General features: G+C 46.8%; 3 protein-coding genes across 7 annotated transcripts; 1 reads left to right on the forward strand and 2 right to left on the reverse strand.

The window, feature by feature from the left end:
* The first annotated feature begins 17450 nt into the window (after positions 1 to 17450).
* Positions 17451 to 19156, forward strand: LOC147981744 (uncharacterized). The gene is made up of 4 exons (XM_087516082.1): positions 17451 to 17819; positions 17964 to 18178; positions 18326 to 18992; positions 19034 to 19156. The coding sequence occupies exons 1-4, from the start codon at positions 17451 to 17453 to the stop codon at positions 19154 to 19156; spliced, it is 1374 nt and encodes a 457-aa protein (XP_087372208.1).
* Positions 19157 to 31294: 12138 nt separating this feature from the next.
* LOC125546039 (amino-acid permease BAT1 homolog) lies at positions 31295 to 39922 on the reverse strand. Of its 2 annotated transcripts, XM_048710152.2 has the most exons (8): positions 39436 to 39922; positions 35870 to 36130; positions 35436 to 35454; positions 34749 to 34968; positions 34377 to 34558; positions 33887 to 34176; positions 32129 to 32258; positions 31295 to 32040 (listed from the first exon to the last, which is right to left on the reverse strand). In XM_048710152.2, the coding sequence occupies exons 1-8, from the start codon at positions 39801 to 39803 to the stop codon at positions 31690 to 31692; spliced, it is 1821 nt and encodes a 606-aa protein (XP_048566109.1). In that variant the 5' UTR covers positions 39804 to 39922; the 3' UTR covers positions 31295 to 31689. The 2 variants fall into 2 exon arrangements, with proteins under 2 accessions (XP_048566109.1, XP_048566108.1); XM_048710151.2 differs by lacking the exons at positions 35436 to 35454; positions 35870 to 36130 and having other exon boundaries at positions 39417 to 39918.
* A 1182-nt stretch (positions 39923 to 41104) lies between these two features.
* LOC125546040 (uncharacterized) lies at positions 41105 to 46396 on the reverse strand. Of its 4 annotated transcripts, none has more exons than XM_048710155.2 (14): positions 46247 to 46396; positions 45526 to 45635; positions 45340 to 45429; positions 44794 to 44859; positions 44537 to 44602; positions 44331 to 44425; positions 44197 to 44242; positions 43464 to 43518; positions 42744 to 42820; positions 42468 to 42624; positions 42204 to 42337; positions 42021 to 42125; positions 41764 to 41904; positions 41105 to 41582 (listed from the first exon to the last, which is right to left on the reverse strand). In XM_048710155.2, the coding sequence occupies exons 2-14, from the start codon at positions 45541 to 45543 to the stop codon at positions 41517 to 41519; spliced, it is 1116 nt and encodes a 371-aa protein (XP_048566112.1). In that variant the 5' UTR covers positions 45544 to 45635; positions 46247 to 46396; the 3' UTR covers positions 41105 to 41516. The 4 variants fall into 4 exon arrangements, with proteins under 4 accessions (XP_048566112.1, XP_048566114.1, XP_048566110.1 ...); XM_048710153.2 differs by having other exon boundaries at positions 41108 to 41582; positions 42468 to 42630; XM_048710154.2 differs by having other exon boundaries at positions 41108 to 41582; positions 42468 to 42630; positions 45526 to 45655; positions 46247 to 46389.
* Positions 46397 to 71846: the final 25450 nt, after the last annotated feature.

Here is a 71846-nt window from a genome sequence, read left to right on the forward strand (position 1 = left end):
CCACTTTAGTGAGTTTGTCGATGACAACGAATATAGCATCATTGCCACGCTTGGACTTTGGAAACCCAATCACGAAGTCCATCTCAATGCGGTCAAACTTCCATTCTGGAATGGCAAGAGGTTGGAGGAGACCAGCTGGCCTTTGTTGTTCTACCTTCACTCTTCTGCAGACATCACATTCATTCACGAACTTAGCAATCTCTCGCTTCATTCGAGTCCACCAACAAGCCTGCTTGAGGTCCTGATACATCTTCGTACTCCCAGGGTGGATGGAGAGGAGTGAATTGTGCGCCTCATTCATGATCACTTTACAAAGGTCACCTTTGGGCACAACAATATGATCCTCGAAGAAGAGAGTATCCTTGTCATCAAGGCGGTAGCACTTGTACTTGGGTTGACTCTTGGCCATCCCAATCTTCACCTTCTTCACCATAGCATCAAGAAGTTGAGCCTCGCGAATCTGATCTTCCAAAGTAGGAGAGACTTGAAGGTTGGCGAGGAAACCTTGAGGAACAACTTGCAGATTGAGTTTGCGGAAAGCATCACAAAGCTCGGGTTGGTAAGGCTTGAGAATCAGACTGTTGCAATAAGCCTTTCTGCTCAAAGCGTCAGCAATCACATTGGCCTTGCTTGGAGTATACTCGATACTCGGATTATACTCTTGAATCATTTCGACCCAGCGAGTCTGCCTGAGGTTGAGATTAGGCTGAGTGAAGATGTACTTGAGACTCTTGTGGTCAGTGAAGATGTCCACTTTTCTTCCCAATAAGAGATGTCTCCAAGTCAAAAGAGCATGCACAACTGCCGCCAACTCGAGGCCATGAGTGGGGTAGTTCTTCTCATTGGGCTTCAACTGGCAAGAGGTATAAGCCACAACTTTCTTCTCTTGTATCAACACTGCACCAAGACCTTGGAGAGAGGCATCACAGAAGACCTCGAACGGTTTGGATTCATCAGGAGGAGTCAGAACTGGAGCAGTGACCAATTTCTCTTTCAAAGTGTTGAAAGCGATGTCACATTCCGGAGACCAAATGTACTTGACGTGCTTCTGGAGAAGGTTTGAAAGAGGCTTCGTGATCTTTGAAAAGTTCTCAACGAACCTTCGACAGTATCTTGCGAGACCGAGGAAGCTACGGAGTTGCTTCACGTTCTAAGGTGGTTCCCAATTCACAATTGCAGACACCTTCTCAGGATTCACCGCAATGCCCTTGGCAGAGATGATATGCCCAAGATAAAGAACCTCATCGAGCCAAAACTCGCACTTTGAGAACTTGGCGTAGAACTGATGTTCTCTGAGCTTATCGAGCACCAAATGCAAGTGCTTGGCATGATCTTCCTTGTTCTTCGAAAAGACCAGAATGTCGTCGAGATAGACCGAAACGAAGTCATTTGTGTAGGCATTGAAGATGAAGTTCATCATGTGAGAGAAAGTTGGAGGAGCGTTGACGAGGCCAAAAGACATGACAGTGTATTCGTATGAACCATAGCTTGTTCTGAAAGCCGTCTTGGGAATATCTTTCTCACGGATTCGAATCTGGTGATAACTCATACGGAGATCAAGCTTGGAGAATACTTGGGCACCTTTGAGTTGTTTGAACAGCTCATTGATGTTGGGAAGTGGGTACTTGTTCTTGATAGTCTTCTTGTTCAATGGACGGTAGTCAACACAAAGTCGGTCCGTTCCATCCTTCTTCTTCACAAAAAGAACTCCACAACCTCACGGAGAAGAACTAGGTCGGATGAGACCCATTCTCTCTTGAATATCGAGTTGCTTCTTCAGCTCCTTCAACTCTTCAGGTCCGAGCTTGTAAGGACGCTTGCACACCGGTTCCGTGCCAGGCTCAAGATCGATGACGAATTCAACTAGCCGGTGCGGAGGCATTCCTGGAAGTTCTTCTGGAAAGACGTCTTGATATTCACATACGACTGGAATTTGAGAGATGGCATCGAGTTCACCCTTCTCATTGAGAGAAAACAGGCGGATGGTATTATCCCGAGCGGCAAAGACAATTACATCCTGAGACAAATGAGTCAATTGAATCTGCCTGGCTGCACAATCAAGCTGAGCCTTGTGCTTAGAAAGCCAGTCCATTCCAAGAATAAGATCAATATCCGAGTTATCAAGGACCATTGGAGAAGCCAGAAACTTAAAATCACCCATCATGATAAAAATATCCGGAATCTCGTAGTTTGCGAGCAAACATCTACCCAGAGAGACAACTGCTAATGGTTTATGCAAAACTTGAGAATACCACCCATGCTTAGATGCAAAAGGTCTCGAGATGAAACAATGTGATGCACCAGTGTCAAAAAGTACTTTTGCAGGAACATCGTTAACAGGAAGGTTACCCATGATGACATCTGACGAGTCCTCTGCCTGAGCTGCATTCACCATGTTGACCTTGGCGTACTTGGGGTTATGCTTGACCACAGCTGTACTTGCCGATCTCACAGGAGGAGGAGGAGGGAGACGCCTCTGATTGAAGCATTTGTTGGCATAGTGACCCTTCTGTTGGCACTTGTTGCAAGTGACCTCTGAAAGTGGACGGTGATACGGAGCACTCGATCTTGGAGCTTGAGACGAAGTCTTGTTCTGAAAGGCAGGGTTGGGTGGGTGGGAAGTGAAGGAAATATGCCCTAGAGGCAATAATAAAGTTATTATTTATTTCCTTATAATCATGATAAATGTTTATTATTCATGCTAGAATTGTATTAACCGGAAACATAATACATGTGTGAATACATAGACAAACAAAGTGTCACTAGTATGCCTCTACTTGACTAGCTCGTTAATCAAAGATGGTTATGTTTCCTAACCATGAACAATGAGTTGTTATTTGATTAACGAGGTCACATCATTAGTTGAATGATCTGATTGACATGACCCATTCCATTAGCTTAGCACCCGATCGTTTAGTATATTGCTATTGCTTTCTTCATGACTTATACATGTTCCTATGACTATGAGATTATGCAACTCCCGTTTACCGGAGGAACACTTTGGGTGCTACCAAACGTCACAACGTAACTGGGTGATTATAAAGGAGCATTACAGGTGTCTCCAAAGGTAGATGTTGGGTTGGCGTATTTCGAGATTAGGATTTGTCACTCCGATTGTCGGAGAGGTATCTCTGGGCCCTCTCGGTAATACACATCACATAAGCCTTGCAAGCATTACAACTAATATGTTAGTTGTGAGATGATGTATTACGGAACGAGTAAAGAGACTTGCCGGTAACGAGATTGAACTAGGTATTGGATACCGACGATCGAATCTCAGGCAAGTAACATACCGATGACAAAGGGAACAACGTATGTTGTTATGCGGTCTAACCGATAAAGATCTTCGTAGAATATGTAGGAGCCAATATGGGCATCCAGGTCCCGCTATTGGTTATTGACCGGAGACGTGTCTCGGTCATGTCTACATTGTTCTCGAACCCGTAGGGTCCGCACGCTTAAGGTTACGATGACAGTTACATTATGAGTTTATGCATTTTGATGTACCGAAGGTTGTTCGGAGTCCCGGATGTGATCACGGACATGACGAGGAGTCTCGAAATGGTCGAGACGTAAAGATTGATATATTGGAAGCCTATGTTTGGACATCGGAAGTGTTCCGGGTGAAATCAGGATTTTACCGGGTTACCGGGAGGTTACCGGAACCCCCCGGGAGCCATATGGGCCTTCATGGGCCTTAGTGGAAAGGAGAAAGGGGCAGCCCAAGGTGGCTGCGCCACTTCCCCCTCCCCTAGTCCTATTAGGACTAGGAGAAGGTGGCCGGCCCCCCTCTCTCTCTTTCCCCCCTTGGGGAATCCTAGTTGGAATAGGATTGGGGGGGAGTCCTACTCCCGGAAGGAGTAGGACTCCTCCTACGCCTCTCTCCCTGGCCGGCGCCCCCCTCCCCCCTTGGCTCCTTTATATACTGAGGTAGAAGCACCCTAGAACACACAAGTTGATCCACGTGATCTATTCCTTAGCCGTGTGCGGTGCCCCCTGCCACCATATTCCTCGATAATACTGTAGCGGAGTTTAGCCGAAGCCCTGCTGCTGTAGTTCATCAAGATCATCACCACGTCGTCGTGCTGACGGAACTCTTCCCCGACACTTTGCTGGATCGGAGTCCGGGGGTCGTCATCGAGCTGAACGTGTGCTCGAACTCGGAGGTGCCGTAGTTTCGGTGCTTGATCGGTTGGATCATGAAGACGTACGACTACTTCCTCTACGTCGTGTCATCGCTTCCGCAGTCGGTCTACGTTGGGTACGTAGACAACACTCTCCCCCGCGTTGCTATGCATCACATGATCTTGCATGTGCGTAGGAAATTTTTTGAAATTACAACGAAACCCAACAGTGGCATCCGAGCCTAGGTTATTTATGTTGATGTTATATGCACGAGTAGAACACAAGTGAGTTGTGGACGATACAAGTCATACTGCCTACCAGCATGTCATACTTTGGTTCGGCGGTATTGTTGGACGAGACGACCCGGACCAACCTTACGCGTACGCTTACGCGAGACCGGTTCCCTCGACGTGCTTTGCACAGAGATGGCTTGCGGGCGACTGTCTCTCCAACTTTAGTTGAACCAAGTATGGCTACGCCCGGTCCTTGCGAAGGTTAAAACGGAGTCTATTTGACAAACTATCGTTGTGGTTTTGATGCGTAGGTGAGATTGGTTCTTACTTAAGCCCGTAGCAGCCACGTAAAACATGCAACAACAAAGTAGAGGACGTCTAACTTGTTTTTGCAGGGCATGTTGTGATGTGATATGGTCAAGGCATGATGCTGAATTCTATTGTATGAGATGATCATGTTTTGTAACCGAGTTATCAGCAACTGGCAGGAGCCATATGGTTGTCGCTTTATTGTATGCAATGCAATCGCGATGTAATGCTTTACTTTATTACTAAACGGTAGTGATAGTCGTGGAAGCATAAGATTGGCGAGACGACAACGATGCTACGATGGAGATCAAGGTGTCGTGCCGGTGACGATGGTGATCATGACGGTGCTTCGGAGATGGAGATCACAAGCACAAGATGATGATGGCCATATCATATCACTTATATTGATTGCATGTGATGTTTATCTTTTTATGCATCTTATCTTGCTTTGATTGACGGTAGCATTATAAGATGATCTCTCACTAAATTATCAAGAAGTGTTCTCCCTGAGTATGCACCGTTGCCAAAGTTCGTCGTGCCCAGACACCACGTGATGATCGGGTGTGATAAGCTCTACGTCCATCTACAACGGGTGCAAGCCAGTTTTGCACACGCAGAATACTCAGGTTAAACTTGACGAGCCTAGCATATGCAGATATGGCCTCGGAACACGGAGACCGAAAGGTCGAGCGTGAATCATATAGTAGATATGATCAACATAAACGATGTTCACCATTGAAAGCTACTCCATCTCACGTGATGATCGGTTATGGTTTAGTTGATTTGGATCACGTAATCACTTAGAAGATTAGAGGGATGTCTATCTAAGTGGGAGTTCTTAAGTAATATGATTAATTGAACTTAAATTTATCATGAACTTAGTACCTGATAGTATCTTGCTTGTTTATGTTGATTGTAGATAGATGGCTCGTGCTGTTGTTCCGTTGAATTTTAATGCGTTCCTTGAGAAAGCAAAGTTGAAAGATGATGGTAGCAATTACACGGACTGGGTCCGTAACTTGAGGATTATCCTCATTGCTGCACAGAAGAATTACGTCCTGGAAGCACCGCTGGGTGCCAGGCCTGCTGCTGGAGCAACGCCAGATGTTATGAACGTCTGGCAGAGCAAAGCTGATGACTACTCGATAGTTCAGTGTGCCATGCTTTACGGCTTAGAATCGGGACTTCAACGACGTTTTGAACGTCATGGAGCATATGAGATGTTCCAGGAGTTGAAGTTAATATTTCAAGCAAATGCCCGAATTGAGAGATATGAAGTCTCCAATAAGTTCTATAGCTGCAAGATGGAGGAGAATAGTTCTGTCAGTGAGCATATACTCAAAATGTCTGGGTATAATAATCACTTGATTCAATTGGGAGTTAATCTTTCGGATGATTGCGTCATTGACAGAATTCTCCAATCACTGCCACCAAGCTACAAGAGCTTCGTGATGAACTACAAGATGCAAGGGATGAACAAGACTATTCCCGAGCTCTTCGCAATGCTGAAAGCTGCGGAGGTAGAAATCAAAAAGGAGCATCAAGTGTTGATGGTTAACAAAACCACTAGTTTCAAGAAAAAGGGCAAAGGGAAGAAGAAGGGAACTTCAAAAAGAACGGCAAGCAAGTTGCTACTCAAGAGAAGAAACCCAAGTCTGGACCTAAGCCTGAAACTGAGTGCTTCTACTGCAAGCAGACTGGTCACTGGAAGCGGAACTGCCCCAAGTATTTGGCGGATAAGAAGGATGGCAAGGTGAACAAAGGTATATGTGATATACATGTTATTGATGTGTACCTTGCTAGAGCTCGCAGTAGCACCTGGGTATTTGATACTGGTTCTGTTGCTAATATTTGCAACTCGAAACAGGGACTACAGAATAAGCGGGCACTGGCAAAGGACGAGGTGACGATGCGCGTGGGAAACGGTTCCAAAGTCGATGTGATCGTGGTCGGCACGCTACCTCTACATCTACCTTCGGGATTAATATTAGACCTAAATAATTGTTATTTGGTGCCAGCGTTGAGCATGAACATTATATCTGGATCTTGTTTAATGCGAGACGGTTATTCATTTAAATCAGAGAATAATGGTTGTTCTATTTATATGAGTAATATCTTTTATGGTCATGCACCCTTGAAGAGTGGTCTATTCTTATTGAATCTCGATCGTAGTAATACACATATTCATAATGTTGAAGCCAAAAGATGCAGAGTTGATAATGAAAGTGCAAACTTATTTGTGGCACTGTCGTTTAGGTCATATCGGTATAAAGCGCATGAAGAAACTCCATACTGATGGACTTTTGGAACCACTTGATTATGAATCACTTGGTACTTGCGAACCGTGCCTCATGGGCAAGATGACTAAAACACCGTTCTCCGGTACTATGGAGAGAGCAACAGATTTGTTGGAAATCATACATACCGATGTATGTGGTCCGATGAATATTGAGGCTCGTGGCGGATATCGTTATTTTCTCACCTTCACAGATGATTTAAGCAGATATGGGTATATTTACTTAATGAAACATAAATCTGAAACATTTGAAAAGTTCAAAGAATTTCAGAGTGAAGTTGAAAATCATCGTAACAAGAAAATAAAGTTTCTACGATCTGATCGTGGAGGAGAATATTTGAGTTACGAGTTTGGTGTACATTTGAAAAACTGTGGAATAGTTTCGCAACTCATGCCACCCGGAACACCACAACGTCATGGTGTGTCCGAACGTCGTAATCGTACTTTACTAGATATGGTGCGATCTATGATGTCTCTTACTGATTTACCGCTATCATTTTGGGGTTATGCTCTAGAGACGGCCGCATTCACGTTAAATAGGGCACCATCAAAATCCGTTGAGACGACGCCTTATGAACTGTGGTTTGGCAAGAAACCAAAGTTGTCGTTTCTTAAAGTTTGGGGCTGCGATGCTTATGTGAAAAAGCTTCAACCTGATAAGCTCGAACCCAAATCGGAGAAATGTGTCTTCATAGGATATCCAAAGGAAACTATTGGATACACCTTCTATCACAGATCCGAAGGCAAGACCTTTGTTGCTAAATTCGGAAACTTTCTTGAGAAGGAGTTTCTCTCGAAAGAAGTGAGTGGGAGGAAAGTAGAACTTAACGAGGTAACTGTACCTACTCCCTTGTTGGAAAGTAGTACATCACAGAAAATTGTTTCAGTGACACCTACACCAGTTAGTGAGGAAGCCAATGATAATGATCATGAAACTTCAGATCAAGATACTACTGAACCTCGTAGATCAACCAGAGTAAGATCCGCACCAGAGTGGTACGGTAATCCAGTTCTGGAAGTCATGCTACTAGATCATGATGAACCTACGAACTATGAAGAAGCGATGGTGAGCCCAGATTCCGCAAAGTGGCTTGAAGCCATGAAATCTGAGATGGGATCCATGTATGAGAACAAAGTATGGACTTTGGTCGACTTGCCCGATGATCGGCAAGCAATTGAGAATAAATGGATCTTCAAGAAGAAGACTGACGCTGATGGTAATGTTACTGTCTACAAAGCTCGACTTGTCGCGAAATGTTTTCGACAAGTTCAAGGGATTGACTACGATGAGACCTTCTCACCCGTAGCGATGCTTAAGTCCGTCCGAATCATGTTAGCAATTGCCGCATTTTATGATTATGAAATTTGGCAGATGGATGTCAAAACTGCATTCCTGAATGGATTTTTGGAAGAAGAGTTGTATATGATGCAACCGGAAGGTTTTGTCGATCCAAAGGGAGCTAACAAAGTGTGCAAGCTCCAGCGATCCATTTATGGACTGGTGCAAGCCTCTCGGAGTTGGAATAAACGTTTTGATAGTGTGATCAAAGCATTTGGTTTTATACAGACTTTCGGAGAAGCCTGTATTTACAAGAAAGTGAGTGGGAGCTCTGTAGCATTTCTGATATTATATGTGGATGACATATTGCTAATTGGAAATGATATAGAATTTCTGGATAGCATAAAGGGATACTTGAATAAAAGTTTTTCAATGAAAGACCTCGGTGAAGCTGCTTACATATTAGGCATTAAGATCTATAGAGATAGATCAAGACGCTTAATTGGACTTTCACAAAGCACATACCTTGACAAAATTTTGAAGAAGTTCAAAATGGATCAAGCAAAGAAAGGATTCTTGCCTGTGTTACAAGGTGTGAAGTTGAGTAAGACTCAATGCCCGACCACTGCAGAAGATAGAGAGAATATGAAAGATGTTCCCTATGCATCAGCCATAGGATCTATCATGTATGCAATGCTGTGTACCAGACCTGATGTGTGCCTTGCTATAAGTTTAGCAGGGAGGTACCAAAGTAATCCAGGAGTGGATCACTGGACAGCAGTCAAGAACATCCTGAAATACCTGAAAAGGACTAAGGATATGTTTCTCGTATATGGAGGTGACAAAGAGCTCACCGTAAAAGGTTACGTTGATGCAAGCTTTGACACTGATCCGGACGATTCTAAATCGCAAACCGGATACGTGTTTACATTAAACGGTGGAGCTGTCAGTTGGTGCAGTTCTAAACAAAGCGTCGTAGCGGGATCTACATGTGAAGCGGAGTACATAGCTGCTTTGGAAGCAGCGAACGAAGGAGTCTGGATGAAGGAGTTCATATCCGATCTAGGTGTCATACCTAATGCATCGGGTCCAATGAAAATCTTTTGTGACAATACTGGTGCAATTGCCTTGGCAAAGGAATCCAGATTTCACAAAAGGACCAAACACATCAAGAGACGCTTCAACTCCATCCGGGATCTAGTCCAGGTGGGAGACATAGAGATTTGCAAGATACATACGGATCTGAATGTTGCAGACCCGTTGACTAAGCCTCTTCCACGAGCAAAACATGATCAGCACCAAAGCTCCATGGGTGTTAGATTCATTACAGTGTAATCTAGATTATTGACTCTAGTGCAAGTGGGAGACTGAAGGAAATATGCCCTAGAGGCAATAATAAAGTTATTATTTATTTCCTTATAATCATGATAAATGTTTATTATTCATGCTAGAATTGTATTAACCGGAAACATAATACATGTGTGAATACATAGACAAACAAAGTGTCACTAGTATGCCTCTACTTGACTAGCTCGTTAATCAAAGATGGTTATGTTTCCTAACCATGAACAATGAGTTGTTATTTGATTAACGAGGTCACATCATTAGTTGAATGATCTGATTGACATGACCCATTCCATTAGCTTAGCACCCGATCGTTTAGTATGTTGCTATTGCTTTCTTCATGACTTATACATGTTCCTATGACTATGAGATTATGCAACTCCCGTTTACCGGAGGAACACTTTGGGTGCTACCAAACATCACAACGTAACTGGGTGATTATAAAGGAGCATTACAGGTGTCTCCAAAGGTAGATGTTGGGTTGGCGTATTTCGAGATTAGGATTTGTCACTCCGATTGTCGGAGAGGTATCTCTGGGCCCTCTCGCTAATACACATCACATAAGCCTTGCAAGCATTACAACTAATATGTTAGTTGTGAGATGATGTATTACGGAACGAGTAAAGAGACTTGCCGGTAACGAGATTGAACTAGGTATTGGATACCGACGATCGAATCTCGGGCAAGTAACATACCGATGACAAAGGGAACAACGTATGTTGTTATGCGGTCTGACCGATAAAGATCTTCATAGAATATGTAGGAGCCAATATGGGCATCCAGGTCCCGCTATTGGTTATTGACCGGAGACGTGTCTCGGTCATGTCTACATTGTTCTCGAACCTGTAGGGTCCGCACGCTTAAGGTTAAGATGACAGTTACATTATGAGTTTATGCATTTTGATGTACCGAAGGTTGTTCAGAGTCCCGGATGTGATCACGGACATGACGAGGAGTCTCGAAATGGTCGAGACGTAAAGATTGATATATTGGAAGCCTATGTTTGGACATCGGAAGTGTTCTGGGTGAAATCGGGATTTTACCGGGTTACCGGGAGGTTACCGGAACCCCCCCGGGAGCCATATGGGCCTTCATGGGCCTTAGTGGAAAGGAGAAAGGGGCAGCCCAAGGTGGCTGCGCCACTTCCCCCTCCCCTAGTCCTATTAGGACTAGGAGAAGGTGGCTGGCCCCCTCTCTCTCTTTCCCCCCCTTGGGGAATCCTAGTTGGAATAGGATTGGGGGGAGTCCTACTCCCGGAAGGAGTAGGACTCCTCCTACGCCTCTCTCCCTGGCCGGCGCCCCCCTCCCCCCTTGGCTCCTTTATATACTGAGGTAGAAGCACCCTAGAACACACAAGTTGATCCACGTGATCTATCCCTTAGCCGTGTGCGGTGCCCCCTGCCACCATATTCCTCGATAATACTGTAGCGGAGTTTAGGCGAAGCCCTGCTGCTGTAGTTCATCAAGATCATCACCACGCCGTCGTGCTGACGGAACTCTTCCCCGACACTTTGCTGGATCGGAGTCCGGGGGTCGTCATCGAGCTGAACGTGTGCTCGAACTCGGAGGTGCCGTAGTTTCGGTGCTTGATCGGTTGGATCGTGAAGACGTACGACTACTTCCTCTACGTCGTGTCATCGCTTCCGCAGTCGGTCTGCGTTGGGTACGTAGACAACACTCTCCCCCTCGTTGCTATGCATCACATGATCTTGCGTGTGCGTAGGAATTTTTTTGAAATTACTACGAAACCCAACAGGAAGATCCACTGCCACCTTTGCTCTTCTGTTGATACGGCTGACGGAACGGAGAAGGAGGAAGCCAATACTTCTGCTGCTTAGCCACTTGAGTAGAGGAAGAAGGAGTAGCATCTCTGACTCGCTTCTTGGAAGCATCACACTTCAGTTGAGCAGCCTCTTGCTTCAATGCCATGTTGTAAAACTCATCGTACCTCCTGGGCTCAAAGAGAACGAGAGCTAGCTGGATTTCTTCTCTGAGACCACCCCTGAACTGGTATATCATGCTCTTCTCGTCAGGGACGTCCTGCTTAGCAAAGCGGGCGAGCTTCTGAAACAACTTGTTGTAGTCATAGACAGACATAGAACCTTGCTTCAGGTTGCGGAATTCCTCACGCTTGCTTTCAACCACGCTCTGAGGAATATGATGAGCTTTGAAGTCTTGAAGGAATTCATCCCAGGTAATCTCACGGCCTCCTCTGGAATCTTTGTACTGCTGAAACCATTCTGCAGCTTGGTCTTTGAGTTGGAAGGAAGCGAACTTGACAAAGTCCTCAGGCCTGACATTACTGCACTCGAAATGCTTGCACAAGTCCACGAGCCAATCGTCAGCGTCAGTTGCCTCAACGCAATTGCTGAAGGTCTTTGGCTGGTTAGTAAGGAACTGGTTGAGTGTAGCAAAACGATTCTGATTGTTGTCTTGGTTGCCTTGGTTGCCTTGGTTCGCTTGATTGCGCCCTTGAAGAATTTGCATGATCAACTGCGTGTTTGCATTGGTAGCAGCCATCACAGCTTGCCATGCCTCCGGAGGAGGGGGTGGTGGTGGCGGATCAGGATTCGGAGTCGTGCGCGTTGGAGGAGCCATCCTAAAGAGGTTGACATCCATTAGCACATTGGCAGATAAGATTGAAGCTGAATCAAGCGGGTTGAAATTGCAACATATAGTCTTCACATCCGAACAAAATGAACGAATGCATTCCAATTGAAATGGTCACATATCCATAAATTGAGAAGCCACTTAGAATTTAGGTAGAGGAATACAATCAACAAGGTACGGAACAAGAACGAATACTCGGTAAGGATCACCCAATCTCAAACTAAATATCCGTGGAAGAAGAACTAGAGCTACAAGAATTCCCACCTATGAAACTCCCGAACCTTTCGGGTTATGCAATCAGGTGTTGGGGATACAGGGGAAGCATAATATCAAACCCAAATCTAGCAAATCCTACATCCAGCTGTATGCATCCTTCAACACATAACCGAGAAAAACTTCGGAAATTGTCTACCTCAACCTTCGAAAAGCATCCGTTATACAAGTTATGGCAATACTCCCGAACTCCCGCCCCAGCACTGGGTGGCGTCGAGGTTATCTCACCAACAACTGGGCACCACTACTAATCATCAGGGAAAGACACACAGTAACGGCGTGAGTCTTCGTTGAACTCCCACTTGAGCTCAAGCGCATCATTTGGAACGGAGTCATCGGGCCCTGCATCTGGTTTGGAAGTAATCTGTGAGCCACGGGGACTCAGCAATCTCGCACCCTCGCGATCAAGACTATTTAAGCTTATAGGTAAGGCAAGGTAATATGTGGAGCTGCAGCAAGCGAATAGCATATATGGTGGCTAACCTGTTCGCAAAAGAGAGCGAGAAGAGAAGGCAAAGCACGAACGAAGAACTAGAGAACAACCTACGCAAACATTAATCCAACACCGTGTTCACTTCCCGGACTCCGCCGAGAAGAGACCATCACGGTTACACACGCAGTTGATTCATTTTAATTAAGTTAAGGTTCAAGTTATCTACAACCGGACATTAACAAATTCCCATCTGCCCATAACCGCGGGCACGGCTTTTTAAAGTTCAAATCCCTATAGGGGAGTCCCAAGTTAGCCCATCACAAGCTCTCACTTTCAACGAATGATAAACCTTCTCCCGAGACATTCCGATCAGGCTCGGCATCCTGGTTCTACAAGACAACTTCGACAAGTCAAAACAAATCCAGCAACACCGCCCGAATGTGCCGACAAATCCCGATAGGAGCTGCACATATCTCGTTCTCAGGGCACACTCAGAATGTCTAAACTTCCGGTAGACCAACCCAGAGTTGCCCCTGGTGGCCACCGGCGGCTGACAAGGTGGACCGACACTCAGAGGAGCACTGGCCCGGGGGGGGGGGGGGGAGGGGTTTAAATAATATGACCCTTGGGCTCCGGAAACCCAAGGGAAAATGAGGCTAGGTGTCAAATGGTAAAACCAAGGTTGGGCATTGCTGGAGGAGTTTTAATCAAGGCGAACTGTCAAGGGGTTCCCATTATTACCCAACCGCGTAAGGAACGCAAAATCCGGGAACATAACACCGATATGACGGAAAACTAGGGCGGCAAGAGTGGAACAAAACACTAGGCAAAAGGCCAAGCCTTCCACCCTTTACCAAGTATATAGATGCATTAAGATAACAAGATAATATAGTGATACCCCAACAAGAAAAATAAAGTTCCAACAAGGAACGATCTCCAATCTTCACCTGCAACTAGCAACGCTATAAGAGGGGCTGAGCAAAGCGGTAACATAGCCAATCAACGGTTTGCTAGGACATGGTGGGTTAGAGGTTTGACATGGCAATTTGGGAGGCATGATAAGCAAGTGGTAGGCATCGTAGCATGGGCATAGCAAAAGAGCAAGCATCTAGCAAAGCAAAGATAGAAGTGATTTCGAGGGTATGATCATCTTGCCTGCAAAGTTGTCAGACTTGACTGGATCCTCGAAAGCAAACTCAACGGGCTCCTCGTTAGTGAATTCGTCTCCCGGCTCTACTCAAACAGGACAAACAAGCAAAAGGAACACAATCAACCACGTGCAAATGCTCGAACAACATGATACAAACATGGTATGCTATGCGGGATGCGATATGTGATGCATATGCAAGATTTACCAAGGAATGATTGAACCTGGCCTCAACTTGGAAATCCAAGTGTGCCACTGGAAAGGTGAGGTGATTTCGGTTGAAATCGATATAAAGATCACCGGAATCGGAGGCACGGTTTGGAAATGGCAAGCAAAACAAATATGACACCGGTCTGCGATAAATAGCAAGTAGCCATCTAAAAGCATCAAGTTAATTATGCTACAGCATTCAAACATGACAACAAAATACATGGCAGGGATCCACTCATAAAGCTTAACAAAAGATGAACACTGAGCTACGGCCAATGCATCCATTAACAGGTTCAAACAAGCATGGCAAAAGTGCAATTGATAAACAGGTTTCAAACTTAGTGAAATTAACACTAGTCTGGAATTTCAGATCAGGTAGCACTCTTTGGAGCATGAAAACTATATGCTACAGGAACTTAACATGGCAAAGCAAGACATGGCATGGAGCTACTCCAAGAGCTTAACAAGAGTCCCTTAGTGACCTTGAGCCAAAAGGGATCATAAAATACAATTGCAAGCATGTGAACATGGCAAAAACATAATCAGATCTCAAACTTAGAGAAAAACTGGAGCATGCAAATCTGTTAACGAGTAGGCATGTTTACGAGCTCGATGCACTCACTACAGAGCATGGCATGACAATCTAAGCATACACCCATCAATAATACATGTTATAGAAGTTAGAAATGGCAAGCACAACAATATAGCATGCACGAATCAACAACAACATCCTCGGCAAAATCGCTAACAAGTAGACAATCTGCCAGGATTCACGAAATAGCAAAAGTAAAGCTCGATTGACTCAAGCTAGGTTGCTCCATAATTGCAAACAAAGACATGGATGGATAGAGCACCACAATATTAACAAATCATCCTTACTGATCATCCTCAGAAGAGGCACGGATCACTAGGAAACAACATGAACATATGGCATATTGATAAAAACAGATCAAGGACTTAGAGAAATTCTAAGTCCCTGAAATCAGCATTAACGAATGCACTACTTTGCAAGCTTGTGCTAGTCACCACACACATCGCAAAAATACATGGATAGCACCTCTGTAGAGATGGCATGGCATATAACAAAACACATGTAGAGCTCGGGAGCATATCATACACACAATAATCATGGCAAAAATAACAAATAGCTATTTGGTGCAGCAGATATGACAATTAACTCAAATAGCTCTTTTCCAACAGCATTTCGGGCATCAAGATGAGCTCAAATGAAAATGATGCAATGAGATGAAATGATGTGCTCTCCGAGGCGAACATTTTGATATGCTACACGCCCAAAACGGAGCTACGGGTGCAAAGCTACGATGTGATGAACATGGCATAAAAATACTGCAGAAAAAGACTTAGAAAAATATCTCGGGGTCAACCTAGGGTTTGACCCGATCCAGATCTGGCTTGCACGGAAACCGAGGTTGGCCGGAGGAGGAAGTTCGCCGGAGTTCGAGGGGGAGGAGGCCGGAGCTCGCCGGAGTTGGACGCGGGGTCGCCGAACTCGGGGACCGGCGGGATCCGGGCGGCGCGGGCGCGGACGTCGTGGTACTTGCCGCGGGCGGCGCCGGCGAGGAGTGCGGCGGGGCGGCGACTTGGCAGTGGCGGCGGCACGGTCGTCGAGGCGCGGAGTCGCCAGAACGGGAGGCCGGCGCGGCTCCCTCGCGCGGGAGGCGAGCGGCGGGCAGGCGCGGCGAGTCAGGAGCCGACACGTGGCGGCGGCAGGGCGAGTCGGACACGTCTGGCCCGGTTCGGACGTGTCTGGCGGCGCGGGGAAGATGGATCTAGGGTTTAGGGGGGAGGGGAGACCCGTGAATTTCGGGGAGAGGTCTATTTATAGACATAGAGGGAGCTAGGAGGGTCCAAATGAGGTGCGGTTTTCGGCCACACGATCGTGATCGAACGCTCTAGATGATGGAGAGGGTTTTGGTGGGTTTTGGGCCAAATTGGAAGGGTGTTGGTCTGCGACACACACGAGGCCTTCTCGGTACCTCGGTTAACCGTTGGAGCATGAAACGAAGTCCAAATGGTACGAAACTTGACAGGCGGTCTACCGGTAGTAAACCAAGGCCGCTTGGCAAGTCTCGGTCCAATTCGGAAATGTTTAATCCCTACACACGAAAAGAAGGCAGAAAGGACCATCGGAGGAGATAGGAGCGCCGGAATGCAAAACGGACAACGGGGAAAATGCTCGGATGCATGAGACGAACACGTATGCAAATGCAATGCACATGATGACATGATATGAGATGCATGACAACGACAACAACACACGGAGACAAAAACCCGAACCCGAGGAAATAAAATAACTTAGCGCCGGAAACGGCAAGAGTTGGAGTACATATAAGGTAAATTACATCCGGGGTGTTACAGATGGAGACACGCCTCTCGTTCACCCCTTGGCCATCCGTGCCCATGTAGACAGCTTTTATAAAGCCCTATTTACCCCCACCCCGCGGGGTGGGGCTAGTCTCGCCCCCGACATTTGGTCGATTGCGCAATTGGTCTCTGTTGAGGCCAATGCGGCATTAGTAGCCCCTTTTGACGAGGACGAGGTCCTCGCGGCCATTAATGGGATGAACCCCTCCTCGGCCCCGGGTCCAGATGGCCTGCCCGTGACGTTCTTCAAAACGTTTTGGCCTACCATCAAGTCGGAGGTCATGGCCCTGTTTGAGGAATTCTATTCGGGCTCCATGGACCTTGGGCGTCTCAACTATGGGATTGTGACCCTCATCCCCAAGGTCCCGGGCGCTTCTGACATCCGCCAGTTCCGTTCAATCACAGTGATTAATGTGATATTCCGGATCCCGACCAAAGGGTATGCCAATAGGGTGGCCCTCCTCGCTGATGCGATTACCCATCCAAACCAATCCGCCTTCATACAAGGCCGATTTATTCTGGATGGGGTGCTAGTATTTCACGAAGTCCTCCATGAGGTTTGGCTGAAACGCCATCGCGCGGTCTTTCTAAATCTAGACTTCCACAAAGCATACGACACGGTCCACTGGCCCTTCTTGCGGGAAGTGTTGCTTCGCAAGGGCTTTGACGACCGTTGGGTGACTCGCGTCATGCAGCCTGTCTCCTGTGGTCGGACCGCAGTGAACATCAACGGTGACATTGGGCCCTACTTCCCCATCCTCTGTGGGGTCCGTTAGGGTGACCCTTTCTCGCCGTTCTTGTTCAACATGGTGGTCGATGCCCTGGCATCCATCCTGGATAAGGCCAAGGACGTTGGCCATATCCGCGGCATCATCCCCCACCTAGTCGGAGGGGGAGGGGTCTCCCTCCTTCAATATGCGGATGATACCATAATAATGGTGGAGGGCTCCGCTCTAGATATTGCTAACCTGAAGTTCCTCCTCCTGTGCTTCCAACAAATGTCGGGCCTAACCATCAACTTCGATAAGAGCGAAGTGATGGTTCTCGGATACCCCTTGGAGGAAGCACAGGCTATTGCTGACCGACTAAATTGTCGGTTGGGTTCTTTCCCCACGACTTACCTGGGGATCCCCATTAGTGATTCGCGCCTCACCGTGGCCGATCTTCGCCCCACGGTGACACGTATGAAACATCGCGTTGAGCCCTAGAAAGGGCGCTAGTTGTCGAAGGCTCATCCCGTGATCCTTATCAATTATTCGGTTGCCAGCCTTCTATGGTTCCTCATGAGCTTCTATAGCCTCCATGAAACCCTTCATCAGGAGATCGCCAAATACCAATCCAGATTCTTCTGGGCTGGGGAGGGGGATAAGCAGAAGTACCACATGGTCAGCTGGCCAGATATCTGCAAACCCAAGGACCAGGGCGGTCTTGGGATCTTGTCCTCCCGACGCATGAACATTGCCCTCTTGACCCGTTGGCTTTGGCGCATTGCCAATGGCGATGGAGGACTTTGGCTCACTATCATCCAGAACAAGTACCTCCGTGGACAGCCTCTCGCATTCTGTCAGCGCTCAGGCGGCTCCTAGTTTTGGCAGGCCGTCGTCCAGCTGCTGCCCGTGCTTCGCATTGGCACATCCATTTCGGTTGGTACTGGGTCCTCGACCCTGTTCTGGTTTGATAGGTGGCTTGGCGACACCCCCCTGGCCACGCGTTTTCCGGAGCTCTTCGCCATTGCTGTTGACCCTCGGGTCTCTGTCGAGATGGCCCTTATTGACCTAGGGCGCCGCGCTTTCCGCCGCCCCTTTGGCCCCCCTGAAGTAGCCGCTTGGGATGTCCTCCTCCAGGACATCGCCCTCCTCCCTATGGACGTCGCCGACACCCCGGACGCTATCTCTTGGCACCTAGAACCTTCCGGCTGCTTCTCCACCAAATCCCTCTACGCGGCCATCGCCCCCTCGACGGCCCACGAGCCCTTCAGTTTGATCTGGGACATCCGCCTGCCCCTGAAGATCAGGATCTTCCTGTGGCAATGGATCCGAGGCCGCCTCCCGTCCGGCGTAGAGGTCCTTAAGCGTAATGGGCCTGGGGATGGGATGTGCCCCATGTGCGGCACGGTGGAGGATGCCAACCACATCTTCTTCTCGTGCTCCACGGCACAGTTCCTTTGGTCCTGTTTCCGCGAGACGGTTGGGGGCCAGTGGTGCAACACCAACTTCCCTGACCTGCTTGCGGAGATTCTGGCCTCCCCCTTCGCTACAGGCATATTAGATGGCTTTGCGTTGGGGTCCTTGCCTGGACGCTTTGGACCGTACGCAATAAGCTTGTCATACAGAAGGTGCCTCTTCGACGTGCTACTGACGCCATCTTTAAAATGTGTGGATATTTGCAGCTCTGGCGGCCGCTTAGCCGCCCCCAGGACCGGGACGTCATCAGCAACCTCCTTGCTGACCTTCGATCGATGGCCTTCCGCTTGGCGCCTCCGCTCCCTCCGCCCTCCCCGGAGCCCGACTAGATGCTATGCCGCACCCCGCGCGTGCGTTCTTTTTTGTTTCTTCAGGGCTTGTTGAGCTGTGCCCTCAGCATTAACCCTTTGACTGCTTGTCTGTGCTAGACCTGTGTGTGTGTGAACCTTGTTGGATGTTTGGCTTGGGCATTTACTTTATAATATAAAGCGGGGCGAAAGCCTTTTTCGGTAAAAGGGCATCAACGCCGCTTCTAGTACAAATGGTTTGACAATTTCCAGAAATGGCTGGAGTATTGGGAGGACTTGATTGATCTTTGTAGATGCCTTGTGGAATCAGGAAGACATGTTGTCCTCAATTTGATTGAAACATTACTCCGTTTGCTCATTACCCTTCCTGTTTCTACGGCGAGTGCTGAGCATGCATTTTCCAGTATGAAGATCATTAAAATAAGGTTGCGCAATACAATGGAGGATGACTTTCTTGCCAATAACTTGTTAGTTAACATAGAGGGTGAACTTCTGGAGAAGTACAACTATGAAGATATCATTTTACATTTCAAATGCGTGAAGGAACAGAATGCTGATTTGTAGTATGTAACTCCACACAACCTTGCCTGATGGTCAAATGGTATGGCTTATTTTGGTTTGGAGTAGTATATATGGTCAAATGTTATGGCTTATTTTGGTCTCAGTAATATATAAGTATATCTATATGCATCTGCTCATCTTGTATTCAATGTGAACAGAAGGTGTAGTGACTATATCTATTGAAATAGTATATGTTTTAGAATTTGAAGAATATTGTGCTCTCTGGCCCGCCCAACTTTTTTTTCAAGCTCCGCCATTGCCTGACAACACCATTGAGCGGGCCCAAAATGCACACCCAGCTCTAGGACATTGCTGTCGACGAGGCACCACAACTAGACGGAGCCAGCCCCACCACCACCGTCGCTGAACAAGGCCGTCACAGGGAGGTTTCCCTGCGCCGCCCATGGCCGCCACCGCGCCAGATCTGAGGCGTTGACACCACAACTGCGCCCGCCGGGTGACTGCACCTCTGAGACGCCAAGCCCGATCCTTGCCTCGACGCTAGGAGTCACAGCCTTGACCCACCACCGGCAGCCGAGTCCCGCCGCCTCACGTCCCTCTACCATGAAGTTAGCCCACAATGTCGTGGCATCCATAACCAGTTGCCGAAGGGAATCGACACAGAGAACCGCCCGGCCACCGTCGTCCTTGGAGCACTTCTAGGCTTCGCTGGCGGCAACTCAGGTGGCGACAAGACGAGGGGAGAAGAGATGAGGCGGGGCAGCGCTATGAGGTAATTTTGTAGATCTTGATTTATTTTATATAGACTTGGTCAAGTTTAACGAAGTTTAGCTTAAGACAACAATGCTAGAACTTTTTTTTTAGATGAACAATGCTAGAACTTTAATAATGCTAGAAGCGGACGGAGCAATTCGATAAATCCATGAGGCGAACATTCTAAATCTGGCCTCACAGCTGAACTAGACTTGTTCATGGACAACCCGGCCCAGAGGCCCGAACCCAAAGCCCAACATATATATGTTTCTATTAGAAATATAGGTATAATAAATTAATATAATATCCTAAATAAGATTAATTTAATTAAAATATGTCACTTTTCATGTGCTTCGGGCTGGGCTGGGCCGAGCTCGGGCTCGGGATTTTTTTCATTGGGCTTTGCCAAGCCCGGCTCGTGGAATGATCAGGTTTAAGCTGAACCATGCCCAGGAGGGTGAAAAATCTTGGCGAGTCCTACTACGGAGGGTTTCCCTAGGGCGCGGCCGTCGCCAGAGCAACAGAGGTTTCGGCCCCCTTGCCTCCGGCTGCCATCTTGGTGCTGAGAGCGGGGAGGAGGCTCACATCTTCAAGATTTTAATGTTCTTCGTCATCGTCTAGTGATCATCGTATTTTGTGAGAATAAATTTACTCTCGTTCTTCTGGCGGTGCCATGGGATTAGAGAGTTCCTCGCAGATCCGATTATTCAGATCTGATGAGTTTATGTTGGTGTGTCATTTTTTTGTTCGTTTTCTTTGTGGAGTTGAAATATTTTATCGACACATGATGAAGATATTATGATCCGATGGCCTGCACTTCTAGGGCCCAAGTACGTTCATCGATCAAGGCTTCCCATCCTTTTAGATGGGCGACTCAAGGTGCTTTCAAAAACTATTATTGATAATGTTCGTGCGGATGGAAGAGTGACAACATCGTTGCTTCAGTCCAATTGCAGCCTTTTTATCTAAGTCTTTGGAGTACTTCTTCTAGCAGAGATTGATAGAATGAAGGTGTTTTCAAGAAATTTTGTTGTAATTCTTAGTGATGGGAGTTACTTTATATCTATCATTCTTAAGAAGTTGCTCCTCACTTCTATCTATTCTCTCTACATGCACACTATCCACATCAGCACGATGCCACGTCAACGTTCTCTCAACATGCAGCCTCCATCTCAGCAGAAAAAAATATCAACAAATCATTAGGTCATCAGAATTGTTTTAGGCGTTACATGCCACATCAGCACTTCTTTAGAGCTCGGCATTATTTTCTCAGTCGTTTGGTTTTACGGTGATGTCCAGCCACCAAGAGTTAATTAATCGTTAATAAGCAATCGTTTCCTCTTCCTAACCGACGAGTCCTAAAAAGCTGAGGCGCATCATTTTCCTCGGCACATGATCTCATCTTCCTCATCTCTATTCCTAAAGGCTCCATGGAAGATGGGCAACAGCTACAAGCCTGTGATGCCCCACTCGATGGTGGATGACCCAGCCCCGACTCCATCCCCTAGGTCTCTAGAACCTCTGGCCTCTAGCTTCCCCGGCAGCCTGTCTTTCGAAAGCGGAACAGTGGAAGAGGGACTTTTGTCCTTGATGTGCGGACTACGGAGGTCGCCGTGCTACCACCACACTACCGGTCCCAGCGGCGCATTCGAGAATCTTGTGAGTAGTGATGACAAGTAATCGAAATTGTCGATTTGGTCGACGCGATGGAGGACGGGCGCCATGGATTCCTGGTATCTACAACAGTCCAGCTTCACTGAATATTTTTCTGAATAATCCCCAATTGATCAAAGCAGTACCGTGTGCGGCGCAAGTCGTCACTGCCGTTCCAACATCTCCATGCCCCCTGCCAGCTCGCATCCACCTCTCCATGGCTCCTGCCATCTTGCCTCGGTTGTAAGTTGTAATGCTCATGCAGCTCCACAGCTGACTGAACTTGAGGTGACAGCTTTATTCAAAACAGCTCCACAGATGCATGACAACAGTTTGGGACTAAGTTTGTACAGGCTTCATGGATGTTCTTCAGGGAGCTCCATCGTCCATTGTTTTACCTTGGTAGCTTCAGATAAGAAATCCATCGCGCAACTGAACATGTCAAAAGTGTACCTTTTATAATTATTGATTTGTTTCTTGCATCTGATTGTCATTTTTAACTACATGGACAATTCGGATCGCCGTGCTAATCTATGTAAGTTATCATGCTCTCTTCAATTCAGTGCTTTGGGACAAAAAAAGGGTAGTCACTCCAAAAAGAACGAGAAAAGGAAGTTTAGTTGGGAGAAAAAAGAATTGGTACTCTTTCGCTCCGGTGACTCTGATTGGTTTTCTTCTATCGTTGATACTGGAGCTCTATTACTCACTGTCAAGTCAAGCAAACTACCACAATGCTTATTCTTTGTCCATATTTTTAACTATGCGGACTTGGAGAATGATTTACAACCAGAGTCCCACAAAATACACAATAACTATCTGAAAATGGAAATTTGTACATAATCTTTCATAGCGTCTTCATTTCAGAATCCGCATTCTTATTGTCTTTATACACACATATATTTATGCAAGTCACGCAAGACTACTTATGTCATATCACTATATTATTAAAAAAAACAGCTCTCAATTCACATTTTGCTATCTTCATAGTTATATTTCAAGTATTGTTTTCGTTGCAATATATTTTCATGTAAGATCATATCTCTACTCTCTAAACAAAGTTATGTAATGTATGTATTATCATGTGCATATGACTAAAAGTCCCCGCAGCAACGCGCGAGGTATCACCTAGTTTTATTGAATCTTAGATCCAAATCAGTGTACCTTTAATTGCTATGAATTTTTTTTAAAGCTGAACTATGCCCACGTCGTCCAATTCGCCGTTCGGCTCCTTTGCTCGCTCTCTCCGTCAGACCAGTTTTCTCCCATAGCCTGTCATCATCGTCTGGATCCTAGCACCGCTGCTTGCCGTCCCCGAACTCCATCGCTGCACGACGAGCTCTACGTACCCGCCTCCGAATCCCGCCACCGTACGACTAGCACGCTGTTGCGTGGGAGGCGCAGTGCCGCGGCGGTCGACGGCGAGCAAGAGGAGGAAGATGGTCTGTGGCGGGGTGAGACTCGACCCGACTCCACTTACTGGAGCTGGCGACTACCTCTGGCTGGATCAGCAGCTTGGAAGCGGCCGACTGCTGGTGCAAGGCGTGGTCGCCGATGTGTCCTGGGTGTTGCTGCTCCGCATGTGCACCCATTTTGTTTGATGGAATGCCTCTGACCTTTCTCGCCTATACTGCACTTTGTTGGAATCAACCACGTAGTAGAAGTCCTGTCCGGTATGGACTAGGAACAGTCACCGACTCGGTTTGGGTTAGCTAACTTTGTACTAGTATAAATATAGCTGTACCCCTACGTTGTAATATTAGATCAATCAAAGCAATAAAAGTACAAAGGCTCGACACGAGCCTGTTGCTATAACTCGGCGACTCCGCGTATTATGTTCCGACGACTTGTCTACGCTAGCTAGCTAGACACGAGAATCCATCAAGCTGTGTTCTTGCCTGCTTAGCTCCAAGACGTGTGCGTTGCCTGTTTGTACCTTCGCGTACAAGCTGCCGTGGCCAAAGCATCGGTCAGTAAAGTTTGTCGAGACAGTACTTCGACGACTAGCGGCAGCCGGGATCATCGCCAACAATTGGTATCTAGAGCAAGGTTGATCTTCTAGTAACGGAGGATCATGGCGGACGACGAGAGGAACAAGCAGCTGGCGGAGTACTCCGGTGCGGCTAAAGTATTTGCTGCTCCGGCGAGTTCCTCGTACCCACGATTTGATCGCGAGAACTTTGGGGTCTGGAAGGCCCTCAGGGAGTGTGGTCTCCGCGCCAACGAGCTATGGGACGCGGTCGACCCAGGAGGCGACGCGTTCAAGAAGGAGGGAGCCGAGCACCGGAAGGATCGGCAGGCGGCGTCGGCGATTTATTCGGTGATGCCGATGGATGTCCTCCAGCACCTAATCGCCAAAGAAACGGCGAAGGAGGCGTGGGATACTTTGAAGCTCATGTTCGAGGGACACACCCGCGTCAAGCAAGCCAATCTCCGAACTCTCCTAAGGAACTACGAGACTTTGGTCATGGGCGACAATGAGTCCGTGGATGCGTTCGCTTCACGGGTGGCTACTCTCGTCAATCGGATCCGCGCGCTTGGAGAAAACCTCACGGAGACCTCGGTTGTTCGGCGGTTCTTGCGCGCGGCTCCTCCCCGGTACCTGCAAATTGTCACGGCAATCGAGCAGTGCGTCGATCTCGAGACTCTCTCCATCGACGATCTCGTCGGGCGCTACAAGGCTCACGACGAGCGTATGCGGTACAGTCTTGGGGATGGGAGGAACGATGAAAATGTCATGCTCACACGGGCTCAGTGGATGGCGCTGGACTCAAGGAGAGGAGGCGAGGGCTCTAGCAGCAACACTCGCCAAGATCGTGCGCCAAAAGAACAAAGTAAGAAGAACGCCGGCGACGGCGCTCCGAAGAAGAAGAAGAAGTTCGACAAGCGCAAGATCAAGTGTCACAACTGTGGCATCATGGGGCACTTCAAGTCGGAGTGCAAGAAACCACCGAAGGAGAAAGCTCTCCTGGCCAAAGGAGGCGATGATGGAGACATGATGCTCATGGTCGAAGTATGCGAGCTAATGGACGAGGATAGTCCAGCTCCGAAGGCGCCGGCTACAGAGGTTGTCACGCTCATAGAGGAGGCAGTTTATCTTCACGATAAGAAGAGGATGAACACGTCGAGGCACGTGTGGTCCCTCGACACGGGCGCTAGCAACCACATGACCGGCGACAAGGACCAGTTTTCTGAGCTCAGTGTTTCGGTGGGAGGCACGGTTCGGTTCGGCGACGGACGGACCGTTGACATCGCAGGGCGAGGTACTGTCCTGTTTGAGTTGAAGAGCGGCGGTCACAAGGTACTCACAGATGTGTACTATATTCCCAAGCTAAAGAGCAGCATCATAAGTCTTGGTCAGCTCGAGGAGCGTGGTTGCAAGATTGTGCTCGAAGATGGCTATCTATGGGGGTATGATCGTCAGAGGATGCTAATTATGAAGGTGCAGAGGTCACCTAACAGGCTTTACATCCTCAACTTGGATCGTGTGGATCCAGTATGTCTCTTGTCAAGCATGGACGACTCGGCATGGAAGTGGCACGCGCGCTACGGTCATCTAAATTTCCAGGATCTTCGGCAACTTGCACAAAAGGAGATGGTACGTGGTCTACCGTGCATCAATCATGTCGACCAAGTGTGCGACGGTTGTCTCATTGGGAAACAAAGGCGAGCCCCGTTCCCAAGAGAGGGAAACTTTAGAGCGAGTAAAGCTCTTGAGTTGGTCCATGGAGACTTGTGCGGACCGATTACACCGGCCACCCCTACCGGAAATAGATACTTCTTGCTCGTCGTCGACGACTTCAGCAGATTCATGTGGATCGTGTTGTTGAAGACGAAGGACCAAGCTTTGCAAGCCTTCAGGATAATAAAGATGGCGGCTGAAGTAGAATCTGAAGCCAAGCTGAAGGCCCTCCGTACCGAAAGGGGGGGTGAGTTTAAGTCCCGTGCATTCACGGATTTTTGCGAAGCTCAAGGGATCAAGCGGTATCTTACGGCACCATATTCACCGCAGCAAAACGGTGTTGTGGAACGGAGGAATCAAACCGTGGTGGCGATGGCATGAAGCATGTTGAAAAGTAAAGGCATGCCGGGCAAGTTTTGGGGTGAGGCGGTTAATACGGCCGTTTATTTGCTGAACCGGGCTCCAACCAAGAGTGTGGTTGGGATGACGCCGTACGAAGCATGGTACGGACACAAGCCCACGGTTGATCATCTTCGCACTTTCGGGTGCGTGGCGCATGTGAAGACAGTGACCGGGCATACTAGCAAATTGGCGGATCGAAGTACTCCAATGGTGTTGGTTGGCTATGAAAAAGGTACGAAGGCATACCGTGCGTGCAACCCCTCTACCAACAAGGTGGTTGTGACGCGCGACGTGGTCTTCGAAGAAGCAAGGTCATGAAATTGGAACTCCGCCGAGCCGGTATACCCGTCTTCCGATGAAATTTTCAACGTTGTTTACGATGATTACGAGCATGCAGACATTGGTGATCAACCGGAGACGTCGGCCGCGACAAACGGCGCGGACGGCGCGGCAGAAAATGGAGACGCGCCAGCTACTCCCGCTGCGTCACACGCGCACGCGGGAGAAGGAACGGTTGGTGCGCCCGATGACACGCCAGGCAGTGCGGGCTGCGCTCGATCTGGTGGGTCAGGTACGCGTGGAGGCTCTTCCCCTCAAAGCCCAGGTGGCTCGGCTACTAGGCTGGGAAGCCCACGTGGTGTGGAGGTTGGCCCACAAAGCCAACCACGTGATGGTGAAGAAACACCAGTTGTGGCTGGTTCGCCCACTGTACGTGCAGGAAAAGCACGGCCAGCTACGTCTAGTTCGTCCAGTGGACACGCGGCCAGCTCGGAAGAACCTCAGTCGCCAGAAAAATCGGAAGTGAGGCAGCTTCAGAGGATAGTTCTTCGTCTTCGAATGAACAGGAGACGAGGGAACGTCCGCCGACATCAGTACGTCTTCGACCAGTGGTGGATTTATATCCAAAGGAAGCACTTCCAAAAGTAAATCCTGTGAAAATTAAAAGAAGAGGACGACAGTGTCTGCTTAGCGTCGAGGAACCGACGAAATTTGAAGATGCAAATACGGAGGAGTGTTGGCGTCGTGCTATGGATGAGGAGTTGGGATCGATCCGAGACAACAATACATGGGAGCTTGTGGATCCACCCAACGACCATAAAATCATAGGGCTCAAGTGGGTGTACAAGGTCAAGAAAGATGCCGAAGGAAACTTGGTGAAGCATAAGGCAAGGCTCGTAGCCAAAGGATACGTGCAAGAGCAAGGTGTAGACTTCGAGGAAGTGTTCGCTCCTGTCACAAGGATGGAATCGGTGAGGCTAGTTATAGCTCTCGCGGCTCAAGAATCTTGGAGGCTACATCACATGGATATAAAATCCGCTTTTTTGAACGGGGAGTTAAAAGAAGAAGTGTATGTGAAGCAACCACCGGGTTACATCAAAAAGGGAGAGGAACACAAGGTGTTGAAACTACACAAGGCATTGTACGGGCTATGCCAAGCTCCTCGGGCGTGGAACATCAAGCTTGATCGTACACTAGTTTCTCTTGGTTTTGAGAAAAGTCCACTGGAGCATGCTATCTACAAGCGAGGTAAAGGCAAGGATCGTCTCCTAGTGGGCATCTATGTTGATGATCTCTTGATAACTGGAGCAGATGAGGAGGAGATTGCTAGATTCAAGCTACAAATGAAGGAGCTTTTCAAGATGAGTGATCTAGGGCTCTTGACTTACTATCTCGGGATCGAGGTACATCAAAAGCCGGAGGGAATCACACTATGCCAGGAGGCATATGCAAAGAAAATTCTTGAAAGCTGTAGCATGGAGGACTGCAATCCAAGTCATGTCCCAATGGAGCCTCGACTTAAACTTAGCAAGAGGAGCCAAGCACCCGCGGTTGATGCAACGGAGTATAGAAGTGTGGTCGGAAGCCTAAGGTATCTTGTGAATACAAGACCAGACTTGGCCTATTCTGTTGGCGTAGTGAGTCGCTTCATGGAAGCACCCACGACAGAACATTGGGCAGCTGTGAAACAAATACTCAGGTACATCAAAGGGACAACTAACTTCGGTTGTGTCTATTTGAGAGAAAAGCGGAAGGAGATGGTGGAGCTAGTTGGCTACAGTGATAGCGACTTGGCAGGAGATATTGACGACCGTAAAAGTACCTCGGGCGTGGCATATTTCTTGGGAAGAAGCATTGTGAGTTGGCTATCACAAAAGCAGAAGGTGGTCGCATTATCATCCTGTGAAGCGGAGTATATTGCAGCTGCAACCGCGGCAGGTCAAGGTGTGTGGCTAGAAAGACTACTCGGTGACCTCACTGACAAGGAACCGGAAGGAGTGGTGCTCAATGTTGACAACAAGTCCACGATTGCTCTATGTAAAAATCCAGTGCATCATGATAGAAGTAAGCACATTGATATAAGGTATCATTACATACGGGATTGCGTGGAAGAAGGCAAGATTGAAGTCAACTACACTTGCACCGACGATCAGCTTGCAGATATCCTGACCAAATCTTTGGGACGACAGAAGTTCACGGAGATGCGGGGAAGGATCGGCGTCCAAGCTGTGAAGTGAGGACATCGTGGTTGGGGGGGTGATTGTTGGAATCAACCACGTAGTAGAAGTCCTGTCCGGTATGGACTAGGAACAGTCACCGACTCGGTTTGGGTTAGCTAGCTTTGTACTAGTATAAATATAGCTGTACCCCTACGTTGTAATATTAGATCAATCAAAGCAATAAAAGTACAAAGGCTCGACACGAGCCTGTTGCTATAACTCGGCGACTCCGCGTATTGTGTTCCGACGACTTGTCTACGCTAGCTAGCTAGACACGAGAATCCATCAAGCTGTGTTCTTGCCTGCTTAGCTCCAAGACGTGTGCGTTGCCTGTTTGTACCTTCGCGTACAAGCTGCCGTGGCCAAAGCATCGGTCAGTAAAGTTTGTCGAGACAGTACTTCGACGACTAGCGGCAGCCGGGATCATCGCCAACACACTTATGCCTGGACAAGGATCGAACTGGCGTTGCCCATGAAGAGGTTCTACAGAATCCACACCAACGTTCATGATCTGTGGCCGTGCAGTGCAGGTACATGGCCATCTGATTCCTCTGTTTTTGGCCGACTGTTCAAGTTGAACTGTTTCTGGTTTGGTTGTTTGGATGTCTGACTTGTGCTTACTGTTCTACTGCGTAGTGAGGTGCCGCCTCTGTTTCTTGGCACATTGTCCAATTTTATGCGCTTTGTTTTCACACATTGTCGTTTAGTAGCAATGGCCAGGGGAGGAAGGTGTGTTCTATGCGTTGAAGGTGCTTGACGTAATGCCGGAGGGTGCTGACATAGTTGCATTCAAGGAGGAGACTGTATGGCTGACTCTGCCCATAGCCATACATACATACATACATCATGTACCATCTTTATCTGCTGTGATGGAGAAGAAAGGAGAAGATTGGTCAGGCCCCATACATTAACAGATGGGAGATTTGAGCAACAAATTCAGCTTTGAAAGCTCTGTCTGATCTGCTCTGCTCATGTGAGGTGGTGTGTTATTTTCCATGGCAAGTGAAAAGTAGGCAAAGATCAAACTTGTCAACCTGGGTGGGAGTTATACAAATACCCAGTACGACAAAGCACCTCGGAGTGGAAAATTTCTTGCAAATCATATCTCTTCACGTCCGGCTCATAGGTGACATCCTCCCTCATCTACGCCCAACCCCTGCTCCCACAGCTGCTCCTGCTATGTATCTCCACCTGATTAACAAGAGAGTGTGGACTATATTTTATATTTTTGTTTTGCCAAAAGCTCATACGGCTGATTGCAAATTTTACTTATGAAAGTGCAATTAGTTTAAAATTAGATTGTAATTTTAAAAATCGACCGGAACTTATAAGAAATCAGTTCCCTGAACTTCAAACAAGCTTGGAAACTGTCCATAGTTGGACGCCAGCAATCCCCTTCCGCATGATTCGGCATTGTTGACCAAGAGGAAGTAGTTTATTGTTTTTGTCATCGTGTATAGGCCGTCCATGGAATTATTGTTCAAACCCCCTTCCGTATGATTCAATACTGTTGACCGAGGGGTTATAGTTTATGATTCTTGTTGTTGTCACCTATAGGTCGCACGTGGAATTATTGTTCAAGATCCCTTTCCACACCATTAATGTGGGAGTGGTGTGATAAGATAAGCGTTTAAGTTGAATTTTCTAGTGTCACGTGAATGGTTCCTTGGAGTATGAATTGCAGTAACTTGACTGAAAACGACGTATACTGCGCTCTCCCTTCTGATTTGTATCCCCCCCCCCCCCCCTCCTCCCTCCAAACTAATTTTAGCTAACCTCTGACCATGAGTTATGATATCGAACATAAATATAATATATTTTTTGTGGCATATAACTTATATTTTTTACTCAAATATATAATCAGAGATTAACCTAAATTAGCAGAGAGCCTTTCAAACCAAAAGGGAGGGAATAGAAAGGGAGACTCAATTTTCCAAAATTGCAAATTTTACTTATTAAAAGTCCAACTAGCAGGTTAAATATTACAGGTTGTACTTTTTAAAATCGACCGGGACTTGTAAGAAATCAGTTCCAACACTGAAATTTAGACAAGGTCGCAAACTATCCCAGGTTTAATGCGGGGAAGATCCCCTTCCACATGATTTGGCATTGTTGACCGAGGGCAAATAGTTTATAATTGCTGTCACCACATACGGGTCGTGCATGGAATTATTGTTCAAGATCTCCTTCCGCATGATTTAGCATTGTTGACCAAGGGTTCCACAATCATTCGCGTGATATGGAGTGATATGATAAGATTACAAGACAGCTCCTCTCTCCGCCCCTGGCTCTTGGATTATGAAAAATTCATTAATTTGGCTGCAAAAAGATATACCATATCGGAGTAGAATACATAGAAAGGGAGACCATTTGCCTCTTTTGTACCTGGCTCTGGGATTATGAAAATGGCACTAATTTTAGTGTCAAAAACGCTCTTATATTATGGGACGGAGGGAGTACCATATAAGAGTACAATATATAGAAAGGGAGACCTCCTTTGTTCCTGTCAGTGTCAACTGTCAAGCTAGTGTGATTAGGCTTTGTATCACTGATCTTTATGTCTGCATCGACATCGATTGATACACTCTGTGTGATTAGAGATCCTGGTGTTATTTCATCTTCCTTTGCATTTTGAAGTAGGGTACTTTAGTGTAGACGACATATATGAATGAATATATAGAGTTTTAATTAATCATGTTGTTGTCATAGAACACATGAACTATACATGACACATGTGCATACGTTTTTAATCCGATGAACACATGAACACATTAATCGTGTCTGTTTTAAATCTTTTTGCAGCTTATTGCAGCCATAGCGCACCGCTAATCGATGCTGCATATGCATATGGATCCGAGCAGGTAACCCCTAACCCCTATCATGGGCAGTCAGCCGGCCCGGCGAGAGACAGACTTTTTGAACGAGGGGTGGAGAAAAAGGCGTGTTGTGCTGTCAAGATTCCCGCCACAGCTGCAGAAAATCTACTTCCCTTCATGCATAAAAATCAACCAGCCATCGAACTAATTAAGCTTACAAGGCTCATAATTCTAGTATGTGTCAACGTTCACGATGGGTCCCTTGAACCAGAACCGAGCATGGAACACCCAAGAGCCAACGCTGAGCAACAGCACCCCACCGACGGCAACCGGCGTGTAGTTGAAGACGTCCTTTCCCACAGGGTATGCCACCGGTAGCGAGAATAACACAGTGATGAAGACCACCCACAGCACGGCGGCCCAGCCGATGATCACACCGTACCTGCCGAGGTGAAACGGCCCTCGGACGAATGACTTTCGGGCGGTCGTCACCCGGAAGAAGATGGGCAACGCGTAGGAGATGTACAACCCTAGAGTCGCAATGGACACCATCGCCTGGAAGGCCACTTGGCTCCCCAGTGACTTCACACACCAAATAACATGAAGCAAGGAAATGAAATGTCAGTCAACGATTCGGGCGACACAAAGTCTGTGAAACATGCATACGTACCGTGAGAGCCATGGCGAAAGCCACGAGCACGGAGAGCCAGACAATGTTCAAAGGCACCTCATGTTTGGTCACCCGGTGCCAGAGGTGCGAGTACGGCATAGCTCCATCCCTGGAGAAGGCATACCCCATCCTGTGCCACGACACAAAGATGACCAATTCAGATAATACATTGGGACAATACAACAGTTTCTCTCACTTATTGTGCTGTACTACTTAAATGCATGTGCATTGCAATAAAAAATACAAACATATACATAAATACAAATTGTACTTTGGAACCACATGTGTGAGCATGGCCCTCGTATCACTTCCAACAAGCCATGACCGACATCGATATCTTTCTCTGTTTCCTCCTTTATGGCAACAACCAAGCAACAGTCCAAATTTGCAAAAACGCTAACCAGCCAAATCATAATAGCAACCTATTATGATGTAATGGGACATGCAATATTCGAAGCATTATCAGGCGGTATTTGATATTAATTTTTGTTTTCTAATTACAGCAAAAGGGCCTCTGGAATGCAACACCAACAGATTTAGGATGTGGGAGCGGACGACATACTGAAAAATATGTCATAAGTTCTCAATTATTAAGTAATGTATATTTGTGATTGGGGTATGAGATGTCTGTGACGGGACAAATTTTAGGAAGGAGGTATTTGTGAGCATAGAACGTCCCAACCATCACGACGACGACCACAACCACCCCGCTTCCCCCAGGGCCGGCCCTGAGGGGGGGCAGAGGGGGCGGCCGCCCCGGGCCCCCAAGACCTAAGGGGCCCCCGCCAGGTACACATACGCAAGTAGCCCATTGCTGGCCCAAGGAGGAGGCAGGCACACACGTACGCGCACGTAGCAGGTTTGCCTTATAATAAAACAAAACGCACAGCAGATGTCCCATTGATCGCTAGCTAGAAGTTGCAATCCCTAGTTTTTTTGCCTAAAAAAGGTTGCAATCGCTAGATTATCGCCATGATCTCCGTGCATGCGCTGGACGAACCTCCACTCTCCGATCTCCTACCCGGATCCTCGCCTCCTCGTTCTCCTTATCTGTCTCACCGACTCCCCAAAATTCAGTTTCCAAAAAGCCCTAATCCAAAGCCACCATGGCAGACCGCATGTGTTCAACAATTCGCTGCCGCCCTCTACAGACATCGAGGGCCGGTGAGCGGCCCCTGCTATCCTCTCTACCGCTGCTGGTCCAGTCCCTGCTTCGATCAAATCCTTCTGGATGCTCCTGCTAGTTCGCCAGTTTGACCGTTCCTAACTAGCCAAATCCTCAAGGTGTGTAATTTCCATCATCTTAAATATTGGATGGATCGATGTGTACCACATATAGCAAATGTATGTTTAGTACTAAATTCTAATTGTAGTGTGTTTTACAATTCTGTCATTTATTAGGATTGAGAGATATATTATCTAACATATGCCTCTAGCAAAAGTTTGTTTTTCATGTAGAAATTGCTGGAAGATATGGGTATTGGTATGATCATCAATGACTTTGCATCTATCGAATGTTATAATTTTTTTAGATAATATATATAAGTTATTTATTATAAATATTGGTTTTGGATGCATCTCAAGTGTTTTTAGTATATAGAATATATGTCAATATTTTGATGATTACGTTAAGGCTAAGGGCCCCCAATTCTTGTCTCGCCCCGGGCCCCTGAAATGTCAGGACTGGCCCTGGCTCCCCCCCCCCCCCCCCCCAATAGTAAACAATACATCCAAAGAGACGATAATCTAGTGACGAACCTTGAGTTGCTCGTGATGCTCGCAACACCGCAGAGGAACATGGCGACAGCAATGACGCCGAGGCACACGAGCCCACCAACACCACTGCCGTACCTCTGGTTGAATATGGTGTGCAGAGCCTGAGCGATGGCATAGCCGCCAGCATCATTATCGGCACTTAGCAGGTACGGGATGTCTGTCACCACTGAAGTCAGGGTCACCAGGTAAATCCACCCAAAGATGTTTGAGAGAACGACCGAAGTGACAATCCCAATCGGACCGCTCCTATCGGCGTTCTTCGTTTCTTCTGTCTGCATATATATCAATATACATAATTAAGCAAGAACATCCCGATCATTAGATCTTTAGTTATATCGACGTCGAGGATGGTGTAGTGCAATCGATGTCTAGAAATCAGGGCATGCTCTAATTGGAATCCATATGTGAGTACATGGTCTAAGTAATCAACAAAAGTTTATGTTGGAATTAATTAACATCGATTGTCATGTACCATATGAGCAGATGTATCGTAGCCGATCATGCAGTAGTTGCTCATCAACAGCCCCACGCCTAGAATGTAAGCCTTGTTATGGATGCCCATGCCATTGTCCGTGTTGAGGTGCGTAAAGATGAAGTCGGCACTCGACCTCTCCTTGGCAACAGACGGAATCAAGATCACCAGCACAAGCACACCTACCATTGTTCAGAGAGTACAGGCACACCAACAATCAAAGACTAGTTGATGGCACACACCAACAATCAAAGACTAACAAAAGTTGATGTGTACTACAGTATGATGTGTACTAACGTATGAAATATGCATGCAAAATCAAAATAAAATGCATATCCAAACAAGGCAATGATCAAAATAATATGAGTATACCTGCCGCGTTCCAGAAAGCGCCGAGCTGCCCAAACCAGGAGAGCCAGTGGATGGGGAGGCTATTGATGAGGCCATGCAGGATGAGGATGAAGCCATAGATCGCCAAGACGACGTACTTGGATGCCACGTAGCCGCCGCCGTTGGTGCCGCCGGTGGCCAGCAAGATGATCACCTGGATGAGCTGCGCCAGCGAGAAGTCCACGCTGGTGGCCGTCGCCCACTAGGCAGGCAGGCAGGCAGGACGGTCAAAAGAAGAGGCTGGACTGTGTCAGCAACTTGCCAATAATTTAGTTTTATCTGTTCCTTGATTGAAGTATGAGTTCACAGCCTCAGTGGTCCGTCCACTCCGTTGAAAATCGACAGGGACGTGGAAGATCTCCGTTCCGAACACGCTGCTGTTATTTTTTTATCCAAGTATCCAATGGTCTTTCTGGACGGCCACATGCATGCATTAAGTTTCTTATAGATAGATTACTGTCTTCAAGTATACTAGCTACCAATACTTATAGATCAACGTACTAAAGTACTAAGTGTCATGGTTTTGAACTAAGGTTAGTTCAACATTAGTTTAAAACTGCCACACTTATTATGGACTGGAGGGAGTACTATACTTCTTGTAGAAAAGGGAGTGTACTTGAAGCTGCAGACAAATGTAGAGATAGTAAAGGAGCCTAGAAGTTGAAGTACCTGACCCACGATGTTGAACCTGTAAAAGCAGAGCATAGCTAATAAGATCAAACCTTTTTTCGAAAAGAAAAAAAAAAAGCTAAGATCAAACCTGGAAAAGGAACTATTTCTAATAGTTTGCTTTGTGAAAGAGATGTATGGCAACCTTGGAGAGAGAACTATTTCTAATAATTTGCCTTGTGGAAGAGGATATATGGCCGAGTCTGTGGATATCAAAATTTTGAGCAAACTGCTAACTAAATGACAGATCATATGTATCTACAGTTTATCCAATGCAATGAAGAGATAATTCCAAGCAGAACAGCATATCAAAATCACCCATTCCTGCTCACGAATCTAATTAAGCATGAACAGCCAAACATACTATACCAATATGAATGCGATTGCAACCGCAAAAAAAACAATATGAATGCGATTGAGTAATTAAGTAGTACCAGCCAGTGACCCAGGAGGCGAGGGACGCCCACTTGTTGCCGGCGAGCTTGGCGCTCCAATAGTAGAGCCCGCCGGAGGTCGGGTAGGCGGAGCAGATCTCGGCCATGGACAGCGCCACGCAGGCGTTGAACGCCGCCACCACCAGCCACCCCAGCGTCATGGACGCCGGCCCGCCGTAGCGCAGCCCCGTGTTGTACGTGGAGGTGACGCCGGTGAGCACGGAGATGATGGAGAAGGAGAAGGCGAAGTTGGACACCACGCTGAGCCCGCGCTTCAGCTCCTGCTTGTACCCCATCTGGTGCAGCCGGGCTCGGTCTGCGTCCTCGCCGGCGCCGGCGTCGGTGACTGCCACGACGGCGGAGCGCGACGACACGGCCATATCGACCGCGTCTGCTTGGCCGAGGCGCTAGTACTATTTGGGCAGTTGAGCTTGTGAGAAATGGCGTTTGGTTGGTGTACTACAAGGAGTCAAAAGAAGGGGAAATGATCCACGGTTGCGGCGCCGTTCGTGCATCAAGGCAGCCATGTAGGAACTCTTATTATACTGCTCCATATCCTGTCATTCAATCGTGTGTACCATTTCCTCGGGGGCGGACTAGGACCGGTCATTCAAGTATATCTTATGTTAATCTCAAGGCGGCTGCTCCGCCTAAGCCGGCTGAATTTTTGAAAGATCAGCCCTAGACGTGCATGGCAGGAGAAAAGCATATCTACCATGCATGGGATATCCCGTGCATGTGCTGGCCGTTTATTTTGTTGGAGATTCATTTTCATGCATGCATACTTTATTATTATTGCTCAATCCATCTGCCGTATTCCATCAATGTGGCCATACCAATCAGTCACTCACAATAAAAAAAAGTCGTTGATGGTTGCATAATATTTCATAATCTTTTTTGGGGTTAATAGTTTCATAATGTTTATCATGTTTGAAGACTTAAATTTCAAATCTTGTCAAAATATATTCAAGAATGTTTTTGTTTCAAAGGCCACGTCACCAGAAACATTATTGAACTTTTCCCATGGAATTAGCAAATTTTGATGAAACAAGTTTGAAGCCCAGCGATTTAGTTGTCAAAAAAAATTTATTTCAAAAAACATATCAATATTAGTCTTGTTTTAAAGATCTTGCCCAAAAAAACACATTTGTGTAAACAGAAAGTAAAACAAATTTTTATTTCAAAATGTACTAGGCATCTATTTGTTTGAATGAAACTTAATGACTAGAGAATAACACATGTCAATGGGCCCACAGAAAAAATAAAAAAAAAAGTGCATGCATGCATGCATGCACTGGAGGTCCCGTGCATGGTAGAAATTCCACTCTCTGTATGGCCGTTAGATCGTAGGCTAGCATGAGCGCGTCTCCCTCGTCTCTCTTCGCATCCTCCTCTTGCGTCACATCTCAGCAAGCGCGATGAAGGTTCCCTCCCGACCTTTTTTTTATCGCAGTGCCTAGTCGTTCGAGCAGCAGCTCCTCGGGCCGGCAATGCAGTGCCGTCATTCGCCGGAGTGTCGTTTTGGTCGCAGCAGCTACTCGCCGGCCGGTACTAGCCGGTAGTGTAGTGCCGTCGTTCGCCGGAGTGTCATTTTTGGTCGCAATAGCCTCACCATCATACCATGGACGATGCTCCCACGCAGCATTCCACAGCCCGCTCTAACGCAGCACCGGCGGTCCAACGATGCTCTGTCGCAGCTCCATAGCACCATGACGACTCCCGGAAATGCTCCATTGCAACCTCACCGCAGCATGGCCCGGTGCTCCGTCGCAGCTATACCGCTCCCCTCGCCGGTTCCTTCATGGAAGTTGCATTGCAGCTACACCGCCCCCATCGATGGTGCAGCAAAGCAACGATGCACCCACAGTGGTGCTGCCGCCGGCGACCTCGACCACTGGGGCCACCGAAGAGCTCCAACGGAGCAGCACCGAAGCTGGTGAAAAAAAAAAGCTTTGCAACACCGACGACGTCCCGGGGAAGCTCCATCATAGCTCCATTGCAGTCATGGCGGGGCTCCAATAACCCCAGACGTGTTCCATTGCAGCCCCGACGACAGTGGAAGCTATGATGCAGCTCCGGTGGCGCTTCAGTGCAGCCACGGCGGAGCTTCAACAAGCTCGCTCGGTGCTCTATTGCAGCCCCAGCGGCGTGAGGATGAACCAGGCGACGCCCGACTGGCGTCCTCTCCGCTCCGCTGTGGTGGTGCCAAATCTGGGTGGTGCTTCTCCTCTGCCGCTTGACAAACGTAGCAATGCTACACGCTTGGCGCTCTTTCGCTAGAGATAATGTTGGGAAAGAGGCGGGCAGCTTCATGCGGGGCACGTGGCGCGTGGACACAGGGATTTACGAGACCAAAAATCAGTCGGGTGAATTAGAGAGTTTTCCTAATCTCAAACAGGAAACTGCACTAGGTTGATACACTCGTATGCGATGTTGTCGATCGCTACGCTAGGGTTGTATATCTCCTACGCGCTGCCCATCTTCTTCCGGGTGACCACAAAAACTATGAATTTTAAACATTTTTGAACATGAATTTTAAAACTTCATGAAACTACAAAAACTATGATTGTTAGATCTTTTTTTGTGAATTTGCACAATTATTTTCCGTTGTTATTAATAAACTTACTATGTATGCAAGAAGAGAACATTCTTATATATCCACACAAAAACCATCATGTAATATTCTGTACATGCATGTTCCATTGTGATTTGTAAACTCAAAACTCAAAACATATGAAATATTGAACTTGTTTTGAAGATATCATTGAAAGAAAGACATGCGTTCATACAGACTACTTACCCTGTATTTATTTTAAAGTATATGGTTGTTTAAAGTTTAGATTCAAAATAAAATCCACGTCGCATACTGGTGTGTAGGAGAGAGAACTAGTAGGTGCAGCTTTGCTCCATAAAGTTGTCAGATGGATTTTAATATGAGAATGAATACATGGCATGAGTGAATCTCTAACAAGATGGACGGTTTAGCCATGCACTGGATATCCCGTGCATGGTAGAATCACTTTTCTCTTATATCATAGCATTTCGAAGTTCCACAAAAGACATGTTACCGAAACCTCAACTTGCAAGCAGTTATGGCTCTTAATATGAGATACAGATTACAGACACAACAGATTTTGATCATGGACAGTTAGAACAAACCAGGAATGGCAGTACCTGCGGGATTCCAGAAAGCACCGAACTTGCCAAACCAGGAAAGCCAGTGAATGGGGAGGCTGTTGATGAGGCCATGCAGGACGAGGATGAGGCCGTAGATGGCCAGCGCGACGTACTTGGAGGCCCTATAGCCGCCGCCGTTGGCTCCGCCGGTGCCGAGCAGGATGATCACCTGGATGAGCAGCGCCAGCGAGAAGTCCACGCTCGTCGTAGACGCCCACTGCCACAGTCAGTCAAAACAGGAGGCTAGACCATGTCAGCAACAGGTCAAAAATGAAAAAACTGAAAAAATATAGAAAAAAGACAAGGAGTTCACTGCATGTATGCATCATCAGAGAGCCAGAGATTCTGTCCTACGAAGATCGAGGTGTACCTGCCCGACGATGTTGAACGAGCCGGTGACCCAGGAGGCAAGGGACGCCCACTTGTTGCCGGCGAGCTTGGCGCTCCAGTAGTAGAGCCCGCCGGAGGTCGGGTAGGCGGAGCAGATCTCCGCCATGGACAGCGCGACGCAGCCGTTGAACGACGCCACCACCAGCCACCCGAGCGTCATGGACGCCGGCCCGCCGTAGCGCAGCCCGGTGTTGTACGTGGAGGTGACGCCGGTGAGCACCGAGATGAGGGAGAAGGAGAAGGCGAAGTTGGAGACCACGCTGAGCCCGCGCTTCAGCTCCTGCTTGTACCCCAGCTGGTGTAGCCGTGCCCGGTCCGCCTCCGCGACGGAGATGGCCGCCGCCACCGAGCGCGGCGGCGCGGCCATCGACCGATCTCCTCTGCTTCCTCTACCTTGGGTTAGCTAGCGTTTGGTAGAACGTAGAAGTATAGCAGGGGAGTCAAGGGAGGGAGTGGAGTGGAGTGGAGTGGAAACGAAAACGATCCACGGCGGCGCCGTGCCGGCATGCAGATTCGGCGTGTTGCTAAACCTACTCGGGATTCGGTTGCGGCGTGATTCGGCGTGTTCGACCAAACGGAGAAGATGGCGGCAAGTGTTGCGTCAGAGTTGATGGACTACTGGTCGCCCGGGGAACAGAGCTACTAGTAGATCCTACTGATGACTAACTTAATTACAAGTGGCAGTTTGTATTTATCTTATCGAGAAAAAGTGTTTGTTTTATGACATTATGCTGTTTTATGGATGATATTCTGTGTTCATGACATCAGAAACTGTCAGGAGCGTGTCTGAATATCTGAGGACTCAACACTTGATCGGAGTTCAGCTACGATCTAAACTTCATAATACCTTTTGGGGCGTCAGCGGCCGGCCACCGTCCATCTTCGATCCTACATCTGTCAGACCAGTAACCACTTTGCGGGTGAAAAACGGACCATGATGACGTCGATCTTCAATCGGACGGCGGCCAAGCTTCTGGATGTCGCTCTTTACTTTTCAGAAGAAACACCCCATGCTTTGCTGTTTACCTGCTCCCTTATTTTTCTGACTTTTCACTTAACTGTAAGGCTCTAAAGCAAGCATTCTAAAGACTTGTATACTGTATTGATGATGTACTTGGTTAAACCATGGCCGTCAGTGTTCCTAGTTGGCCTATAGTTGTAACTAAGATTGCACCAAGTTCTGATTTTTTACTCCCCAAAACTAGCTACTTGTTGTATGAATTCATCGTTAGCTGTCCATGTTTGTCAGTTCAGTTCCCTGAACCTGACAGAAACACAAACCCCGCGAACGTATCAAGTACTCCCAGGTTTCCAAGTACTCGGCAAAGCATGTATCCATCAAGTCTCAAATTTTGTAATCCAAGTTCCAAACATACTCCATCGCCAAACCAAAAAAGGCTAATCTATCTCTGAATTGAACCTAAAATGAGCTTGGCTATGAATCCAGGCCTCGACATCAGGTTGAATTTGTCCCTTTTTTCTCTCAACATTCAGATTGAGTTCGATTTGAAATTTTTATGGCACAATAGATACATATATCATTAGTGTTGTAAATATTTTTCATATTTTTAAGCGAGCAGATCTTTTTATTTTCTGTAAAAAATGTAATTAGAGAGAATGCCTCCACACAACTCTATACATCTGCATCGATCATTCTCTTCACTCCCTTCGCACTGAATGCGGCACAGAAACCCCATATGTGTGTTTCGACTGCAAAATAACCATAACAAACATCCCACTCAAGGCACAGATGAGGTTACCTAGTTACAGTACAAGCGAGCAGCCTAAAGAGTTGCCATAGACTTGTTCTTCTTTCCATACGATTCGACACCACGGATTCCACTATCAGAGGTAATGCAACAGGGGTTTGTGAGGTTCACACAATGACACGCCCAGGTTAGTTTGAGACGCTGACTACGACCCCCGGACCAACCAGCAAAACAAGTTTAAAAGATGCAACAATACACAGCTAGGAAAACACAGCACCACCCCAAGTCCAGAATCAGCTGACTACCAGTACCAGTGAGATCATCACCAAACAGGGACGCATTTAACATCAACGAGACGAGCACGGGCCGGATCAGTAAGGTCGATGCCGCCCATCCGTTCTCGATCTGCTGCCGCCTCCGCCGGGACCATAGCCTCGCTGGAAGATGAAAAGCATTTGGTTAGAGGATTGCTGCTGTATATATGTTTAAGAAACAACTGGTGGAAACTACAAAAGAACCGGTTTAAAGTCTAAGTTTTCTGTTTTGAAGGAACCTACTTGAGCAGATCAATTTATACATAAACCTACTACGTAACGTGGAACGGATTTTTCTACTTACGTCATAACCCAGGTTGCCGCAGAACATGCCGAAAGGCCGCATTGAGCCGTAAGGTGGTGCATGAAGGTCCACGCCGGGCATGGGGTCAGCGAAACGACCACTGGTATCACCCCTAGGCGGTGCAGCTATGTCTACTGTGACCTGAAATTATGGAAGTTCAGAAATTTTCTGTCCAAATGAAAGCTGGGCCAAGGCAATCATACTTCCCTCCATTAGATGAAAGGGGAGCAATGACAAGGAAGCACCCACAGCCTTACCTTACATCCAAGAATTTCATGGCTTTTGTCAGCTACCTTATCTGCCACACCCTCATCAGAAAAGGTGACAAAACCAAAAGTTCGATGGCCACTTCCTTTAGGATCCTACAAGAGAAACATAGAAATTAAGAAAACAAAAGGGAAACGCCATACAGACACAGATGATGGAAGTCTTAGCCTCACCCTTGGAATAAACACATTTGCGACCCGGCCAAATCCACCAAAGTAATTCCTTAGGTCATCTTTGTTTGCTTCTTGTGGAATCCCGCCAACAAATATCTTTTTGCCCGTTTCTTGAGGGGATCCAGAGTATCCTCCTTTTCAATGTAAGTCAAACAGAAATGGTACTCAATCCACAGATGAAGTTTCTTGTATGTCAAATATGGATTACACTTCATAAGAAAGGACTGCTTCCATAAGCTGATCCACGATGATCGAAGGACTTACTTCCATAAGCTGATCCTGGATGATCATACCGTGTTGGTGGGCCCAAAGCTCCAAACATGGTTGCAGCTGCAATGTATACATCATATGCACCATAGCCAAGGCCATAGTCGCCCCCATCCTGAGATGTCCTGCTTGGAGGGTGTCTGATATCTTCATCCTGATGCTGGGAAATTTTCAGGTGATAAGAAATGCATACTATAAGCAGTACGTGCCATAAGACATGGTTGAATAGAAAATATATCTATATTCAACTCTATTTTGGAATAGGATAAGTACCTTTGGAGTTGCACGGTCAACATGTAGAGTTGTTCCATCCAACTCATGCGACTCTTGCATGATACTGTCTACAGATTCTGTTGAATTATGACCAAGATGAAAATAAGGCAATATAAACACAAACAGAGTGATCACATGAAATTTAGGAATAATCAAGACCAAATACAGATCATGAGGAAGAAAGAACATGGACATATAAGCTCAGGAGAAAGAGCACATTAGCTACTGCGTAAAGAGTGAGCACAAGAAAACATTTCCAAGCTACTCCCTCTGTCTCAAAATATAAGAATGATTTTCATATTACACTAGTATGAAAAACGCTCTTATATTTTAGGACGGAGGGAGTAGCTTTCAACTGTAAATGGATCCAAAAAAGTGGATAAGGTGTCCTTGATTGCATACGATTTCACATTTCCAAATCTATCTTACTATAGAACATACATGCTTGTCTGCCACAAAACCACAACTAAAATGGTGAACAGTAATGTGCATGAACATCATATCTCAGCCAGTGAATTCCAACATACAAATATACAAAATGATTTAATGTTTATTACTGTACAGGGAACATTTTGCTGTAGTACTGCTCATGCCAATTAAGCAACTAAACAATAACATTCTCAATCATTCTACTTCCTCAGATTGATGTTCCCTCGCATGTACAAATAAATTGCATGCCTAAAAGAATGCTGGAAGATCCATAGATAGCAGTAAACATACCTGCGCTCTGAAAAGTGATAAACCCAATTCCACGATGACCTTTTGAACCATGTTCCTACACATGAAAAAGAAAGATGGAATTCATTCGAGTAAAATCATACTACCTCTAGCTGTGGTTTATTTCCATTCTGGCAACAGCACATTACAATGAATGCAACAATGATTTACTATCACCACAGCAAGCACTTACACAACAGGAACTTAATACAGTTTGTATCAACAGGACAATACAGATCAAAATTCTTAGTGTGTGCTCATATACTTTCAATCCTCATCTTCCCTGTCACTGTCCAATACTCCCTCCCTCCGGAATTATTTGTTGCAGAAATGGATAAAAATATATGTATCTAGAACTAAAATACATCTAGATACATCTATTTCTCTGACAAGTATTTCCGGACGGACGGAGTATAATATAAGAAGAATGCCTCTAGAGGGGTTCAGAAAATACTAAAAGTACACACCCACATAAGAGTGAGGGTCTGAGGTAGGCCTTGAAATGCCACTGGCTGAAGATATGTGCTGACATACAAGTACGTACTCATATAACTACATCCAGTGGCACTTCAAGGACTACCTTAGACCTTATGCCAACATATCCATGCTCAAAATTGCATGACAAATCCTCTGAGTACACACATATGCAATAAATTATGACGCTGCAGAACATCCCCTAATTCAGATTTTCTTTCAAGAAATTCATCAGCGGTAAATCAGTTCCAGATTGTCAAACCTTTGGCATGTAAAGATCGATAATTTCTCCAAATGCTTCAAAATGCCTGTTAAGCAAACATTATAGTTCAGACAAGTGATGATAGAGTCACAAAGAAAATGAGGAATGGAAAAACAGACAAGGCTACAGCTCACCTACGGAACATTGACTCATCTGCAGATTGCGGAATGCGACCAACAAATATCCTAGTAGCTGTTTTTGTTCCCGGTGGCTGTGCTTTCAGTTCTTCCTGTGTTAAGATTAAAATGCACTATGATAATTATTCAACTAAAATTTGACACCAATTAATTGTAGAGTCAATGGACAATAGAAAAAGTGAAAATGTGTGTGTATTGTTTACCCTGGGAATTGCTATCTTCACTTCTAGAGGTCGGTTCCCAAGAAAATGTTCACACTCAAGAACATTCTGAAAGAATGATAAAAAATGATTCAGATGTAAATAATTGCAAATTATAAACAATAGATTAGGTAAATGGAAAGGTGTTAACATTTCCTAACATAAGTACGGTGTAACTGAGCTACCTTTCAATGGCTTGAGAAAAAGAGTATAATCAATGAAGTCAAATAGAGAGAATGGGCAGATATTCATTTTACAACCTTGACGTCATCAGCCGATGAGAACGTTACGTAGCCAAACCCACGAGATCGACCGGAAAAGCGATCCTATTTTTCAAGAAGCAAGATATACTGGGGTAAATCGGTACAGCAATCAGAGTATAGATGACCCAATCATGCTGTGAGCTGGTAAACACTGCATGATGGTATAGATTTTTTTTTTTGGCAAGGAATGGTATAGATAGCTGTGGGCTACAGCTTCAGAAACTTAATCACCGTTGAATTGAGAGGATATGTTGGACATGTACGTTGGGAAATTAGATCTTAATTATTCCTTTAAAAGGAAGATAACATAAAACAATTCCAAATCTCAAAGAGCATATCACAAAGAAAATTAGCACATAGTATTCCAAAGCAAACTTGGTCTTAAAAGGAATAAAATGTGCAATATATTACCAAACAGACAAAGTATAAGAGGTAACGGTTTTCCACAAATCTGAAGGGAGGGGTGTATAATTTGTAATGAAAGGGGAAATTAATGAGGATTAGCAGACGGCATTTAACATAAAATGTGAAATTGCTGGAAACCTTCATGACAATACAATCTTCCAGGGGTCCAAACTTGGCCATATGCTTTCGTAATCCTTCGCTGTCCACATCCCAGGGGAGCCCAAAAACCTATGCACATTAAATACACATCGTCGTTACACAGCAAGAGATGCATTTATGCACTACAGAATGTTTTCTTGAGGGAACTTAAGTTGAGAACCTTACCACAAGCTTTGTGGCCATTATTATACTGGTTCAGAGGAAAGCAACACAAACCCTTCAGCTCTCTTCTGGTGACTGCTTCCGGGCCCAGGAACACTCTCAAGCAGTCTTCCCTGTCCCCAATAACACCAAGCTATCATGAGGAGGCAGGTTGACAACTTTTAGTCTTGACGAACATCGTCGAAAAAATACACATTCACATGGATAAGCAAAAATCTGTCCATCTATGCTAAAAGCTGGAAAGCAAATAAAATGGAGGTCCGCCAGTGCTGAAACCTCTCGGGATGGCGAAAAAACAGGTGCTTTTTTCTCGAGATTGAAAAAAAGAATAAACAGGCGCTTCAACACATGGCACATCATCATGCAGCAACTTGCTAGTGCTAGCGTATAGACAAAAGACAGCCTGATTAGTGTCAGTGTCAAGGGGACAAGGGCGGGCCTAAAGAGGGGCCGCCCCCAAATGATTGATTTTTGGAAAACAAGCCGCGATTTGCAGTGCCCCACCAAAGGGGGCCGCGACAAGCTGAGACTGGGGGGCATCCGTCCCAGAAGGAAACACATTTTTGGGACGCGCTGCTCTGGCTCGGAGCAGAGCTAGGGTTCGTCGCCGGCCGACGGAGTAAAGAAATCGATCCAGGCTGGGGACGGGTGGATCTAAGACGAGGCCATTCCGGTGGAGCGCGGGAGAGGGATGGATGACGGGTCGAGAGGGGGGGTACTGTACCTACGAGGCGGCGCGCTTCGGTGGAGGGAGGGGCGTCCGCCGGAGCGGAGATGGCTTCCGCCGGAGGACAGTCGCCGCTGGGTGTGCTGCTGGTCCTTTCTTATTCTCCTTTTTTTTTTCTTTTTAGATAGAGTGGATTATAGATAGAAGACTGTTGCTGGACACTGCGCTTACCATTGTTTTTGCAAAAAAGGGCTTCCGTTTTTTCCTTTATCAAATTTATGGCCTTTGCTTTGAATGCAGCGGCCAAGAGTTGATTTTTTTGTTAATACTGCGCTTATCATATGGAAGAGAGGAGTTGACTGCTAGTTTTGTAACACCTCGGTGAAAAGTAGATATAAAGGGCACGATCCAACCCCTCCCTCAAGCAATAAAATGACATACGAAACGCGGGATCATACACACCAGCGCGGCAAGCAAATGCGCAAGAGGAAAAACTCCTGTTGTCCCGTACCCTCCACACGAGCTCCACGGATCAATCCGCCCAGGGAGGGGTGGGAAGGGAAGACCCCGATATTGCTTCCTAAGAAGCACGGAAGATGATTCGCTAGACCATCGAAGGGGAGAAAAGCAAGACCTGCTATGCAAGTAGTGGGTTTGGGCCAACCCCACATAGGTGGAGATGAAAGTGTGTCTCCTAAACCAAACGACGCCCTTCGCTTCCAAAGCTCCAATGACCATCGCAACTTGGTGTCGTCGTCTCGACATACAGATTGTGCCCCTTATAGATGGTCTTCACCCGCTTTTGAGGCCAACACCTCGACTTCCATCTACCTCTTGTTCATGCAGGATATGCTCCCACGTAGCTAGATGTACTTAGATCCGTAGCCTAGATAACCACGACCAGGGCCTAGGACTGCCATCCTTGCATACCATAACCTTATTGTTTGTGTGTTGAAACCAAGCACAAGGGCATGGAACACGCCAGCCACCCCATATCAGTAACTTAAGAAGTGCCTTTGTGGGCCTTGAGACTCCCGTCGTCCTCCAATAAGGCCTAGTGGGCCTTTGTGGCACCACTCAGAGCCAATTCTGAAACTCGGATCCCTGTCCAGCGACACCTGATGTGCTCATCGCGCTCCCCTGCTTTGCATGATGCGCGCCTTACTCCAAACACCTGCTAGAGCCTCGAGTTGTGCTTGACCACCTTGATCCGCATAAGCCTGACTCCCCCTTCCCAGCCACCACCACCTATCGAAGACCACGAGGCTACAACCAACACTCCTGGAGCCACATCCCTTGCCCAGCTACCGAGAGGACCACCCCATCTACGAAAATGATAATACACGTGACTGAACTATTTTCTCATGGAACTATACAAGTCTTTTTGTAATCTAGTTTTGCCTTGTTCTTTGAGAAACCCGACATGAGCGTCACCTAAATATATACTCGTTTCATTCCAGAATATAATGTGTATCAGTTTTCGTTAACGTCAAACGATTGTACGTTTGACCAACTTATTAGACAAAATATAAAAATAATTTTCATGATGGATCAAATGATATAAATTTGATATTGTGCATACTGATATTTTTTCTAGAAACTTGGTCAAACATGCTCATGTTTGACTTAAAAAACTAATATATCTTCTATTTTGTAACGAAGGGAGCAGAAGAGAAGAGCTGACTATTAATTACAACACCTGCTGAAAAGTAGATATAAAGGGCATGGAGACAACCCCCCTTCCTCCAAGCGACAAAATGATATACGAAACACACGACCATACACGCCAACACATCAAGCAAATGTGGAAGAGGAAAAACTATTATTGCATTGTACCATCCACAAAAAGAGCGATCCACCCAATGATGAGAGGGAAGATCATGACATGCTTCCTAAGGAGCCCAGAAGACAATTCACTAGAGTATCAAAGGGGAGAGAAACCAAAGCCGCTATGCAAGGAGCAGGCTTGGGCCACCCAAACAATTATGGAGGTGAAAGTGTGTCTCTAAAACACAAGGAAATCCTTCGATTACAAAGCTCCAATGACCACTACAACTTGGTGTCATTGTCCCGACATCTAGAATTCTTATTGCGTCCTTTGTAGACCGCCTTCACTAACTTCACCATCTCAAATTCTATATACCGCTTGTTCATGCAATACCCGCTCCAATGTAGCTAGATCTACTTATACATGTAGCCTACCCAAGCACAACCACGACCCAGGACCCCACCATCCAGGGATACCAAAAATTCACTCTCAAAAAGCATGTATGCTGAAGCCGAGCACAAGGGCGGGGAGCACACCGGCCACACCATATCAGTAGCCAAAAGGTGCTACCTGCGACCACTGTCGTCCTCAAGTAAGGCTTAGCGGGCCTTTGAATGACACCACCACAGAGCCACTTATGGAACCCGGATCTCTCCATAGTTACACTTGGTGCGCTCACCACTCCTCCGCCCTGCATGTTGGGTGCCTTACTCCAAACACTTATTAGAACCTCGAGTCGTGCCGGGCCACCTGGCTCAAGACTCATTGGGACCCTCCCTCGCCCAGCTACCCGAGCACACCAACCCATCTAGGAAAATCCACTGCCCTTCCCAGGAGGGGATAAGGCTGGTATCGCATGCCGTTCTTGCACACATGCACACGACAAAGGAAAAGAGGAGGAGTGGTTGTGGAGTCTTGAGTGATGGCCACTAAAGTTCCGCCCTTCTACCTCCCTCAACAACATATGTGTGACGCCCCCGATTCAATCGTACACTAATCATACATGCAAACGTGTACGATCAAGATCAGGGACTCACGGGAAGATATCACAACACAACTCTACAAATAAAAAAGTCATACAAGCATCATATTACAAGCCAGGGGCCTCGAGGGCTCGAATACAAGAGCTCGATCATAGACGAGTCAGCGAAAGCAACAATATCTGAGTACAGACATAAGTTAAACAAGTTTGCCTTAAGAAGGCTAGCACAAACTGGGATACAGATCGAAAGAGGCGCAGGCCTCCTGCCTGGGATCCTCCTAAACTACTCCTGGTCGTCGTCAGCGGGCAGCACGTAGTAGTAGGCACCTCCGGTGTAGTAGGAGTCGTCGTCGAAGGTGGTGTCTGGCTCCTGGGCCCCAACATCTGGTTGCGACAACTAGGTAGAAGGGATAGGGGGAAAAGAGGGAGAAAGCAACCGTGAGTACTCATCCAAAGTACTCGCTAGCAAGGAGCTACACTACATATGTATGCATTGGTATCAACTGGAATACGGCTATTATATGTGGACTGAACTGCAGAAAGCCAGAATAAGAGGGGGATAGCTAGTCTTATCGAAGACTACGCTTCTGGTCACCTCCGTCTTGCAGCAGGTAGAAGAGAGTAGATCGAAGTCCTCCAAGTAGCATCGTATAGCATAATCCTACCCGACAATCCCCTCCTCGTCGCCCTGTTAGAGAGCGATCACCGGGTTGTATCTGGCACTTGGAAGGGTGTGTTTTATCAAGTATCCAGTTCTAGTTGTCATAAGGTCAAGGTACAACTCCAAGTCGTCCTGTTACCGAAGATCACGGCTATTCGAATAGATTAACTTCCCTGCAGGGGTGCACACATAACCCAACACGCTCGATCCCATTTGGCCGGACACACTTTTCTAGGTCATGCCCGGCCGCGGAAGATCAACACGTCGTAGCCCCACCTAGGCACAACAGAGAGGCCAGCACGCCGGTCTAAACCTAAGCGCACAGGGGTCTGGGCCCATCGCCCATAGCACACCTGCACGTTGCGTACGCGGCCGGAGAGCAGACCTAGCAACCTCCATTTCAAAGGAAGTCACGTTACGCGGTCCAACCCGGCGCGCGCCGCTCAGTCGCTGGCGTCACGAAGTGCTTTGGCTGATACCACGACGTCGAGTGCCCATAACTGTCCCCGCGTAGATGGTTAGTGCGTATAGGCCAGTAGCCAGACTCAGATCAAATACCAAGATCTCGTTAAACGTGTTAAGTATCCGCGAACACCGACCAGGGCCAGGCCCACCTCTCACCCAGACGGTCTCAACCCGCCCTGTCGCTCCGCCACAAAGATCCACACAGAGGGCCGTCGGGACAAAGGTCCTTTCAGCCCTCAATCCGTGAATCACTCGCGGGTGCTCCTCGAGCCGACCCGACTTTAGTCACCACATGTATCATGTAATAGTATGTAAGTATATACCCGTGATCACCTCCCGAGTGATCACGGCCCAATAGTATAGCACAGCAGACGGACAAGAATGTAGGGCCACAGATGGAAATACTAGCATCCTATACTAGGCAAGTAGGATTGCAGGTAAGGTATCAACAGAAGTGGCAAGGACAGGCTATGCATCATAATAGGATTAACGGAAAGCAGTAGCATGTTACACTACTCTAATGCAAGCAGTAGGGAGAAGAGTAGGCGATATCTGGTGATCAAAGGGGGGGCTTGCCTGGTTGCTCTGGCAAGAGAGAAGGGTCGTCAACTCCGTAGTCGTACTGGGTAGCAGCGGCGTCGGTCTCGTGTCTAGCGAAAGAAGAGGGGGGAAGAAATAATGAATACAATGCAAACATATGCATAACGATGCATGACAAGACAAGTAACGGTGCTAGGGGTGCCCTAACGCGGTATGAGGTGATACCGGTGAAGGGGGGAAACATCCGGGAAGGTATCCCCGGTGTTTCGCGTTTTCGGGCAGAGGAGCCGGAGGGGGAAAGCTACGAGTTCGATAGGTTAGGGAGGTGTGGCGGACGAACGGGTTGCGTATCCGGAATCATCTCGTCGTTCTGAGCAACTTTCATGTACAAAGTATTTTCATCTGAGTTACGGATTAAAAGATATGATTTTCTAAAGATTTAAATCATTTTCTAATTTTAATTATATATTTAATTCCAACACTATCCAAAACAGTGTGTGACGACGTAGGCATGACATCAGAGTGATGTCAGCAGGTCAACTGGTCGGTTGACCAGTCAAACCAGACAGGTGGGTCCAGTGGGACCCACATGTCATTGTCAAGGGCCTTAACAGAGTTTTAAAACTAACTAAAATGGGTTAATTAGTGGGTGGCCCCAGCAGTCAGTGTCTAATTAGGTTTTAGTTAATTAACTTAATTAATTAGTAGTTTATATATTTGTTTTTATTTGTTTTATGGCATGGGGCCTGCATGTCAGTGGCAGTAGCTGCCACGTCAGCGAAGTTGACTTGGTCAACGTGGCTAGTTGGGGCCCCCAGGCCTACAGGCAGCGACCCAGGGGTGGGGCCCGCCTAGCCACGTCGGCGGACGGTGCCGGAGCGACTCCGGCGACCCAACAGAGGCGGCCCCTCGCCGGAGTTGGCCGGAATCGCGCTACGGGGCACCAAATCGGGCGCGGCCAGGCTCTCTGGAACGGCCTCTTCGCGCTGCGTCCGATGGAGGGGAGCACGACGGCGGGGGTGGCCGGAATGGTCGCCGGCGACGAGCGCGGCGGGCTGCTGTTCGGGCGCGGACGAAGACGGCGACGCAGCGCGCTTCGGGGCGAGCGGGAAGGCTAGGGTGGAGCTGCGCGACGCGCTGAGCTCAAAGGGCTCGGCCCCGTGACCATTTGGTCACCGGAAGGGCGCCGGCGACGCGCGCAGGCGGCGGCGTAGTCGGGAGCTCAAGGAGAGTGGAGCTGGGGCGAGCTAGCGAAGAAATGGAGAGGTTGGGGAGGATCTACGCGGCATGAGGAGCGTAACCGACACGAGCCCGTGACCATTTGGTCACCGGAGACTCATCGGCGACGGGGTCCGCGGCGGAGCGCTCGGGTGCTTCGGCGGCAGCTAGCTAGGGCGTGCGAGGGAGCTAACGAAGATGGGCGGGAGATGGGGAGCTCACCGTGCGGCACGCAAGATGGCCCTTGGGAGTTTAGTAGCCGGAGAGTCGACGGCGCTCGTCGGAGATGCGTCGGGGATCCGAGGAAGAAGACGAGGTTGGGGCAGCGTTCGATGGTGCTTGGCGTCCTGCGTCTTGACGTGGAGGCGTAGTCGAGGGAGGCGGAGCGAGCGGACGCGTCGGAAGGGCTTGGAGGTTGCGGTGGCCGCGAGTACTACGGCGGCGAGGCCATGGCGGCGCTCGGTTGCGGTGGGGAACGAGGGGGCGAGGTGCGGTGGCTCTGGAGGGGAGTGGGAGGCGCAAGAACCGAGGCGAGCGTGGGGTGAGTGGGAGGAGATACCGAGGGGGCGCGGCGTGGCGACCTTATCCCTTCGTCGTCGCCGGCGAGAGGGTGCGGCGGGGACGCGCCCCTGTTCCGACCCGGGTCGGGGGAACAGGGAAGGGAGGCGGCAGGGGGAGGCGGGCCAGTTCGGCCGGATGGGCCAGGTGGGTTAGCTGGGCCAGATGGCCCAGGGGGGTTTGGGGGGTTTTCCTTTCTCTTTCTTTCTTTCTTTTCTTTATTTTTTTTCTTTTCTGTTTTATTTCATTTTAAAGTATTTAGTCTTTTACTAAAAATGTGTTTTCTGCATCATAATTACCTTTGTAATATTTGGCGTCCACCGAACATTTTTGTTTCAATTTTGAAAACTTTTATTGTCGACTTTAATTTTAAGTTTGAATTTGACGCGGTTTCGAATTATCCCGAGATTAGTAACAGTAATCGCAGATGACATGGCATCATTAGGAGAGTTTTACTGTAGCTTGATTACCCGGGCGTTACAATATGACAAGTGCAATCATTCATACTCTAGTTGTGTTGAAAGTTTAAAGATCTGTTCATATGACTAAAGATTGTTCTCTTTGTTTGCAAACTCAAGGTCGTATGGAAGAAAGCACAAAGCCAAATTCAGGCTCGTTCAAGCTTGGGAGTAAATCACTACTACCAGTGAATGTCATGGTAGCACCATTCGAAATTGTCATGTACATCAATCGATCAATTCTAGAGGCATTTCAAACTAAAGTTGCTATTTAAACCGACTTATTTCCTCATCACGTGCGTCCATTGCATCAATCTTCAGAATGTTTGATTGGTAGGATTGGAATTCTTAGGGAAATTTCCAAAGGATTGCTTTGCACTCTATTTTGAAAACAAATTTTCATCCAGTCAAACCTCTTTTTACAATTTTTTTTGTGGCATCAAACACCCTCTTGTCCAAATTCCTATGGTTTGCTAACCTTATATAATTCAAGTGGACAGCCACCCCAGTCATGTATTTTTCCTATTGATGCATTTTGAAATTCTCCTGAATGAAAGAGGCCCTTAGAATCATAAATATAATTATATAATTAAGTTGTGGTGGATCAATCAAACTTGATGCACATAATTAATTAAACTAGCAGACCAATCTATGATTGGATGGTTATGAGGACAGTGGTATCCTCAACCCACCAGAGTTCAAGTACTAGACTTAACACTGGTGCTCTCATTTTTCTGAATTTATTTTAGGTCTTCTAGCGATGTCTGTTTAGTGGGAGGAGACATTCCCGTCGATTACAAAGACGTCTGTGGCGATTTCATCAGTCTTAAGATGATGTGCCGGCTTAGTCTCTCTGAGGTGCTCATAGGGCATGTATGTGCGTATGTATGAATGTTTGTATCTGTACTGAGTTAAAAAGAAAATAAGTAAAGTATTGTGCACTTCTACGAAACAAGAACTCCGATTCTCTTGATTGTCAACAAAAAGTTTATTCCCAAACCAATCGAGCATTGGAGCTCAACTTTAAATGAGATACATATTACAACTTTTGCCTAGAAGATATATAAAAAATTCTCCGAAGCTTTTGAAGCCTGTTTTTAAAAATGCCTGGAAGATGTAGTAAAATACTTACTCTGCTTTGAACTCTGCTCTTCTCTTCATTCAAAGGTTAGTTTGTTCAAAATAAGAACAAAAATTATGGTTTATCATCATGTACACGTAACACCTCCCTTTTTTGGGGAAAAACAATCTTCCTTTAGACGGTATACATTAAATGTACTAAACAAATTAATACTCACCCGAACATGTGCAATGTGGGCCACTACTAATTGGCTAGGAACATGTGCTGAAAGTAAAGAAACATATGGAATCTCCAGCTAATAAAAAGGCAAGTAGTGAGGTGCCCTCACGCTCACAATGCCGAAACCATACATGTAGATCCTTAATTTCATAGCCTCCGAATTTTTACTCCTTTGGAGATTATGTCCATACATCATTCATGCATTGAGGGAGTGTTGGTTGCACCACATCAGGATTTGTTGCATAGGCTTGGAAGGCATTGGGATTTACTCATTCGCGTCATGTCCAGTTTCTACAAGTAACTTGGGTCCTCCAACTTTGCTCAAAATGACCAATCGGCGTTGAAGAGATCTTTGATGTCAAGTCTAAGGGACACGTGATATTGGTGGGTATATAGCATTCTTCTGGGGCACAACCCTTTATAAGGTTCTTTCCGATCAAAACAATTCACACTGATACAATGACATCGTCAAAGTAGTTGTCGCCAACCACCCTAATTCTCAGGGCCTGAAAAACGGAGGAAAACCATAGAAATATGAATCGTTTCTATGGTGACACTACATTTGGTTCAAAGAAACAGAGCAAACATTCACTTGGACCTTAGCAAATATAGTGAGAATGTTATTATGCCCCTAAGGATCCTAGTCTCATTCTTCGTACCGTGAAATTGAAAAGAAGGTCCAAGTGACTGTTTGCTCCGTTTGTTTGAACAAAATGTATGTAAATTAAACACTAAAGCCTACAAATTTCAGGTGTTTTTAGTCCTCTGTTTCACGCATGTATTCCTATCGTGTTCCTATGTTTTCCACGTTCCTCCATACTTACAATACTGCATATAAGTAAGGTGCGGTGGATTAGTCGCTCATGCATCCATCATACTTGATGCGTATAATTAAACTATAGTGCACTTCTGCGAACACACGAACTCCCTTTTCGACCGTCCACAAAAAGGTGCTTTCCAACCATTGGCCAGCGGTTCCTTTAAGCATGAGCTAACTTTCAGCATTGCAGCTCAAATTTTAAACGAGATACTATACTCACTGCGACTTTTGCTTGGAAGATATATGTATATATATATATATATATATATATATATATAAATGCTCCGAAACTTTTGAAACCCGCCGCATCAGCGTAAAACGATGGGCCTTACCTCTCCCGTTACACGTGCGTGTGCGTCAAACCCAACTAAGCACCGTGATGATAGTATTATGGGAAGCCTTTTTTGACGAACTCGTTGGATTATGTTTATGGTCCGTACTGTCAACGCACCAAGGAAAAGCTACGATGTCGCGTGTGTTTTGTTCAAACATTTGCGGCCATTTAACACGTGATATACACGACTAAACCCTGTTAAACTAGAAGCTATTTGCTTTTGAAGGACAGGTTTCCCCGATTCATCGGAAGCAACTTGCTCAAGACACATGAATACATCTATCTATGCAAGTACCTGGCTTCCTCTTGGCATGAATATGAGTCTGGCCGGCACGTACATTACATGCATGCATGTTCTCTTCACGCCAAGCTACCATGCTATGCATGCACAAATGTATACCACCACTAGCTATCTATTTCTCCCTCTGTTCCATGTTACTCCCTCTGCCCCATAATATAAGAACATTTTTGACATTACACTAATAACGAAAATGCTCTTATATTATACATTAGAACGGAGGGAGTAGTTGTTTAGTACTAATATGAAACGGAGGGAGTAGTAAGTGGACACGTGTATGTAATGTGTTGTCTCTTGCGGGTTTTGGTCGGTGAAGAAATAGTATTCGTAGCATAGTAGGTGTAGGAGTACCGGCCGGCCGGCCTGCAGACTTGTTAAGTTCAGTAGACAACACACGACAGTCTATCGGTATAAGAGAAGCAGTACTATTCTTCAAGGGAGCTCCGGCCGGGAACGACGACGGTTGCTTGGTTACGGGTGCAGGGTGCTCCATATATTCCTGGGTCGAAAGAAGCCGGCCAAATGTCCGAACGGCAACAAAAGGTGTGTTAATGTATGTAGCACGACTTGATTAACTACTCGGAACGCATGTGACCTCTAGGTCCTATATTGTGGCTGTACCGCACGGGTCTCGTTGCACGCATGTTTCCCCTCCGTCATGATCTAGACAAGAATAAACTAATCATGATCTTAATCACTCACACAGCCGGCGATCACATGCCTAGCTAGCTTAAGTACTCCTCTAACGTTTCTTTTTCACCAATTGTCGTCGCACTCTTAATATTGTAAATCTGATGATCTCAGTGTCATGGCACGATACTACATGTAATTGTTGATCAAAATAATTTGCCTTAACCAACCACAATATGGCCCGATAGAAGAAGGCTAGCCGTAGGCGCTAGTCGGCTTGAACGGGAGGAAAAGTCAGCTGCCTCCCTTGTTGTGGGATCCACCTTAAGTGGTAAAATTTGGGACCTTTTGCCGCCGCAGCAATACATTTTTGTGCGCAACTTTTTTCCACACGTATGCAACATCATTTGCAACATGTACCCTCCTTTCTACTTTCACAAGAGGCTAGATAAAAGTTTCGCAATAGTTGGACGCACCCATGCAGAGAAATTTTCTATGCTTCCAGCAAACCCCATTGGTTGCAATAAAGAACGTTAAAAATGTGTCAATAGTCAGAAGTCCGGACATGAAAACCAACATAGCAACTCGTGTGAACAATGATGGTAAAAATAAGAGAGATTTTACAATACATTATAATACACGAGAGGCGGTGTATTAAATGGGTGATCCAACGGTTGAAACGATATTGGCCATATTAAAGCCCAAAAGGCATAATTGTCCTATAAATTTTTTGGCCGAAGAGAATTGTCGTCCTAAAAGTTTAATTAATTGTGACTAATTTAATTACAATTAAACACCATGTATTTTGTGCACCTGTATTTTAATTTGGATTAGCGGCTCCTCGTCTCCATGTGAGCCCTAATCTCTGGCTGACACGGCGCCGCCCTCACCCGCCGCCGCGCTCACTCGCCGTCAGAGTTCAAGTCCTAGACCTGACAAATGTGCTAGCATTTTCTTGGATTTATATCAGTGTTTTCGGAGATGTTTTTTCTATGGGAACCTGGGAGAAGACGTTCATGTTGACTACAAAGGCGAGGGTGACTTCGTCAATCTGAAGATGTTCTGTCGTTTCAGTATCTTGGAGGTGCTCATAGCGGTAGGCTGTGCTTGTGTCCATTTATAGGGATGAGTGTATATGCGAATCTGCGTTTGTACTGTGTTAAAAAACAGGAAACCAAGAAAAGTCATAGACTCACAAGTACAGAAAAATGCAAGCAGTGAGGTTTCCTCACACTCACTATGCCCAAACTATACATATACATGTAGGTCCTTTATTTTGTAGCCTCTAAGTTCTGATTCCTTCATACATCACATGAGATTGCACCATATCTAAATTTGTTCTTAGGCTAGGAAGGCATCAATATTCACTCTTTGGTATCATGTACATGTCCCACGAGCGAATTGGCAACCAGTTGGATGTTGGAAACACCATCATTTCCAGTGTCAAGGAACAAATGATGTTCCTGGCTACATGGTACTCATTACACCCACGATCTTGAAGCACAAATGTTAATAACATTGTGGCAGTTGTTTTCCAAGAGACTACCAAAAACGTGACGTGGAAAATCCCACAAACAGGGAATTCCTTTGTAAATCCCAGGAATCTAGGATCACCATGTTAGCATTGAAAAATAGATAAATAAGTTGAAAGATGATCATGGTGCATAGAAGTAAGGTACTATATATTTGAACCCCATCATTTCAATGTACTTTCCATTTTTATTACAACAACTGAAAATGTGGATCTAGCCATTTTGGAGAAAGTTCCACCACAAGTTATTGATGTTACGAATGAAAATCTCCAACCTCCTTTTACTATGGATGATGTTAAAAACGCTCTATTTTCTATTGGCGATTTGAAGACTCCTGGTACTGATGGGTTACATTCTATTATTTTGAGGAAGTGTTGCCACACCCTTGGTGAATCCATTACAGAGGAGACTTTGAATGCTATTAATCATAAGGTGATCTCGACAGACTAGAGTGATGTAGTTATTATTCTTATCCCGAAAGTGGATATTCTGGAAAAGGTAACCCAATACAGGCCCATTCGCTTATGCATTGTTCTACACAAAATTGTCTCCAAGATGATTGTAGTGATGCCAAAACACATGCTAGATGATGTTACCTCACTTCTACAAAGTGCTTTCAAACTAGATTGACTAATTACTCATCTTGGTTGCCTATGAAAGCCTACATACCATTAAAAATGATGAAATGGAAGCATAGATACTGTGCAGTTAAGTTGTACATGCACAAGGCTTAAGACATAGTACAATGGGGTTTTGTAGAGAAGATGATGATTTGATTGGTTTTTTAAAAGGACTTTGTTGACCTTCTTATGGCTTGTGTTTCATCATTTAAATACATGATACTGTTAATTGACCAAGAGACATAGCAGTTTGTTACTAGCAAGGGTCTCCTCGAAGGCAATCCTCTATCAACGTACCTATTTTTTGCGCGGAAGGTTTATCAAGTTTATTAGTAAGAGTATGCGGAAAGTACCCATTAATTCCACACTAATTATTTAGTGACGAATCTTTAATTCCGATGAAAGCTGATGTGACTAATGTGATCTTATTGAGACAAACCCGTGATCAATATTGTGATAGCCATGGACAAATGGCCAGTGATCTTATGTGTAGTATCTTCCTCGGTTCGAATCTGAATATCCAATTGAAATATGATATATGTTCTAAACTCAACATTATGACTGAGGCTTTATCTGATAATACTTTGGCCTCCCAGCCATGGTAGGTGCTGATAAAGTTAAAATATCCAATTGAAATATGAGATATGTTCTAAACTCAACATTATGACTGAAGCTTTATCTGATAATACTTTGGCCTCCCAGCCATGGTAGGTGTTGATAAAGTTATTAGAAAGGGTGATTAACAATTTGAAGTGTTGGAAAGAAAAGTTTTTTTCAATGGGCTGGGGGTAAGAAATTCTCCTTAAAGCCATCATCCAAAATTTGCTATTTTTTGCTATGTCTGTGTCCATGATTCCTCAGAATTTTATATGGAGATTATTGTCGATGGTTGTGTTTTGGTGCGGATATAACAATGATTAAAAAGATGCACTAGTGTGCATGGTGAAAAATGTGTATCCTGAAGAAAGACAAGGGCATCTGGTTCAAAGACCTCTATGCTTTTAATTGAATTTGGCCAAGTAGAGTTGGACATTGTTAATTAACCCTGACACATTGTGCATGAGGGTTGTTGGAAAATGTAGTAGAAAACAGAACACTAGTGGAAAAACGTCTGGCCACAACTTTCGTTGGTGGCGTGCCACTTCTAAAACTCGGATCCCTGCCCAGCCACAACTGGTCTCTGCTCTGCATGCTGCCCGCCTTACTTCAAAAACCTGTTAGTGCCTTGAGTTGTGCCTGATCATCTGGATCTGTGGAGCTAGAACCCCATTCCTTGCCGCCGCCACCCACCAGAGATCGCGATGCTACCGCCAAGACTTCGAGGGCCATCAGCCTCACCCATCTACATAGAGCACCACCTCATGTAGGAAAATCCACCACCGATTCACGGGGGAGGGTTGTAAGGCATGTCGCCCTCGCACGGAGGCCCGCGGCAACGAAAATAAGGAGGAGTGGTTTTGTGGAAGCTTGAGTGATGGCCACTAAAGTTTCACCCTACTACCGCCCTCAACAGCAACACATGACATGATTATTGATAATCTAGTTGTGTCAGAAGTTCAAGAGTTCTTGTTCATGTGAGTAAAGATTGTTCTCTTTTCTTGCAAACCAAGGTGGTATGGTAGACAACACAAAGGCAAATTGGGTTCATGCAAGCTTGGTATTAAATCACTAGTACATGTAAGTGGCATTGTAGCACCATTTGAAATTGCCATGTACACCAATCAATCAATCCTATAGGCATTTCGAACCGAAGTGCTATTTAAACCAACTTATTTCCTCGTCACACATGCCAATCAATCAATCAATCAATCAATCTTCTCATTATTTGATTCATCGGATTGGAATCTTTAGGAAAATTCAAAGGGATTGCTTTGCACTCTATTTTAGTGTAAAATATACATCCACTCGAATCGCTTCTTAGAATTTCATTTTTTCGGTGGCATCAAACACTCTCTAGTCTAAAGTCCTATGGTTTGTTAATCCTATAGAGTTCAAGTGGACATGCCACTGCAATCATGTATCCTATATACCTAAGATATTCATCTAGACTAACGTATTTATCTAAACATGCAAACTGTTGGGGATATTACTACTGGGCATAAACCGGCCTACCTGGGCCGGATTAACTCCATCAGTAGTTCAAAGGTGTTAAAGCCCAAAGAGGCAGATAAAGGCCCAGGGCCCATAGTCGGTTTACAACCTGTAGCCGTACATCAGCTTTGTGCACATACTTGTAATATGAGTTAGGAACAAGGAGAGACCAACCCGGATACGAGTATGAACCGGTGTTGGGACTCTCTGAACCGGCAGGCGTCACCCATGTATATAAGGGGCCGACATGGCGGCGGTTCAAGGACAGACAACGACTCGAGACATAGGCGAAGCTTATTCACTCCCTAGTCATTGAAACACCCATCAATTCCATCACAACTAGAAGTAGGCTTTTACCTTCATTGAAGGGGCCGAACTAGTATAAACTCTCTTGCGTCCTTGTGTCCGCTTTAACCCCTTCAAGCTAACCCGTAGCGATGGCTCCACGACTAAGTCCTTTCTCTAGGACATCTGCCGTGACAAAACCACGACAGTTGGCGCCCACCGTGGGGCTATCGCACGATGGTTTCCGGCTCTTGGAGGGCCGCTTTGAAGGACTCGAGGGCTATGCTGTAGGCCGGATGACTAAGAGTCGTCGCGGCAGGCTCTACATCGACGATGCAGGCTGGGGCCCCGAGGCCGGCTCAGTTGAGTACGGGTACCGGGTCCCCTTTGGTAGCATTCACGTTTTCATTGGGAAGATCGGTGAACCGGGCCCTGAGCCGGACATCTGCACCGACCTCGTCGAGACGGCTCAGCGTGCGTAATCCGCCCGGGTTAAACCAGCCATGAAGCGTGCCTTCGTGGGAGTCATCCATGGAGGAAGTCATGAGGACGGATCGGGATTTCGCGGGGCGACTGTCATTTGTTCCGGTGACGAATCTTCGATCGGAGAAACTGAATCTCTTTATCAACTACAAGATGGCCGGATTGGGAGCTGTTCCGATGGCGACAGTATTCCAGACCCCTCTGATCTGCTCAACCGGGTTGGAGTATTCTGTTGGGGAACGTTGCAGAAAACAAAAATTTTCCTACTCGTTTCACCAAGATCATCTAGGAGTTCATCTAGCAACGAGTCATCTAATGCATCTACATACCTTTGTAGATCACGAGCGGAAGCGTTCGTTAGAACGAGGATGAAGTAATCGTACTCGACGTGATCCAAATCACCGATGACCAGCGCCGAACGGACGGCACCTCCGCGTTCAACACACGTACGGGACGGGAGACGTCTCCTCCTTCTTGATCCAGCAAGGGGGGAAGGAGAGGTTGATGAAGATCCAGCAGCACGACGGCGTGGTGGTGGATGCAGGGCGTCACAGAAGCAGGGCTTCGCCAAGACTACGAGGGAGAGACGTAACGGGGAGAGAGGGAGGCGCCAGGGGCTGGTATATGAAGTCCTCCCTCTCCACAACTATATATAGGGGTGCCCAAGGGGTGTGGCCGGCCCTAGGAGATGGATCTCCTAGGGGGGGCGGCGGCCAAGGGTGGGGGGCTTGCCCCCCAAGGCAAGGGGCGCCCCCTCTAGGGTTTCCCCTCTAACCCTAGCCGCATGGGCCCTTGGGGGGTGGCGCCCCAGCCCACTAAGGGCTGGGTTCCCTCCCACTTCAGCCCATGGGGCCCCCCGGGATAGGTGGCCCCACCCGGTGGACCCCCGGGACCCTTCCGGTGGTCCCGGTACAATACCGGGTACCCCGAAACTTGTCCCGATGGCCGAAACAGCACTTCCTATATATAATTCTTTACCTCCGGACTATTCCGGAACTCCTCGTGACGTCCGGGATCTCATCCGGGACTCCGAACAACATTCGGGTTACTGCATATACTTATCTTCACAACCCTAGCGTCACCGAACCTTAAGTGTGTAGACCCTACGGGTTCGGGAGACAAGCAGACATGACCGAGACGACTCTCCGGTCAATAACCAACAGCGGGATCTGGATACCCATGTTGGCTCCCACATGCTCCACGATGATTTCATCGGATGAACCACGATGTCGAGGATTCAATCAACCCCGTACGCAATTCCCTTTGTCTATCGATATGTTACTTGCCCGAGATTCGATCGTCGGTATCCCAATACCTCGTTCAATCTCGTTACCGGCAAGTCACTTTACTCGTACCGTAATGCATGATCCCGTGACCAGACACTTGGTCACTTTGAGCTCATTATGATGATGCATTACCGAGTGGGCCCAGTGATACCTCTCCGTCATACAGAGTGACAAATCCCAGTCTTGATCCATGTCACCCAACAGATACTTTCGGAGATACCCGTAGTCTACCTTTATAGTCACCCAGTTACGTTGTGACGTTTGGCATACCCAAAGCACTCCTACGGTATCCGGGAGTTACACGATCTCATGGTCTAAGGAAAAGATACTTTGACATTGGAAAACTCTAGCAAACGAACTATACGATCTTGTGCTATGTTTAGGATTGGGTCTTGTCCATCACATCATTCTCCTAATGATGTGATCTCGTTATCAATGACATCCAATGTCCATAGTCAGGAAACCATGACTATCTATTGATCAACGAGCTAGTCAACTAGAGGCTCACTAGGGACATGTTGGTGTCTGTTATTCACACATGTATTACGATTTCCGGATAACACAATTATAGCATGAATAAAGACAATTATCATGAACAAGGAAATATAATAATAATGCTTTTATTATTGCCTCTAGGGAATATTTCCAACAGTCTCCCACTTGCACTAGAGTCAATAATCTAGTTACATTGTGATGAATCGAACACCCATGGAATTCTGGTGTTGATCATGTTTTGCTCTAGGGAGAGGTTTAGTCAACGGATCTGCTACATTCAGGTCCGTGTGCACTTTACAAATTTCTATGTCTCCATCTTGAACATTTTCACGAATGGAGTTGAAGCGACGCTTGATGTGCCTTGTCTTCTTGTGAAACCTGGGCTCCTTGGCAAGTGCAATAGCTCCAGTGTTGTCACAAAAGAGTTTGATTGGCCCCGACGCATTGGGTATGACTCCTAGGTCGGTGATGAACTCCTTCACCCATATTGCTTCATGTGCTGCCTCCGAGGCTGCCATGTACTCCGCTTCACATGTAGATCCCGCCACGACGCTCTGCTTGCAGCTGCACCAGCTCACTGCTCCACCATTCAACATATACACGTATCCGGTTTGTGACTTAGAGTCATCCAGATCTGTGTCGAAGCTAGCGTCGACGTAACCCTTTACGACGAGCTCTTCGTCACCTCCATAAACGAGAAACATTTCCTTAGTCCTTTTCAGGTACTTCAGGATATTCTTGACCGCTGTCCAGTGTTCCTTGCCGGGATTACTTTGGTACCTTCCTACCAAACTTACGGCAAGGTTTACATCAGGTCTGGTACACAGCATGGCATACATAATAGAACCTATGGCTGATGCATAGGGGATGACGCTCATCTCTTCTATATCTTCTGCCGTGGTCGGACATTGAGCTGAGCTCAATTTCATACCTTGTAACACAGGCAAGAACCCCTTCTTAGATTGATCCATATTGAACTTCTTCAATATCTTATCAAGGTATGTGCTTTGTGAAAGACCTATGAGGCGTCTCGATCTATCTCTATAGATTTTGATGCCTAATATATAAGCAGCTTCTCCAAGGTCCTTCATTGAAAAACTTTTATTCAAGTAGGCCTTGATGCTGTCCAAGAGTTCTATATCATTTCCCATCAAAAGTATGTCATCTACATATAATATGAGAAATGCTACAGAGCTCCCACTCACTTTCTTGTAAACACAGGCTTCTCCATAAGTCTGTGTAAACCCAAACGCTTTGATCATCTCATCAAAGCGAATGTTCCAACTCCGAGATGCTTGCACCAGCCCATAAATCGAGCGTTGGAGCTTGCACACTTTGTCAGCATTCTTAGGATCGACAAAACCTTCCGGCTGCATCATATACAATTCTTCCTTAAGGAAACCATTAAGGAATGCCGTTTTGACGTCCATTTGCCATATCTCACAATCGTAGAATGCGGCAATTGCTAACATGATTCGGACGGACTTCAGCTTCGCTACCGGTGAGAAAGTCTCATCGTAGTCAACCCCTTGAACTTGTCGATAACCCTTAGCGACAAGCCGAGCCTTATAGATGGTCACATTACCATCCGCGTCTGTCTTCTTCTTAAAGATCCATTTATTTTCTATGGCTCGCCGTTCAACGGGCAAGTCAGTCAAAGTCCATACTTCGTTTTCATACATGGATCCTATCTCGGATTTCATGGCTTCCAGCCATTTGTCGGAATCCGGACCCGCCATCGCTTCTTCATAGTTCGAAGGTTCACCATTGTCTAACAACATGATTTCCAAGACAGGGTTGCCGTACCACTCTGGTGCGGAACGTGTCCTTGTGGACCTTCGAATTTCAGTAGGAGCTTGATCAGAAGTATCTTGATCATTATCATTAACTTCCTCTCTAGTCGGTGCAGGCACCTTAGGAACATTTTCTTGAGTTGCTCCATTTTCCGGTTCAAGAGGTAATACTTCATCAAGCTCTACTTTCCTCCCACTTACTTCTTTTGAGAGAAACTCTTTCTCTAGAAAGGACCCATTCTTGGCAACAAAAATCTTGCCTTCGGATCTGAGGTAGAAGGTGTACCCAACAGTTTCTTTTGGGTATCCTATGAAGACGCATTTTTCGGCTTGGGTTCGAGCTTTTCAGGTTGAAGTTTCTTCACATAAGCATCGCATCCCCAAACTTTCAGAAACGACAACTTAGGTTTCTTACCAAACCATAATTCAAACGGTGTCGTCTCAACGGATTTCGACGGAGCCCTATTTAAAGTGAATGCGGCAGTCTCTAAAGCATAGCCCCAAAAAGATAGCGGTAAATCAGTAAGAGACATCATAGACCGCACCATATCCAATAGAGTGCGATTACGACGTTCGGACACACCGTTACGCTAAGGTGTTCCAGGCGGCGTGAGTTGTGAAACTATTCCACATTTTCTTAAGTGTGTGCCAAACTCGTGACTCAAGTATTCTCCTCCACGATCTGATCATAGAAACTTGATTTTCCTGTCGCGTTGATTCTCAACCTCACTCTGAAATTCCTTGAACTTTTCAAAGGTTTCAGACTTGTGTTTCATTAAGTAGACATACCCATATCTACTCAAGTCATCAGTGAGGGTGAGAACATAACGATAGCCACCGCGAGCCTCAACACTCATTGGACCGCACACATCAGTATGTATGATTTCCAATAAGTCGGTTGCTCGCTCCATTGTTCCTGAGAACGGAGTCTTGGTCATTTTACCCATAAGGCATGGTTCGCATGTGTCAAATGATTCATAATCAAGAGACTCCAAAAGTCCATCTGTATGGAGCTTCTTCATGCGTTTGACACCTATGTGACCAAGGCGGCAGTGCCACAAGTATGTGGTACTATCATTATCAACTTTACATCTTTTGGTACTCACACTATGAATATGTGTAGCAATACGCTCGAGATTCATTAAGAACAAACCATTCACCATAGGAGCATGACCATAAAACATATCTCTCATATAAATGGAACAACCATTATTCTCAGATTTAAATGAGTAGCCATCTCGAATTAAACGAGATCCCGATACAATGTTCATGCTCAAAGCTGGCACTAAATAACAGTTATTGAGGTTTAAAACTAATCCCGTAGGTAAATGTAGAGGCAGCGTGCCGACGGCGATCACATCAACCTTGGAACCATTCCCGACGCGCATCGTCACCTCGTCCTTCGCCAGTCTCCGTTTATTCCGCAGCTCCTGCTGTGAGTTACAAATATGAGCAACGGCACCGGTATCAAATACCCAGGAGTCACTACGAGTACTGGTAAGGTACACATCAATTACATGTATATCAAATATACCTTTGGTGTTGCCGGCCTTCTTGTCCGCTAAGTATTTGGGACAGTTCCGTTTCCAGTGACCCTTCCCTTTGCAATAAAAGCACTCAGTCTCGGGCTTGGGTCCATTCTTTGGCTTCTTCCCGGCAGCTTGCTTGCCGGGCGCGGCAACCTCCTTGCCGTCCTTCTTGAAGTTCCTTTTACCCTTGCCTTTCTTGAACTTAGTGGTTTTATTGACCATCAACACTTGATGTTCCTTCTTGACTTCTACCTCCGCTGATTTCAGCATAGCAAACAACTCAGGAATGGTCTTTTGCATCCCCTGCATGTTGAAGTTCATCACAAAGCTCTTGTAGCTTGGTGGAAGCGACTGGAGGATTCTGTCAATGACCGCATCATCCGGGAGATTAACTCCCAGCTGAGACAAGCGGTTATGTAACCCAGACATAGTGAGTATGTGCTCACTGACAGAACTATTTTCCTCCATCTTACAGCTGAAGAACTTATCGGAGACTTCATATCTCTCGATCCGGGCATGAGCTTGAAAAACCATTTTCAGCTCTTCGAACATCTCGTATGCTCCATGTCTCTCAAAACGTTTTTGGAGCCCCGGCTCTAAGCTGTAAAGCATGCCGCACTGAACGAGGGAGTAGTCATCAGCACGTGTCTGCCAAGCGTTCATAACGTCTTGGTTCTGTGGGACGGGTGGATCACCTAGCGGTGCTTGTAGGACATAATCTTTCTTGGCAGCTATGAGGATGATCCTCAGGTTCCGGACCCAGTCCGTATAGTTGCTGCCATCGTCTTTCAGCTTGGTTTTCTCTAGGAATGCATTGAAGTTGAGGACTACGTTGGCCATTTGATCTACAAGACATATTGCAAAGATTTTAGACTAAGTTCATGATAATTAAGTTCATCTAATCAAATTATTAATGAACTCCCACTTAGATTAGACATCCCTCTAGTCATCTAAGTATTACATGATCCGAGTTAACTAGGCCGTGTCCGATCATCACATGAGACGGACTAGTCAACGTCGGTGAACATCTTCATGTTGATCGTATCTTCTATACGACTCATGCTCGACCTTTCGGTCTTCTGTGTTCCGAGGCCATGTCTATACACATGCTAGGCTCGTCAAGTTAACCCTAAGTGTTTTGCTGTGTAAAACTGTCTTACACCCGTTGTATGTGAACGTAAGGATCCATCACACCCGATCATCACGGCGTGCTTAGAAACGACGAACTTTAGCAACGGTGCACAGTTAGGGGAGAACACTTCTTGATATTGTTATGAGGGATCATCTTATTTACTACCGTCGTTCTAAGTAAACAAGATGCAAAACATGATAAACATCACATGTAATCAAATAATGAACGTGACATGATATGGCCAATATCACATAGCTCCTTTGATCTCCATCTGGGGCTCCATGATCATCTTGTCACCGGCTTGACACCATGATCTCCATCATCATGATCTCCATCATCGTGTCTCCATGAAGTTGCTCGCCAACTATTACTTCTACTACTATGGCTAACGCGTTTAGCAATAAAGTAAAGTAATTTACATGGCGTTCCTCGATGACACGCAGGTCATATAAAAGAATAAAGACAACTCCTATGGCTCCTGCCGGTTGTCATACTTATCAACATGCAAGTCGTGATTCCTATTACAATAGCATGAACATCTCATACATCACATATAGATCATTCATCATTCATCACAACTTTGGCCATATCATATCACAAACCACTTGCTGCAAAAACAAGTTAGACGTCCTCTAATTGTTGTTGCAAGTTTTACGTGGCTGAATTAGGGTTCTAGCAAGAACGTCTTCTTACCTACGTTAAAGCCACAACGTGATTTGTCAACTTCTATTTACCCTTCATAAGGACCCTGTTCATCGAATCCGCTCCAACTAAAGTGGGAGAGACAGACACCCGCCAGCCACCTTATGCAACTAGTGCATGTTTGTCGGTGGAACCGGTCTCACGTAAGCGTACGTGTAAGGTTGGTCCAGGCCGCTTCATCCCACAATACCGCTGAAGCAAGAAAAGACTAGTAACGGCAAGAAAGTTGACAAATCCACGCCCACAACTAATTGTGTTCTACTCGCGCAAGAAGAACTACGCATAGACCTAGCTCATGATGCCACTGTTGGGGAACGTTGCAGAAAACAAAAAATTTCCTACTCGTTTCACCAAGATCATCTAGGAGTTCATCTAGCAACGAGTCATCTAATGCATCTACATACCTTTGTAGATCACGAGCGGAAGCGTTCGTTAGAACGAGGATGAAGTAGTCGTACTCGACGTGATCCAAATCACCGATGACCAGCGCCGAACGGACGGCACCTCCGCGTTCAACACACGTACGGGACGGGAGACGTCTCCTCCTTCTTGATCCAGCAAGGGGGGAAGGAGAGGTTGATGAAGATCCAGCAGCACGACGGCGTGGTGGTGGATGCAGGGCGTCACAGAAGCAGGGCTTCGCCAAGACTACGAGGGAGAGACGTAACGGGGAGAGAGGGAGGCGCCAGGGGCTGGTATATGAAGTCCTCCCTCTCCACAACTATATATAGGGGTGCCCAAGGGGTGTGGCCGGCCCTAGGAGATGGATCTCCTAGGGGGGGCGGCGGCCAAGGGTGGGGGGCTTGCCCCCCAAGGCAAGGGGCGCCCCCTCTAGGGTTTCCCCTCTAACCCTAGCCGCATGGGCCCTTGGGGGGTGGCGCCCCAGCCCACTAAGGGCTGGGTTCCCTCCCACTTCAGCCCATGGGGCCCCCCGGGATAGGTGGCCCCACCCGGTGGACCCCCGGGACCCTTCCGGTGGTCCCGGTACAATACCGGGTACCCCGAAACTTGTCCCGATGGACGAAACAGCACTTCCTATATATAATTCTTTACCTCCGGACTATTCCGGAACTCCTCGTGACGTCCGGGATCTCATCCGGGACTCCGAACAACATTCGGGTTACTGCATATACTTATCTTCACAACCCTAGCGTCACCGAACCTTAAGTGTGTAGACCCTACGGGTTCGGGAGACAAGCAGACATGACCGAGACGACTCTCCGGTCAATAACCAACAGCGGGATCTGGATACCCATGTTGGCTCCCACATGCTCCACGATGATTTCATCGGATGAACCACGATGTCGAGGATTCAATCAACCCCGTACGCAATTCCCTTTGTCTATCGATATGTTACTTGCCCGAGATTCGATCGTCGGTATCCCAATACCTCGTTCAATCTCGTTACCGGCAAGTCAATTTACTCGTACCGTAATGCATGATCCCGTGAGCAGACACTTGTTCACTTTGAGCTCATTATGATGATGCATTACCGAGTGGGCCCAGTGATACCTCTCCGTCATACGGAGTGACAAATCCCAGTCTTGATCCATGTCACCCAACAGATACTTTCGGAGATACCCGTAGTCTACCTTTATAGTCACCCAGTTACGTTGTGACGTTTGGCATACCCAAAGCACTCCTACGGTATCCGGGAGTTACACGATCTCATGGTCTAAGGAAAAGATACTTTGACATTGGAAAACTCTAGCAAACGAACTATACGATCTTGTGCTATGTTTAGGATTGGGTCTTGTCCATCACATCATTCTCCTAATGATGTGATCTCGTTATCAATGACATCCAATGTCCATAGTCAGGAAACCATGACTATCTATTGATCAACGAGCTAGTCAACTAGAGGCTCACTAGGGACATGTTGGTGTCTGTTATTCACACATGTATTACGATTTCCGGATAACACAATTATAGCATGAATAAAGACAATTATCATGAACAAGGAAATATAATAATAATGCTTTTATTATTGCCTCTAGGGCATATTTCCAACATATTCATGGCCGGAACACAAGCAGCGCTTCATTCTTCGACAGCTGCGGCAACGATTTCTGGTTCAGCAGCAACGGCCGCCGGGGCAGGAGGCCCTGTGCGCCCGCCGGCTCAGGTTCTATCAGAGCTATTTGATGCGTTGGCTGTGCTTATGGCGGAAGTTAATCCGCCAGATCAGGACGTTCACAATACGGAGATTGCAAAGGTAAAGGAACAGATCACCCAGGCCAAGGCGGATCTGGTGGCTGAGGACACCAGGATGGCCGCAGAGCGGGCTGCTTTAGACGCACATGCCTACAGACTTATGTTAGACCAGAGCGCATCACATGAAGTCATGAGGAGGAAGCACCGGTCCCGCTTACCTCCGGTTTTCGAGGCCAGAGACCTTTTCAACACTCCAGGGCCAAGAGCCGGCAATCCGCTGGAGGGGAACCGGGCGGAAGCCCCTGGGACCGGTGCACCCTCGTCAAATCGACCCGCCTCGTCAAAACACCGTTGTACCTCAGGCTGCTTTAACACCCCCGGGTCACTACTCCAGCCCAATGGACAATCTTGTTGCCGCTGCTGCACGGCTGGAGGCCATTCCAATTGAAGGTGACTCGCCACAAGCAGTAGAGACACGGCGGGTCAAGGAACTTCTGAGGACCGCTTTGGCCCAACAGGAAGCATACTCGTACAGCCGCGACCGGATCCACTCGACCCCTCGTCCAAGCCGGAGCTATAGCAGACATATGGATGAACCGGCAGTGTCGAGTAATGAATGACGTGGGGCACCCCGGGACAACAACCCGACGGGTGGTGCTGATGACGCTCAGGAAGTGGTGAACCGGGCCCGAGCGCGTAGGGAGGCCGAGTTAGCCGCACAGCATCAGGCTCGGCAGCTCACGCCGGTTCGTCCAACCATTTCGATCGAACCTGGTGTTACTTCTAGTTCTTTGGGGGTGCCTTGCCTCATCCCCGCTTTACGCAACGTGCACTTGCCCAAGGATTTCAAAGGCCCACGCAAGGTACCAAATTATACGGTGGATCAACCACCAGAGACATGGGTAGAGAGCTATGAGATGGCCATGGAGATGCTTGATGTGGATGGCACGGCGTGTGCGAAATACTTCACCATGATGCTTGAAGGAACGGCCCGTACTTGGTTAAAAAGCTCGCCCGCTAATTCTATCAGTTCATGGGCTCAATTACGAGCCCGGTTTATCAACAATTTCAAGGATACCTGTAAACAGCCTATGTCGATAGTGGACTTAGCTGCATGCGTCCAGGAGGAAGGAGAGTCAACGACTCATTGGGTGCGCCGGGTTTCATAAGTGTTGCACTCCTCAGACCGCATCAACGCTGACACCGCAGTATTAACCCTAGAAGGCAACTGCCGGTTTGGGCCCCTGAAGTTGAAATTGGGACGGATGAAGCGTCATTGCACCGACATGGGGACCCTCATGGCCGCTTTGGTAAAATATGCTGATTCTGATAGTACCAAGGATCCCGAATCTAATGATGACAAGACAGGGAAGGGGAAGAAGAACAACAGCTCCAAAGGTCAGCAGCATCACTGGGTAGGCAATGGCGGAGGAGGCAAGCGTAAAGCGGATGGCAACATGGATTTTGTGGCTAATACCAACGTACAGGATAATGGCCAGCGGCGCAAGGGTAGGCCGAAAAAT

This window comes from Triticum urartu, chromosome 3A (assembly GCF_056163025.1).
Source record: "Triticum urartu cultivar PI428250 chromosome 3A, HENAU_Tu73, whole genome shotgun sequence".
Taxonomy (NCBI): Eukaryota; Viridiplantae; Streptophyta; class Magnoliopsida; order Poales; family Poaceae; genus Triticum; species Triticum urartu.

Excerpts from the sequence above, each read along its gene's own strand:
- LOC147981744 (XM_087516082.1), top strand. The coding sequence starts at position 17,451 with ATGGTGGTCGATGCCCTGGCATCCATCCTGGATAAGGCCAAGGACGTT. Across the intron at positions 18,179-18,325 it reads CTCACTATCATCCAGAACAA|GTGGCTTGGCGACACCCCCC; the intron begins GTACCTCCGTGG and ends CTGGTTTGATAG. Across the intron at positions 18,993-19,033 it reads ACAGAAGGTGCCTCTTCGAC|CTCTGGCGGCCGCTTAGCCG; the intron begins GTGCTACTGACG and ends GGATATTTGCAG.
- LOC125546039 (XM_048710152.2), bottom strand. The coding sequence starts at position 39,803 with ATGGCCGCGCCGCCGCGCTCGGTGGCGGCGGCCATCTCCGTCGCGGAG. Across the intron at positions 36,131-39,435 it reads GCCTCCTGGGTCACCGGCTC|CGTGGTGTCCAACTTCGCCT; the intron begins GTTCAACATCGT and ends GCGCGGGCTCAG. Across the intron at positions 34,177-34,376 it reads ACGATACATCTGCTCATATG|ACAGAAGAAACGAAGAACGC; the intron begins GTACATGACAAT and ends ATATATATGCAG.
- LOC125546040 (XM_048710153.2), bottom strand. Across the intron at positions 44,860-45,339 it reads AAGATTGTATTGTCATGAAG|GATCGCTTTTCCGGTCGATC; the intron begins GTTTCCAGCAAT and ends CTTGAAAAATAG. Across the intron at positions 44,243-44,330 it reads GATGAGTCAATGTTCCGTAG|GCATTTTGAAGCATTTGGAG; the intron begins GTGAGCTGTAGC and ends TTTGCTTAACAG.